The sequence below is a fragment of the Callionymus lyra genome, chromosome 12, assembly GCF_982586985.1.
Source record: "Callionymus lyra chromosome 12, fCalLyr1.hap1.1, whole genome shotgun sequence".
Taxonomy (NCBI): Eukaryota; Metazoa; Chordata; class Actinopteri; order Syngnathiformes; family Callionymidae; genus Callionymus; species Callionymus lyra.
This window is the reverse complement of record NC_141829.1, coordinates 6,124,649-6,190,337: the sequence shown is the minus strand read 5'-3', so window position 1 is coordinate 6,190,337 and position 65,689 is coordinate 6,124,649. Positions and strand designations below refer to the sequence as shown.

The following is a 65,689-nucleotide window of genomic DNA, read 5'->3' as shown; positions in this document are numbered from 1 at the left end:
GCTTAAAGATTCCTTTGAACACTTCTTGGTTCTTAAACGTTTATTTCACTTTCTGCTATAGACACATGCAAACGTATGTCGTCACACAATATTATTACTAGAGTTTATAATTGAGTTTTTAAGAGAAAGAAATGTGTATGAATTCAGAATTAACGGTAAAAACGTGAGGCCACGCCCACTTTCTATCACTCAAAAAACAACCTTCTTCGGTTTTTATCTTGCAGTTTATTCTCATCTACTAGTAAAAAAAACAATATTCAATCTACTTAAAAATGTCGGCCTCGATACCACAAGTTGTAAGTGTGTGTGACTAAAAGGAGTTTAATATTACATTTCTCTAAGGAGTTGAATAAAGTATCTATCTATCTATAAGGAAATGTTGTTGTTGTTTTTTTAATTTGGAAATGTAACGATCAGTAACGATAAAACTTCTATTAATAAAGAATCAGGATAGTTTTCAAAATTTTTACAACAATTCCAACGCAATAATCATCATTTTATATTCATGTATTTAACTGTAATTCGATTGAATTGTAACATCTTGTAAATGCACCTGAACGCATCATTAATAACACGTTCATCATAGAGATACAAAAATACTTAGATTTCATCTTTTTTTTTTTAAATTAAACTGTAAAATACTTCCAGTGAAATGAACATTTTAAAGGTTTTTTTTGGGGGGGCATGATGTGATTACCTTATACGTCCACGCGGTGTCAGTGTTGATCCAACTTTTAAATACGTCAAAGCAACCGTCGAATAATAACGATAATAATCTTAAATAATAATAACGATAATTACTCACCTTGAACATTTCCATTACATAATAAATATAGAAGATTCTTTTGGGTCTAAAAAACAAAGCTTTTACCAGAAGCTCGTTGTTTGTTTCCTTCCCAGGCAACATGACGACACTTTTGTCTGTTTTCTGTTTCCCAGTGAGTGAAAACAAAAACTGCCATCCCTCTTTGTGACTACTGTTTACAGTGAGTTGTGTATTCAAACGTCTTTGTTTTGTCACACGGGCTGTGGGTAAACGCTACAAAGATTTCTTGGACTCTTTATCGTGACTGTGTTGGTGTTACCTCAGCGCTGAAGGTCATTATTACACAATAATAATAATAATAACAATAACACGTTATTTTCAGTCTCGTCGTTGATACATATTCAACTAAAATAAAGATCTTAAAATCCTCCTTAAACGTTTCCTCTTTCCGTCTCTTGGTTCCCTGTGGAATAAAGAGTCCAGTTTGCCAAACTCTATTTTCATGAGAACTTTTTTATCTACAAATCCTGGGCTCGGGGCCCGAAAGTTAAACGCTCGCTCAGGAAGCCACAAGCTTTTTCCGAGACATTAGAGACGTGCGTGACAGCGCGATATTACGCGCAGATGAATCGATGATCGGAATTTTTCTGGTTTTGCTTTGATTTGAAGCGTTTTTTGTTTCTTCGCTACTTGAACCAAGAACAACATGTGAGTCAGCGGAGTCGTCATAAACACAACACCGGGAGTTCCTCTGACACGTCATCCACGTCTGGCACATGTGTTTCCAATTCACTCTCTGGATCACAAGTTATGATTCGGTACTTGTTAAAGTTATTCATTTTATACAAGCATCGTAGAAACATCGTCGTTTCATTTTAAACAAGGTAGTTATTAAGGTGTGTATTGGCAAGAATCTGGTGATATGTATCACGATACAGGGTCAACGATACGATATGTAGTGCAGTACTTTAGAAACAAATATTTGTAGTATTGTCGAGTACTTGACTCTAGTGTTGTGATAGTGTAGTAACAAGTATATATGTGTAGTATTGTCCAGTACTTGACTCTGGTGTTGTGATAGTGTAGTAACAAGTATATATGTGTAGTATTGTCGAGTACTTGACTCTGGTGTTGTGATAGTGTAGTAACAAGTATATATGTCTAGTATTGTCGAGAACTTGACTCTGGTGTTGTGAAAGTGTAGTAACAAGTATATATGTCTAGTATTGTCGAGTACTTGACTTTGGTGTTGTGATAGTGTAATAACAAGGATATATGTGTAGTATTGTCCAGTACTTGACTCTGGTGTTGTTATAGTGTAGTAACAAGGATATATGTGTAGTATTGTCGAGTACTTGACTCTAGTGTTGTGATAGTGTAGTAACAAGTATATATGTGTAGTATTGTCGAGTACTTGACTCTGGTGTTGTGATAGTGTAGTAACAAGTATATATGTCTAGTATTGTCGAGTACTTCACTCTGGTGTTGTGATAGTGTAGTAACAAGGATATGTGTGTAGTATTGTCCAGTACTTGACTCTAGTGTTGTGATAGTGTAGTAACAAGGATATATGTGTAGTATTGTCGAGTACTTGACTCTGGTGTTGTGATAGTGTAGTAACAAGTATATATGTCTAGTATTGTCGAGTACTTGACTCTAGTGTTGTGATAGTGTAGTAACAAGTATATATGTGTAGTATTGTCCAGTACTTGACAGAGTATATAGTATTTACAGACCACATGACTCTTAACAAAGTCGTAACTGCTCTCATTTGTTTTCAAACCAAAATATGTACAAATATCAACTTTAAAAGCTGCTGGAGTCACTGTATCCTCTCATTCTCAGTCATCAATGCATCCTCTCGTCCTCAGTCATCTCTGGGATCTCGTGGGATTTCATTTTTCCTGTAGCTGAAGAGGACGTAATAACTGCCAGAAGTTTAATGGTAACGCAATAATGAATAAATACTCTAAATATTTACACGTTGTTTACACTGTAAATGTAAAATTATTCTTTTAATAAGACAGACAATTTATTGGACCATCAAAGTACTATTGTTTGAAAGAAAGACATTTGAAAAAAAATAATTAATAATAATAATAATAATACAAACTTGGTAGAGTCCTGTCGAATATTGATATGGTACAAAAATACAAAAGTTTAATAAAATGTAAAACAAATTATGCAATCTATATAGTTTATGGTTGTATCAATATATTCTAACACTGCTAGTGTTTATTCACTGGTCAATAATCATAAACCAATTAAGATTTATTAATAACCCTATAATAAGAGAGAGGTTTAAATTAACCCTTTTCTGGCATGAGGGGTCAAGGTGACCCGAAGGCCCGAAAACAAATGTGTTGGTGGTATCCTATGTGTTGTCTCTGGGTCAAGGTCGACGACCTCCACCGCTGAATATGTATTTACACAAACTCATTTGTTTCCGAGCATCTGGGTCACCTTGACCCAGAGACAACACAGGGGATGCCAAGAACACATTTATTACCGAGCATCTGGGTCACCTTGACCCAGAGACAACACAAGGGATGCCACAAACACATTTGTTACCAAGCATCTGGGTCACCTTGACCCAGAGACAACACAAGGGATGCCACAAACACATTTGTTACCAAGCATCTGGGTCACCTTGACCCAGAGACAACACAGGGGATGCCAAGAACACATTTATTACCGAGCATCTGGGTCACCTTGACCCAGAGACAACACAAGGGATGCCACAAACACATTTGTTACCGAGCATCTGGGTCACCTTGACCCAAAGACAACACAGGGGATGCCACGAACACATTTGTTTCCGAGCATCTGGGTCACCTTGACCCAGAGACAACACAAGGGATACCACAAACACATTTGTTTCCGAGCATCTGGGTCACCTTGATCCAGAGACAACACAAGGGATACCACAAACACATTTGTTACAGAGGATCTGGGTCACCATGACCCAGAGACAACACAAGGGATACCACAAACACATTTGTTTCACAACATCTGGGTAACCTTGACCTAGAGACAACACAAGGGATACCGCAAACACATTTATTTTGGGGGCAGACAAAACAGCCAAGAGCTCCTGCTGATTCAATGTTAGTTATTTATAATTAATGCTATTTTATTTTTGCAAATTTTATCCGAAGGTAATTTAGTGAAGATGTTGATTTTCAGCAGCAAAAACAGTTGCTCATATTTGTTCGTCCTGCTCACCTGGAGTGACCCAGAAACCCTGTGTTGACTCTGTGATTCCAGGTGACCTCGGTTTGAACGTATCCTTAATAAAAAATCAAAGAGATCTTTTCTGACAGAAGTCCTTGAAGGCGAAGCTTCAACGAGGATCCATGACTCGAGTGCTGTCAGAACCATCCTTCAGTCCGTCCGCGGCTCTGCTTCGACTCGAACTGACAAGAATGGGTGAGTTCGCTGGTTCACCTGAGGATGAACCTGAGGATGAACCTGAGGATGAACCTGAGGATGAACCTGAGGATGAACCTGAGGATGAACCTGAGGATGAACCTGAGGATGAACCTGAGGATGAACCTGAGGATGAACCTGATGATGAACCTGAGGATGAACCTGAGGATGAACCTGAGGATGAACCTGAGGATGAACCTGAGGATGAACCTGAGGATGAACCTGAGGATGAACCTGAGGATGAACCTGATGATGAACCTGAGGATGAACCTGATGATGAACCTGAGGATGAACCTGAGGATGAACCTGAGGATGAACCTGAGGATGAACCTGAGGATGAACCTGAGGATGAACCTGAGGATGAACTGATGAACTTCAGCAGAGACGCGGGATGTTGTTCCTGATGTTGACTCGGGTTAAGTTGTTATGACGCGGCTTTTCTGGCAACTGTTCAAACATCTCAAGGCTCGTTGTTGTTGTTGTTGTTGTTGTTGTTGTTGTTGTTGTAAACGTGAGTCGACTTTAGCTGTTTATTTCACAAACTAGACATTTTTGGATGGATGGATGGATGGATGGATGGATGGATGGATGGATGGATGGATGGATGGATGGATGGATGGATGGATGGATGGATGGATGGATGGATGGATGGATGGATGGATGGATGGATGGATGGATGGATGGATAAATGGATAGATAGATGGATGGATGGATGGATGGATGGATGGATGGATGGATGGATGGATGGATGGATGGATGGATGGATGGATGGATGGATGGATGGATGGATGGATGGATGATGGATGGATGGATAAATGGATAGATTGATGGATGGATGGATGATGGATGGATTAATGGATATATAGATGGATGGACAGATGGAGGGATGGATGATGGATAGATGGATGGATGGATGGATGGATGGATGGATGGATGGAAAGATGGATGGATGGATGGATGATGGATGGATTAATGGATATATAGATGGATGGATGATGGATGGATGGATGGATGGATGGATGATGGATGGATGATGGATGGATGGATGGATGGATGGATGGATGATGGATGGATGATGGATGGATAGATAGATGGTTGGATGATGGATGGATGGATGGATGGATGGATGGATAGATGGATGGATGATGGATGATGGATGGATGGATAAATGGATAGATAGAAGGATGGACAGATGGAGGGATGGATGATGGATGGATGGATGGATGGATGGATGGATGGATGGATGGATGATGGATGGATGCATGGATGGATGATAGAAGGATAGAAGGATGGATAGATAGATAGAAGGATGGATGAAAGGAAGGATGGATGATGGATGGATGGATGGATGGATGGATGGATGGATGGATGGATGATGGATGGATGGATGGATGGATGATGGATGGATGGATGGATGGATGGATGGATGGATGGATGGATGGATGGATGGATGGATGGATGGATTGATGGATAGATGGATGGAAGGAAGGGTTGATGGATGGATGGATGGATGGATGGATGGATGGATGGATGGATGGATGGGTGGATGGATGGATGGATGGATGGATGGATAGAAGGATAGAAGGATGGATAGATAGAAGGATGGATGAAAGGAAGGATGGATGATGGATGATGGATGATGGATGATGGATGATGGATGGATGGATGGATGGATGGATGGATAGAAGGATAGAAGGATGGATGAAAGGAAGGATGGATGATGGATGATGGATGGATTATTATTATTTACTACAATATGAATATTTTGTGTTTTTTTACATTATTAAACTCTTCACACATAAACGCATATATTTCACATTATTTAATCACCAAACACTCACTGATCATGGTTTTCGATCGTTTATCTTCAGAAACTCTTATCTTCAGAAACTCTTCATGTCTATGATGCAGATCCATCTGAACGAGTGTCATGACTTGATGCCTTCAGAGCCTCGCGGTGGTTCCGAGATGAACGCGCGTGTATTATTCAACAGCCCTGACCTCTGACCCACATCCAGCTCCCGCGGGCTCCACGCAAACCTCCATCCCCTCGCGCGCACACATCTCGACGCTCATTGGTCCGCGTGCCCGCGCCCGTGTTTCCAGGAGATTCTCCCTCGCGCCCGCGCACACGCAAGGGGCAAGCCTTTTGCGCGCGCCCGCCGCGCAAATCTGTGTCGGGCCCTGCCCGGCGGTGGAATGCGCGTGCGCGACGCCTCGCTCGCTCGCTCCCTCGCTCGCTCTCCTCCGCGGCCGCTCATTGGAGGAAGACGCGGAACGATGTGCAGGAGAAATTCCTGAAGCTCCTGCGAAAAAAAAAAACTCCTGGAACCTCCTCGACGATGAGGACATCCGGGCAGGTGCGGACCGGCTAGAAGAAGGAGGAGAAGAAGAAGAAGAAGAAAGAGAAAAAAGAACCGCAAAATTCGATGCGAAGTTAATGATTTTATATTGTTCGTATCGAGCTGGAGCAAGTGAACCGAACGTGGGAACGAACAAAAATAATCATCAAACCTGGACCCGTTGAGGAATATAAAGTGTTTCCTGTGGATTTAAGAAGATTTAAGAAGATTTAAGAAGAATTTCCCGCATGTAGCGAACGAACTGTTCCCCTGATAAATCTTTACGTGGAGTGGCTTTGTACGAGAGGAGACATGTACGCGGGGCGCAAGAGGAGGAAACCCGTCCAGAGAGCGTAAGTTTTTTTCCCATCATTCCATTCGTTAAATGTGTAATTATTCAAAAAACCCTATTTTTTCGTTTATAAACACACGCCCGGAATCCTTTGACCCGAGAGTAATCCTCGAGAAAAACATGTTTCACAATAAAACATTGATTCTAATAATGTTGTTAAGAGTATTTTAAATAACGTGAACTATGACGTGTTTTAGTCGCAGTGCAAAAATCTGACGCAGAAAACGCCTGCGGATTATTCGAGGCCTGCAGCGGCCTCGGTGTTAACCTTCAAGACAAGCCTCAGGCTCTTGTTTTGAAAATCGTTTTAATTCCTCGTATTCTTTTTTTTAAAATCTTTTACTAGTTTCGTTTAAATTGTTTGGTGTCGATGACGTCAGTTTTGTACGATTTTAAAAGTGTTTCCACTCAAGGAGGATTCTGATTGGTTCGTGGCCGCAAGTCACCGAAGGTATAGATACAATACTGATCGTGGGTTTGTAATATTGTTAAAATCACTAAATACTTGTACACATCTTTATTTTAATAAATCATTTTTACTAGAACATATATATATATTTTTATATATATTGGCGACACACCTGAGCGCAATTAGGGTTTGTAATGACTTAATTTACGTGAAACGTCCAAGCTATAAAACAACGTACATTTTAAGACACAACTAAATGAGTATTATTATTAAAAGTATTTGAGTAACATTTTCACGATAAATATTTTAGACGCTGATCACCTGCAAAACAAAATGGCGGCACCAGCGTGTATGATACGAGCCTTACTCAAACGTCAACAGTGACAATTTATTCTATTTAAGTTGAATAGTATATTACAGGTGAGTAATGTAAAAAGTATATATATATATGTATATATATATACATATATATATATATGTATATATATATATATATATATATATATATATATATATATATATATATATATATATATATATATATATATATTTATGTATGTATATATATATATACATATATATTTATATATATTTATATACACATAAATAGAATACATATATATACACATGATACAACATACATAATTAAAGTTATTTATTTACACTTCCTAATATGACAATGTAATAAATATATAAACATAAAAAGGGGCAGTAAAGATATATTTAGGCTCTTGTTATAGATTCATCATGATCTATGAAACAATCATTCTTATTAATATACAGTGTTATATAATATTAAATAATCGCTGGAAAACAACTGTATTTTCGTGTTTTTTTCTACTGTAGTTTCGTGTGAATAGATTTTCTTCGATAATATGGACAAATAAATGCAACATTTACTGGTGAAACAATATGAAAACACGCAAATATTTTACAGGATAATTCGAGTCTATGCCTGATAAATCGATTTAAAATTGAATATAATTTAATTTATGTCGTTTGATGTGATCGTTTGTATAAAAAATTGAGGTGATTCTTACGTAACAAGATCATTTAAAACTATTAACAAGTTATTTTAATCTCAAAACTAATTCATCTAACACACACATCGATGGATCTGTTTTTTTTTACACACACATTGACAGGAAAGGCCGCGGTCAGAGTGACATCCATCTCTGCTGCAGAATAAACAAAGTCCATCCATCTGTGCTGACGATCCGTGATCACATGTGACAGTGTTGGTGTGTTGGTGTGTTGGTGTGTGTGTGTGTTAGTGTGTTGGTGTGTTGGTGTGTTGGTGTGTTGCACTTATTTACGGTATTCTGTCAACTCAGATCAAAACATCTCAGTTGATGCTTCGCATCTGTTTAACCGTGACTCACCTCCAACGCTGTCACTTTATTAGACTTATATATACATATATATATATAATTATTATTATTATTATATATTATTATATATCAATGACTTATATACATATTATAAATTATAAATGTTTGAATTCGCCATTAATATCTTTATTTATTGATGGTCTTAGGGAATAAACTTTCATTTTGTTAATTTAATCTTCATGATTGATTTAAATGTTTATATAAGAAGCTGCAGTTCCTGCTGTGAATTAAATTAATATTTAAATAATATATTGTTATTATTATGAACTGTTTCAACTTGATTGTAATAGACACGTGATTTAAATGTTATGCTTAAATTATACCCTTTTTATCAAACTCGTAAACACAAAGAAAATATTCAACAAAACGATTTCGTTTAATGAACTATTTTATGACGCATTTCATCGTAAAAATGTTGTTGTTTCTCACAATTATAATCTACTAGTTTAAATTTAAATTAAATCTATTTTTTTTATTGTCTTACTAAATATTAAGTTCAACTTGGTAGTTTAGCTGTTAATATTTTTCTTATGACAAATAAATACGTTTTATTTCAATGACTTTATCCTTGAAATGTAACTATTTATTTATGATACAAGTTTTAGTTAGAATTACTTTTATTTTTATTTATTTACTTTTTACTTACTATTCACTTTTTTTTATTGGAATATTTGTTTCCCGCTCCTTTTTTTTATAAGGTAACAGATTAATTCAAATATACTGTAAGTATTAATCAGTTACTTACCTCCATGTACATTACAGTAGTAACATTTAACAAGTATTGTATGTAGATGTACAAAACACATTGAACCCAATTTGCTGCATGTTCCTTAAAAAAATCTTCTTTATCTTTATCTTTATTTTTTCATTTGATGACACAATGAAACTTAATATATAAGTCCAGAGGCTTCACATGTACATTTAAGAACAGTTTAGTTCTCAGTTAGTGTTTGTCATGAATGATGCATCACTTTAGTCAAACATCGGGAAAGGCACTCTGGGTAAAATACGGTTTTCGTTAGCGACCACTGGGGGAATTCTAAGACACTTTTCTGACACTTGTTAACCTTAAACAGTTTAAACCACAGACTAAGGGATCCACGAACAGTGAGTTTGTGTTTCAATTACTTTCTGTAGTTTAAAGGTTTGTTTTATCATCAAACTTAATTAAAACAATGATCTCGACGCGTCGACATGATAATTTTACTAATAATTATTATATAATATAATTAGTAAACAACCATCTTCGTTCAAAATTAAATGCAAACCGTTATAATCCATAGAACAGAAATTATATGAATTTGTCCAATCCAATCACGGCCCGCTTTGTTTATACAACGAGTCCCTTGGAGGTGGAGACTTCTGTGATTGATTGACAAACCTCCATGCTCGACCAATGACAGCAGAGTGGGCGTGGTTACGGTGAACAAGATACAAACAATGATCTTGAGTCACATAATAATGTTACTTCAGTGAAAATAACCTTCTTTTTTTCAAAATTAAACGCATTTTCAAACAACAATAATCAATGGAACAGAAATTATGTCAACTATTATGGGTTTCTTTCTGTTTCGGCCCAAAGCGACAAATGCCTCACGGATCGACACTGAATAAAATGAAAGGCAAGACTAATCTAAAGTTATTTCTTGATTTAAAGAAATCTAAAAACTTCAGAAAACCTAAAAATGTTACGTTGAATTCAAGAGTCTGCACTGATTGAATGCTAAATGCTAAATGCATAGATGCTAAAATGCTAAATGCATAGATGCTAAAATGCTAAATGCATAGATGCTAAAATGCCCTTGACCCACATGGCGAACAATACTTTGGCCCGAGTTGCGATTCCATTCGTCACTTCTCTCATAGACTGTATACAGTTGACTTTACCATGGATTTAAAGCCAATCGGGGGCCATGTAGGAAATAATGTCTTTCGGTTGAACCTGACGAGCATTGTGATTGGCTGATGAAACCGAGCTCATTAAATTGAGACTACGGCGGCTAAAATACACTCCCTTGTCATTGTCTTGCTTTCTAAATTTAAGAAAAACACTTAACCAGGGATTCAATCAAGAGGTAAACGTCAGAAAATAGTTAATCGTTTTTTGAACCAGAATGTTATTGTTTTTTTTAATGCGGAGAAAAGTCTGTTTGTTTTTGTGCTGCAAGTCAAAGTGTCGGGCAAACATCCCAGAAATCTGACATACTGTGGCCTTTCTGTGAGGTAATCCAATTTATAATCCACATCACAAGGCGCCTGGTGCACCTCGAAGTTCTCAGCTAGAAGCACAAATATCTGGCGTGGCTTCACTATGAAGTTTCTCTACACAAGTACTAGATACTAGCTTTTGATTTGATGGATACACAGAGTACATAGTCATGTATGTTTCCAACTCTCCTGACTCTCATTTAGTACATTTTCTTTCCCTCCAAGATGCAGTAAAATGTATTAAAACAATGATCTTGACGCGTCGAGAGTCACGTGATAATGTTACTTCAGAGTAAAAAAACATATTTTTTCCAAATTTGAACACAAACCATAATAATCCATAGAACAGAAATGATATCAATTTTTCCTTCTCCAGCCTGCTGTGATCACGGCCCGCTTTGTTTATACAACAAGTCCCTTGGGATACTTCTGTGATTGATGATCATGACTATGTTTTCCACTTATTACTTAATAAAGTTGCTCTGAAATCTGGGCGAACGAGAGGTTACGAGAGTCCATTATGACGTAATAATGGCTTCAATCCTTCAGCTGTAACCCAGCCCCGCTTTGTTTATACAACAAGTCCCTTGGAGGTGGAGACTTCCGGGATGAGTAATGCACGCTGACAAACCTCCATTCTTGACCAATCACGGCAGAGTGGGTGTGGTTATTGTCAAGTGTTTTCAGTGGGCGGGGCTTAAGATCATCTTCTAATCATTTTCCAGGGTGAAGGCGGCGCCGAGCGAGGGCGCCAAGTCCAACCCGTCCAAACGCCACAGAGACCGACTGAACGGGGAGCTGGAGAGGCTGGCGAGTCTTCTTCCCTTCCCCGAGGAAGTGACCGCCAGCCTGGACAAGCTGTCCATCCTGCGTCTGAGCGTCAGCTACCTGAGAGCCAAGAACTTCTTCACAGGTAACGTCTCAATAACATCTTCGTATCAAGTACCAAACTGTGCTGTGGTTGTTTCAATGAGTGTTTAACGGTTAGTTCTTATCAGAGGTTTGAGAAAATATATTGAGACACTTACACGTCGCAATATTTATTTTTTCACGATACTGTATCATACCATACATAATAGCATATATACAGTATATTCAACAGCACTGTATCAAAGTTCATTTAGGTTTATTCATAGTTTGTTTATGGTTTAATTTAAAATAAAGTGTGTTTAAATACAATTAACATGCAAACATTAATAGGGTTTGTGTTGAAATTAAACTTCCGGCCACACTATCACGCTATCAGCAATGACTGAGGACGAGAGGATACAGTAACTCCAGAAGCTGTTAAAGCTGATGTTTGGACATATTTTGGTCGTCAAGAGTCATGTGGTCTGTAAATACTACAACATCAGAGTCAAGTACTGGACAATACTACACATATATCCTTGTTACTACACTATCACAACACCAGAGTCAAGTACTGGACAATACTACACATATATACTTGTTACTACACTATCACAACACCAGAGTCAAGTACTGGACAATACTACACATATATCCTTGTTACTACAGTATCACAACACCAGAGTCAAGTACTGGACAATACTACACATATATACTTTTTATTACACTATCACAACACCAGAGTAAAGTACTGGACAATACTACACATGTATACTTGTTACTACACTATCACAACACCAGAGTCAAGTACTGGACAATACTACACATATATACTTTTTATTACACTATCACAACACCAGAGTCAAGTACTGGACAATACTACACATATATACTTGTTACTACAGTATCACAACACCAGAGTCAAGTACTCGACAATACTACACACATATACTTGTTACTACACTATCACTATATATTATGTTGGTGACATGTATCTTATCGATATTTATGACTACTTAATATACTGTGTATATATATATATATACTGAGGACGAGAGGATACAGTGACTCCAGCAGTTTTTAAAGCTGATGTTTGGACATATTTTGGTATGAAAACAAATGAAAGCAGTTACGACTTCGTCAAGAGTCATCTGGTCTGTAAATACTGCAACACCAGAGTCAAGTACTGGACAATACTACACATATATACTTTTTATTACACTATCACAACACCAGAGTCAAGTACTGGACAATACTACACATATATACTTGTTACTACAGTATCACAACACCAGAGTCAAGTACTCGACAATACTACACACATATACTTGTTACTACACTATCACTATATATTATGTTGGTGACATGTATCTTATCGATATTTATGACTACTTAATATACTGTGTATATATATATATATATATACTGAGGACGAGAGGATACAGTGACTCCAGCAGTTTTTAAAGCTGATGTTTGGACATATTTTGGTTTGAAAACAAATGAAAGCAGTTACGACTTTGTCAAGAGTCATGTGGTCTGTAAATACTACAACACCAGAGTAAAGTTCTCGGCAATACTACACATATATCCTTGTTACTACAGTATCACAGTATCGTTGACCCCGTATCGTCATACATGTGGTACCAGCAGGTTCTCGACAACACACTGAATGGGAATAAAAGCAGGTTGTCACTCTCTGACCCTCTAATGATGGCCCGCCGCCTTCATAAAAACGTCACAACAGGAACTCTCGGTCCTCGGCTGGAGCTGACTGTGTTTCCAGACACTGTCCTCCTCGTCAGCCAGACCACAACCCTGCGGGGAACCGGCCACCGCCTTTTTCACATGAGTTCACCACAGCAGCAGCGGCAGCCGATGTTTCAACCCCGTCTTTGTGATCCGGCGAGAGGAAAGATCCTCGAGTCTCATAAGAGCTCTGTGGAGAGAAGAGTGGATTCATGTGCAGGGCAGGGGTGGAGACTTTTGTTATTTTAGGCAATGATCTTTTTGTGGAGCTGATGCTTCATGAAGCCGTCAGAAGCTCTTGAAACATGAATAATTCAGGGGAAAACCTGGAGCTTAAAGAATTTATGAAATGGAGGAAGCGCAATGTTTGTTTAAGGCAGCTGCTTTTTCAAATGGCTCTTTTAGGTGAGACGGACGAGGACCCTTAGTGTGTGTGTGTGTGTGTAGGTGTGTGTGTGTGTGTGTGTCGCAAGTGCATTTACAGACTACACTTTGTGTATATATCAGATTTTTGTTTATTCCCCAAACATCTGGATTATATCCTGCTGATATTCTCAGGTGTAGCTTTGAGATCCGTTGAATGTCTGGACACTGGTTGTCAATAAAAATCAATCAATCAATTCGTCAAAGATGGTGGTGACAATTAAAGACGAGACTAAACATGGTTTTACAAAATAAAAACAAAGCCAATATCGTTAAAATCAATTAAACAAGTTCACAGCAGACGATAGAAGGTACAGAAGTTTCATGAACGCAAAAACAAGAACAAAGTGCAAATTAAAAGAGCAAAGTGCATAATTAAAAGAGCAAGTTATAAAAACAAAGGCAAAGAGTTAACAAAGTGGAAATAAAAAGAACAAAGATCTGAGAGATAGCAAATGCAAAGAGAGAACAAAGTGCAAAGACCATAGATCAACAGAGAAAAAACAAACAAATCTGAAAAGGATGCAACGATTACAAAGATTGTTTCATTTTGTTTAATAATAGAACAAACACTAAATGTTTGCATCGGATTGATGGTGACGATTGCGTTGCGTTCTATAATATACATACCTGATGGTGCTTTCAATAGTATTGGACAAATAAACCTGCAAATTAAGGGTATATATGTACTAGGATGATAATTATCATAATACACTTATGTGTATATATAATATTGATGTCTGCTTAGCATATGTGTAAATTATTAAGTACTATAATAATAATAATAATAATAATAATAATAATCTCTATTTATATAGCGCCTTTCTAGACCAGGGTCACAAATAGATAATACAAGACCATATATATGTAGAGGATTACTATGAGTGCCTATATATTATGTATTTTTATGGATATCGGTGTAGAAATATTTAAATATAAGTAAACAGTGGTGGCAAATTGAAAACATATTTTCTTACTTTGCCCTACTCCAGAACTACATTGTTGTTTTATATTTTATTTGTATTCTGTTTTATTTCTATTTCTTCATTTTGTATAAACAAATCCAGGAAAATAAAATGTATTTATTAATGAATTCCAAATCATCTAAATTAACAAATAGTAGACGGAGAGTGAATTTATCTGGAATAGAACCAGTATTCTTGAGTCTATTAGGAAACAGTGATAGTCAAAATCACTTTTTATCAACTTAAAATAAACACAAAACTTGTCATGTTCACCCACTGTGATTTTTTTTCTTTTTATTCATAATTTGTTTGTTAGCAACGAGCTCAGTAAGACGAATCAGTGACAGTGGCGTTCTTTCAATAATTTAATCTTTGTATCATTTTAATGTCTTTATGTTTTTCTTCCCTTTGATCTACAGTATTTGCACTATGTTGTCTCTTTGCACTTCTTTCTTTTTATTTGCCCTTTGTTATCTCTCTGACTTTGTTCTTTTCATTTCCACTTTGTTAACTCTTTGCCTTTGTTCTTATTACTCTTGCTCTTTCAATTTCCACTTTCCCTTTTAATTTGCACTTTGTTCTTGCGTTGATGGAACTTTTATACCTTCTATCGTCTGCTGTGAACTAGAAATCTGAAAATTCTATAAATCTAAAGAGTATTTGATCTAATCCAATCTAATCTAATGGTATGGTAAAGAACAACGCCTTAAAAAAAACCATCAACCTTGTCCTTTTTGAATGTTTTTGCTCTTTTTTTTTAAATTTCCGACACAAAAAAACATCCTAGGTTGGTGTAAAAAAATGTCTTTTTATGATTTAATGACATATTTACTGTAACATTTTAGTCACATTTCTATACGATCCCTCGTCCTCTTTTAATCGAATGATCACACGACGAGCTTCTCATGTCCCTCGTGAGCTCGTTGACGTTCACAGTGTGAGTCTTTAAATATCACCTTTTTTAAACAATTCATCTTCGTTCTTCCCATCCATCCTCGCTCACCGCCGACGTATGGAGCCGTCACAGCGAATTATTGATCACGGATCTCTGGAGGCCAAAGGTCACCGTTAAACAAGTGGGGAAAAAAAAAAGTCCTCCTGGATGAATCCACTTCCTCGACAGCCCTTCCAGTAATTACCGTCATCTCGCATCCCGAGAGACAGGGACCTCGGAGGGCCCGACGCTCCGGGCTCCGGCCATAATTTGTTGTATGTAAACAGCGCAAATCCGGGCCGGTCGGAGCCCGACTTATCCCTCGACCTCGATGTGTTTCGGGACCCCAGGACGGGCGCCGTGAGGCTCACCTTCATAAACTATGTGAAGTGAACGCCAACATGTCGCCCCCCCCCCCCCGACCCGCCATGTTTGGGTTCTCAACACGCTTTACGACAAAAGCCGAAACAAAGACGAGAGCGGATAATCTTCCCGGCCCAACTGCCATCTTTGTCGGCCACAATGGGGCTCGTCCCTCTCAGCCACTGAGACACCGGGGTCCACGCTTCAACCCCGACCCCCCCCCCTCGACGCTGTCACGTCCATCTTCACAGCTGCTGTCTGTCTCTCTGGGGAGAATGTTTATTAAACACTTGGATTTTCACGCTTAACTCGGCGTGGAGAATCCATGACGTGGTTGTCAGTGCCTCGAGGTTTTTTCAAATTATAAATGACTTTGTTACGACTTCGGGATGATATCGGAAGTACAACTTAACACTGGGAAATTGGTTAAGATGAACAGAGAGATGATCCGATAATAGTTATTCATAGTTTTTACGATAATCGAGATACATGTCGAAGCAAATCCCAGTTGAATACGTGATTTGAACTGATTTTAAGTCATGTTATTTGGTATTTAAAGACTAATATCTCTTGGTAAACAAGCGGAATACGAGAGTCAACATCTTTATTTTCTTTATTTGTAACAAAATTAGGGACTATTAAATTAATATTAGCCAGATTTATGAACTTAAACATAACTAATAATTAACATAAATGTGTATTGATAATTTCTACTTCACTCACTTGTTCACAAATAATTGAAATAAATGTAATTTAAAGTGTAAAAAAACTTGTTATCTGAGGTTTAAGTAACACTTTATAAAACCTTTTTGCATTGATTGTGTATGTTACGTATGCTATTTCCATTATCAAAGTATTCATAAAAAATATAAATATAAAATATATATATTTTAATTAAAAATGTTTATTTTTTTCTAATCCTCCAGATCAAGCTGTTGCTGAACTCTATAAACAGTTAACATTAACGTTTTCATCATTTCTAAAACAAACATTTTAATTCTTTACATTTTTAAATGAATAAACCAGATAAATTTTGCTTACGACCGCTTTCACAAGTAAAATAATCATCTTGATATTGTGATGTACAGAGAAAATATAATTTTAGTTCGAAGGATCTTGGTTATCAGGAAAAATTGTGGAATTATTTGGCGTTTTATTGTCTCTGGGTCAAGGTCAACGACCTCCCCAGTTTCCATAAATAGATAGGCAGTGGTGGAGGTCGTTCACTTTGACCCAGAGACAACACAAGGGATACCACAAACCCATTTGTTTTTGGGCCTTGGGGTCCCTTTGACCCAGAGACAAAACAAGAAATACCATAAAAACAAATTCAATTTGGGGCCTTCGGGTCACCTTGACCCAGAAACAACACAAGGGATACCACAAATATTTATTTTTTTCAGGCCCTCAGGTCACCGTGACTCAGAGACAACACAAGGGATACTACAAACACATTTGTTTTGGGGCCTTCGGGTCACTTTGACCCAGAGACAACACAAGGAAAACAACAAACACATTTGTTTTGGAGCCTGCGGGTCACCTTGACCCAGAGACAACACAAGGGATACTACAAACACATTTGTTTAAGGCCTTCTGGTCAGTTATGAACTCAAATTGAAAATTAAAGACCTTATAGAAATGAACCAAGTCATAGTTTTTCTTGAATAACTTAAAAATCTTCTTTTCAGAAACAACGTATTTTTCCCTCCTTTATTTGTCGCGACAAAAATATCAGTAAATGATACCAATACCTGTAATTATTTTTGGATACTTCAATACCACTGGTTGTTACCTATACTTCACACCACTTTTGACTACTATATAAAGAGGTTCAAAAACACATGATCACGTGTACGACCCCCCCGTCACGAGCTTCGATGGATCGTCCCGCCTCCTTGTGATTCCCCCGGTGTTACCGTGGTGACGCTTCTCTTACCGTCGCAAACGTGAAGCGTTCGCTGCCGGGATGGAGGTCAGCTGCTCATTAGGGTCGCGAGCGCTTTAGCGAACAGTTCAGAGATCACAGATCACAAATGGACAAAGAGATACAGTGATGATTAATCCTGGGATTTGTTCCCCGCGAGGAAAACGTGTCTCTCGTCAAACGCGGCGCAGTATTGGAGATATTGATGGAGAAGTGAAGCGGATAATCCTGCACAGGAAGAGCTTGGATGACATCAACGTTGTATTCAAGTCACCAGTGGATACATGAACAATCTCTTTCTCTGACTATAGTACGTGTAGTACTAGTCAAAGTCAAAAAGTTGTGGAAGAATTTTCTTGAAATGATTTGGGATTGGATAGAAATTGAGGTATAAATATTTGGTGATGTCGATAAATACATATGCAGTGGTGGAGGCCGGTCACTTTGACCCAGAGACCACACAAGGGATACCACAAACACATTTGTTTTTAGGACTTCGGGTCACCTTCACCCAGAAACAACACAAGGGATACCACAAACACATTTGTTTAAGGCCTTCAGGTCACCTTGACCCAGAAACAACACAAGGGATACCACAAACACATTTGTTTAAGGCCTTCAGGTCACCTTGACCCAGAGACAACACAAGGGATACCACAAACACATTTGTTTTTAGGACTTCGGGTCACCTTCACCCAGAAACAACACAAGGGATACCACAAACACATTTGTTTAAGGCCTTCAGGTCACCTTGACCCAGGGACAACACATGGGATACCACAAACACATTTTTTAAGGCCTTCAGGTCATCTTGACCAAGAAACAACACAAGGGATACCACATACACATTTTTTTCGGGCCTTCGGGTCACCTTGACCCAGAGACAACAAGAGGGATACCACAAACACTTTTTTTCAGGCCTTTAGGTCACCTTGACCCAGAGACAACACAAGGGATACCAAAAACAAATTTGTTTTCAGGACTTCGGGGGCCCCTTGACCCTGAGAAAACACAAGGGATACCTAAAACACATTTGTTTCCATGCCTTCGAGTCACATTGACCCATAAAACAACACGGGGCTACCACAAACACATTTATTTTCGGTCCTTTAGGTCCAATTGACCATGTGAAAACACAAGGGATACAAAAACACATTTGTTTTCAGGACTTCGGGTCACGTTGACCCAGAGACAACAAAAGAGATACCACAAACACATTTGTTTTCAGGACTTCGGGTCACCTTGACCCTGAGAAAACACAAGAGACACCAAAAAAACACATTTGTTTTCAAGCCTCCGGGTCACCTTGACCCTGAGATAACACAAGGGTTAAAGGTTGATTAAAGTCCTGTAGTTTCACAGTTTTCACATGTTTTCAGGTATTAACGAGCAAAAATTCGATATAAGAAACACAAATGAATCACATAAATCTATGTTTGATTCACAATTTTTTCTTTTCCTTTATAAAGTCATGTTAAATTAGATCCTCGGTGGAGGTATGTGCTGCCAAAGTGCTTATCTAGGTAATAAACAAAGAGTATATATATAAATATATATATATATATTCATATATAGTTTCTACTTGTCATTGTGTGAGTAATTGTTCACCTCACGTCACCTGGTGTGTTTGGAACTAAAGCGCTGGTTATTAAATCAATGTTGTCTTTAGGCTTAAGTGGTGAAATAGAAAGTAGAGATAAATATTTCATGACTTCATGACGGTCATGAGCGTAAGAAGAGCTTTGCTGTGAAAATGTCCTTCATTAGCAGCTCAAGGCAAACATGGAGCAGCAGAGCTTGAATAAAGCTGGATGAAGAACAAGTAGCATAGAAGTGAATCATGCACTTATGTACGTATATATATTATATTTATATATATATATCAGCAGATCTCGTAAGATAAACCCGGGGACGAGGTCTTCTTGTTGTACTTTGTTTACTAATAGTTTAATTTAAATCTTGCGTGGGAATTTTCTTTAATGAAACTGTTGTTTTTATTGTTGTTTTGTTTTAATTCGGGGAAAAAGAAAAATAAAGCTATTAAGAAAAAAACTATATCAAATATATAAAGAGAGAGATTTAATGTAATTGCTTATGTCGTTGTATTTAAAACTTTTTTTATAAAACAAACCCAAATAAAAAGAAAAATAACCTTTAAAACAAGATGCAAGAAAGTCTTTATTAGGGTTGTAAGAAACGATATATCACGATATTTGTATACCCGATATTTATATTCTTTTGCCTTTATCTTAATTCAAAGTTATGTTATCCTTTATTTTTCAATTTTGTGTCTAAAAAGACAATCATTCGATGTTTAATTATTTAATTAAGATTCAAATATTCACAGTGTTTATTCATTTGTGTGCTGCAATAACACATCTGGCCACTAATTGGCAGATTTCGTCATTTCCTGATAAAACCTCTTTATATAGTAGTCAATAGTGGTAATGAAGTATCGAAAAAATATATAGGTATTGGATACAACAAAACTGGCGAAATGGCATATAAGTGAAAAAGAAAGGATGCAACAGGCTCCAGCAGAAGTATCACTATATATATATATATATATATATATATATATATATACATCACCTTGACCAAGAGAAAACACAAGGGATACCACAAACACATTTGTTTTCAGGCTTCCGGGTCAAATTGACCCAGAAATAACACAAGGGATACCACAAACACATTTTTGGGGCTTTTGGGTCACCTTGATCCTGAGACAAAACAAGGGATACCACAACCACATTTGTTTTCGGGCTTTCGGGTCAAATTGACCCAGAAATAACACAAGGGATACCACAAACACATTTTTGGGGCTTTTGGATCCCCTTGACCATGAGAAAACACAAGGGATACCAAAAACACATTTGTTTTCAGCCTTCCGGGTCAAATTGACCCAGAAATAACACAAGGGATACCACAATCACATTTTTCGGGCTTTTGGGTCAAATTGAACCAGAGACAACACAAGGGATACCACAAACACATTTTTGGGGCTTTTGGGTCACCTTGATCCAGAGACAACACAAGGGATACCACAACCACATTTGTTTTCGGGCTTTCGGGTCAAATTGACCCAGAAATAACACAAGGGATACCACAAACACATTTTTGGGGCTTTTGGGTCACCTTGATCCAGAGACAACACAAGGGATACCACAACCACATTTGTTTTCGGGCTTTCGGGTCAAATTGACCAAGAAATAACACAAGGGATACCACAATCACATTTTTCGGGCTTTTGGGTCAAATTGAACCAGAGACAACAGAAGGGATACCCCAAACACATTTGTTTTCAGCCTTCCGGGTCAAATTGACCCAGAAAAAACACAAGGGATACCACAATCACATTTTTCGGGCTTTTGGGTCAAATTGAACCAGAGACAACAGAAGGGATACCCCAAACACATTTGTTTTCGGGCTTTCGGGTCAAATTGAACCAGAGACAACAGATCCCCCGCTTTGTTTATACAAGGAGTCCCTTGGAGGTGGATACTTCAGTCTTATCCGAACAAGAATCGATATTTAATTCAAACGCTAATTTATTTTTTTCTTCCATACGTTCCAATACATCCATTGAACTTTGGCGGAAGAAAAAGAATAGACTTTTTTTTTTTTTGAGCCTGAAATCATCATCATCGTCGCCTCCTCGACTCTCGTGTCGTTGCGTAATAATCTGCGCTTCGTCGTCGTCGTCTTGTGACGCGTCACGACCGCGGTCACTTCTGGAGGTCGTTTGGGATTGAACCGCCCCTCCCCCTCCTTCCTGTAGGTCACCGACGAAAAAGAAAATATGTGGACGACATGAGTCGTCCCTTCATGACGAAGACCCTCCCTCTACCCCTCCGCCCTCCGCCCTCCGCCCTCCGCCCTCCGCCCTCCGCCCTCCGCCTCCCCCTTGTTTCAGATCTCCCTGCCCGTCCTTCCCTCTGTCCTTCCCCTCCACGGCTTATAACCCCCATCATCCCCGCCCCCCCGGCCCATCACGGAACGCCGTTACCAGGAATGCAGGCCACTGACCTGGTAATCGCCCCCTTCTTCTCCGCCCAAATCCCACCATTCCTCACCTCCCTTCTCACCCACCTCTCTCCGGATCACCTCTCATAAGCAAATATGCGAACCATGTGACGGAGAGAGAGAGAGAAAAAAAACCTCACGAAAAGCAGCAGTGGGTGCGTGCTTTCCCTCTGCATTAGTGACCGTGTGTTCATGTGTGAGCCATATATATATATATATATATGTGTGTGTGTGTGTGTGTGTGTGTGTGTGTGTGTGCATCCATGTGTATGTTAGAGGATGTGGGGGTGGTATGTGAGCATCGCGTGTTCAGTTCCTGCAGCGTTCAGAGGGTGAGGGAGTTGAAATGTTCTATATTTACTCGCTGCCATTCACACTCTGCTGGAATAATTAACGCAAACACACTTCGCGGCGGCGTTCTACTGTACGTGTGCGGACACACACACACTAAGACACACACACACCCGTGATGGACGCTTGAGGAAACACTTCACAAAGTTTGTACTTCCTGACTGATTATTAAAGTGTGTTTTTTGGGCGAAATAAATCCGAATTACGCGACTAAAGATGTGTAGCTAGAACGGACGACGCACACGGGTCGCCGGCGTTGACGATGACATCATCGCCATCATCATCATCATCATCATCATCATCATCGTCGTCCACTTCCTCTCCAGGGTTACGTCACATGGAGGTGGACGTGCGTTGCATGACCGGGATCAGCAGATGGAACAAATTGTTCTGCTTCCAGGTCCTCGCAACGTGCAAGCTAGCATTAGCATTAGCAAAACGTTTTTTTGTATGTGTTTAACTGGATTAATCCAGATGGAAATATTTCTCAAAGTTACATATTTAACAACTCGATGATCAAACAATTCAAATTCAAATAATTAAAGCAAGTAATGTATCAAAGGCGAAAGTTTTAGGTACCAGTGTTAGCATCATGTAGCATAATGCTACCATGATACTGTCAAGTTATTTTTTTTACTGAAATCTTTTTATTTTTATGAACTAAACCACCTATAATGTACTTTCAATTCAGGATCTGTGATACCATGCTGTTCAAAAATCTGTTCTGTCCTGAGTCAGTGTTGAAAGATCAATTTTTGGTTCATATTTTCTCGTTTTTTAAGAAAGTGATGATAAAAAAAAAGCTGTTTGCTTAAATGTACCATCTTAGGCTTGGTATTGAAAGTCGGTTCTTTTATGGCAACAACCAAAATCCGGAGTACAGTACTAAAGTATCGAAACATGCTTCAATACCCACATGTGATCAAAATCAGTGGATATTTCTTACGAAAAACTGACCAAGGCAGTGAACACCGGATTGATTTGTCACTTGTTAGCAAGTGTTTATTCGACCTGGAAATGTATTCCTTCTGACCCGCTCTAGTAGAAGAACTCACATTTCTCTGATCCTTAAAACTCTTCACTGGCTGCCAGTTTCTTTGAGGATCATTTTAAAATTTTGGTTCTTACTTTCAGATCTATTCATGGTCAGACCTTCCATCACTGATCTGATCCAGACTTACACCCCAGCTCGGGCTCTGAGGTCTGTGGATCAGAATCTACTGATGGTTCCTGAACACGGTTCAGGACCAGAGGAGAGAAATCCTTCCAGACTTTTGCTCCTAATAAAACAGCTTAGAGGTGAAATTTACCGAAGCTGTTAAATTTAACTCAAGATTTGTTACATGTGTAACGCCATTTTCTTTTTGCGAGAAATGGTTTAGTATCGTTCAGGAACTGGTAAGTGAATGTATCAGTACCGAAAGTTTCCGATCAATACTCAGCCCTAACCATAGATGGTGAAAATAGAGACCAAACTAGGCCTTGTTTTGAGTTTCAAATGTTGCCCCTTCTCTGATGGAGTTTGACAAGTTGTTGCATTCAGATGTTCAACACAAAGTATCTAAATCTTCAACCAGATCAGCAGAAACTTTTTAATGTAGAGACTGGGTTCAGAGTTTGTGGTGTTTTCATTTAACTCATGGGATGTTGTATTTGAAACTTTTTCTTTTTGTACTTTGTTACTTTTCTGTCAGTCTTGCGTTGTCTCAGGGTCAAGGTCAACCAGAAGGAATGAGAAAAATGTGTTTGTGGCATCCCTTGTGTTGTCCAGGATCAAGGTGACCCGATGGCCTGAGAAAAATCTGTTTGTGGTATCCCTTGCTTACATGAATACATACGCAGTGGTGGAGGTCGTTCACCTGGACCCAGATAATAAATGAACACAAAGATGACAATAGTTTAAGTAAGTACGTTTTGTGTTCAGTGAAAATATGGACTATCAACCTAAAAAAAAAAACACAAGTTTAATCATCAGAAAACTATTGGAGTATGGACCAAAATTGTTTGTTTACAGATAGAAATGTTATGAATATCGTAAAAAAAATGCGAGATTATATCTGCAAATTGTTTGAAAGTAGTTTAAAATATTGTATATTGTATTGTAAAGATGTATGGACTATAGTAGAAAATGATACGACTCAAGTTTAAAGAGTCTTTATAGTGATTTGTTAGCATGTAAAAAAAAAAAAGCAGAATCACAACATTTAGTCAAGACTAAATCAAGAAAGTAAACAAAGAAAAGAGGCATAATGATTGAAGTATAATGATTGGACATGTACACAAGTTGTTGAGTTTTCACCTGATAACTGATAGTTAGAGAAAACCTTTCATTCAGTTCACATTCCGCTGATATTGTCATCGTTAGCTAAAGCTGTAGCATCACGTGTTGGTTTGATCCTTCATCCTTCCTGACAAATGAAATGAATAAAAAAGAGTGTTGACTCCACATTTGTCTTTACCACCCCCTTCACGAGGCCTACGGGCATATTTAATGCATCAACCCCCATAGTCTCATGTCGCAGATGACCCACATACTAATGCCTTATTTATTTGTAAAGGGGCCTCACGGGCGTCTACATGGCCAGATAGTGCCTATAGGCCAAACACAGAAGCTGTTTACTGCCACACAAAGTCATTTACAGTAGAAGGGACTTCATGCAGAAACGTAACAAGGAAATCTAGGCACGCATTGTCTCCGACGTTAATGACCCGTTTTTACAAAGTCCTCTTTAAAGATCTGAGACTGAAAAATAGAAATAGGCCTTTAAAGCTTGTTAAAGGTAAACTCAGACTCTCCTGTCGAAGTCTTCCTCTCCAAGAAGTTCCTCGTCATGACCATGTTTTGAACTTATTACTTTATAAAGTTGCTCTGAAATCTGGGCGAACGAGAGGTTACGAGAGTCCATTATGACGTGACAACGGCTTCACTCCTCCTCCAGCCAGCTGTAATCACACCCCGCTTTGTTTATACAACGAGTCCCTTGGAGGTGGAGACTTGGAGAATCTAAGTCTAAAGATCTATGTTGTTTTTCTTCAGACTTAGATTGTATCATCTTGTTTTTTCTCTTTATTTCTCTTTGTTCTTTTTCTTATTTTATTTTTATTTTTATGAATAATTGCTGTATTGCTGTGTCTAATTGGAAAAAAAAATTTCAATAAAGTTCTACCTACCTACGTACCTACCTACCTACTTTCGGGATTAATGACGTGCGGTGACAAAACTCCATGTTTTACCAATCACAGCAGAGTGGGTGTGGTTGGGGTGATTTCCAAATAGCGTTTTTACAAATACCCGATCTTTTTCCATTCCCGGCACACCATATGTGTCAGAGATTGATTCTTAAAATAAAACCTTTCAATTACTGTCAATAAAGCAAACGGAAATGATCTCCTGGTGGTCGGCTTGACGTCCAGGACAACAAAAAACACGTAAATAGCATGAACTGATGTGTGACTGGAGGATAGAATGAACGGTCATAGCGAAGAACGACAGTCATTATAATTAAAACCCATCCGTGTAAGGACAAAACAAAAGTAAGGATAGGTGAAGTGCAAAACCATGTGAGGCTAAGCATCTTTCAATTGGACCATTGCGATGTTGTACCTGAGCCTACGTTGTCTCCTCAAGACTTATCTTCACAGCTTCTCTGGCAACAACAAATGATTCAAGAAGTTCTGATATATATTTAGTTTGAACTCTATGGAATGACAGTAGTGCCTTAATTAGGTATTGATACCTTGATAAGTAAAAGAGAAATCGACTGGAAAAATATATATGGAAATATGTTTAAATGGATATAAATACACTGGAAAAGCGCTCTACAAATAAAAATTACTTACTTACTTACTACTTATATGGCAATGGGGAAATAAATATTCTCAGAAATGTGTATATTAATAAGAAAAAAGGTATATTTATGTCCCATATTTCCAAATTGAGTATTACCCACTAAGCTAATTGGAAAAAATCAATTAAGTTCTACCTAACCTAACCTAACCTAAAGCTTCTTCAGTTCCGTCGTTCCAGTAAAGCTAGCTGAAGTGATCGGCTGAACCACAAAACAAGCTAGGCTACATTAGCATGAATAGCAGTGCATAGCAGGAACGGTTGTGTGACTGGAGGATAGAATGAAGAAGGACATTTTCATATGGACGTGATGTCACATGACACGATATGAGGTTAGCATACCTTCGACTAATCCCCATGTTTTATCACTTTCAATCCGTAGCGTCGTGTTATTTACATCGGGATTAGCGGGGATGTTCTGCCGCTTCACTTCTCTTTCTAATCCCTACAAGTCATCTTGGCGTCCGTCCATCGTGAGCCACTATCTGACGCCGTCACCGACCGTGAGCGTCCTGGTTTTCAGAAGCGACGTTTGAGGATGTTTCCTTACACACACACACACACACACACACACACACACACACACCCCCACACACACACACACACACACACACACACACACACACATTTTTTTTATTTTTAGACGTGGGTGATGCGGACCCTTCCACTCGGGCGACGCTCACTTTTTTGTCTGTGGTTCGCAGCAAAAGCGACGATCCTACGTAACCATATTCACGACCAACTGTCTTCTTCGTCTTGTTCACGGTCCGTCGACACTCGTGAGTCGCTGCTGTCGGGTCACATGCCGTGACAACAGGAGTCGGAATCGGACGTTAAACCAGAGAGAATGAGGCGGAAGAGAAGCGCGAGTGTCATCGCGCAAGATTTGGGGGTGATAGCCTAGCAACGTCCGCTAATAACAAACTTAAAATATAGACTTGTTTAATGTATACTGGAACAATTCTTCTTATGTTGAGGCTTCAATGCAAGAGGGATGTTACAGAAAAGAAGTATGGAGGTATTTTGATGTTTAAAAGTGTCTTTTTTGGACAAAGATGAAGCTAGCCTAGCAGCTAGCATAGCAGCGTTCGCTAATAACAAACTTAAAATATAGACTTGTTTAATGTATACTGGAACAATTCTTCTTATGTTGAGGCTTCAATGCAAGGGGGATGTTACAGAAAAGCAGTATGGAGGTATTTTGATGTTTAAAAGTGTCTTTTTTGGACAAAGATGAAGCTAGCCTAGCAACTAGCATAGCAGCGTTCGCTAATAACAAACTTAAAATATAGACTTGTTTAATGTTTTCCTGGAACAATTCCTTATTTTGAGGCTCCAATACAAGGTCGACATTACAGACTAGCAGTTTGGAGGTATTTTGATGTTTAAAAGTGTCTTTTTTGGACAAAGATGAAGCTAGCCTAGCAGCTAGCCTAGCAGCTAGCATAGCAGCGTTCGCTAATAACAAACTTAAAATATAGACTTGTTTAATGTTTTCCTGGAACAATTCTTCTTATTTCGACACTTCAATACAAGAGGAGGGATTCAGACGAGCAGTATGGAGGTATTTTGATGTTTAAAACTGTCTTTTTTGTACAAAGATGAAGCTAGCCTAGCAGCTAGCATAGCAACGTCCTCTAAAAAGAAACTTAAAATATAGACTTTTTTTTTCTGAGTAATACATTTCTTCGAGGTTTCAATACAAGGGCGACGTTACAGACGAGCAGTATGGAGGTATTTTGATGTTTAAAAGTGTCTTTTTTGGACAAAGATGAAGCTAGCCTAGCAGCTAGCATAGCAGTGTTCGCTAATAACAAACTTAAAATATAGACTTGTTTAATGTTTTCCTGGAACAATTCCTTATTTCGAGTCTTCAATACAAGAGGGAAGATTCAGACGAGCAGTATGGAGGTATTTTGATGTTTAAAACTGTCTTTTTTGTACAAAGATGAAGCTAGCCTAGCAGCTAGCATAGCAACGTCCTCTAAAACCAAACTTAAAATATAGACTTATTTTAGACTTTTTTTTTTCTGAGTAATACATTTCTTCAAGGTTTCAATACAAGAGCGACGTTACAGACGAGCAGTATGGAGGTATTTGGATGTTTTAAAGTATCTTTTTTGGACAAAGATGAAGCTAGCCTAGCAGCTAGCATAGCAACGTCCACTAAAAACAAACTTAAAATATAGACTTATTTTAGACAGTTATTTTTCTGAGTAATACATTTCTTCGAGGTTTCAATACAAGAGCGACGTTACAGACAAGCAGTATGGAGGTATTTGGATGTTTTAAAGTATCTTTTTTGGACAAAGATGAAGCTAGCCTAGCAGCTAGCATAGTGACGTCCGCTAGAAACAAACTTAAAATATAGACTTATTTTAGACAGTTATTTTTCTGAGTAATACATTTCTTCGAGGTTTCAATACAAGGGCGACGTTACAGACGAGCAGTATGAAGGTATTTGGATGTTTTAAAGTATCTTTTTTGGATAAAGATGAAGCTAGCCTAGCAGCTAGCATAGCAACGTCCTCTAAAAACAAACTTAAAATATAGACTTATTTTAGACAGTTATTTTTCTGAGTAATACATTTCTTCGAGCTTTCAATACAAGGGCGACGTTACAGACGAGCAGTATGGAGGTATTTTGATGTTTAAAGGTGTCTTTTTTGGACAAAGATGAAGCTAGCCTAGCAGCTAGTATAGCGACGTCCGCTAAAAACAAACTTAAAATATAGACTTATTTTAGACTTTTTTTTTCTGAGTAATACATTTCTTCAAGGTTTCAATACAAGAGGGACGTTACAGACGAGCAGTATGGAGGTATTTTGATGTTTTTGGACAAAGATGAAGCTAGCCTAGCAGCTAGTATAGCGACGTCCGCTAAAAACGAACTTAAAATATAGACTTATTTTAGACATTTTTTTTCTGAGTAATACATTTCTTCAAGGTTTCAATACAAGAGCGACGTTACAGACGAGCAGTATGGAGGTATTTGGATGTTTTAAAGTATCGTTTTTGGACAAAGATGAAGCTAGCCTAGCAGCTAGCATAGTGACGTCCGCTAGAAACAAACTTAAAATATAGACTTATTTTAGACAGTTATTTTTCTGAGTAATACATTTCTTCGAGGTTTCAATACAAGGGCGACGTTACAGACGAGCAGTATGAAGGTATTTTGATGTTTAAAGGTGCCTTTTTTGGACAAAGATGAAGCTAGCCTAGCAGCTAGCATAGTGACGTCCGCTAGAAACAAACTTAAAATATAGACTTATTTTAGACAGTTATTTTTCTGAGTAATACATTTCTTCAAGGCTCAATACAAGATTTAAAAATACATTTTTGTCTATATCTCTAAAAAGAACAAGTTATCCTGAAAGTAAATGTCGACATGAGGGTGAGTAGAGCATTTATTTTTAAGGTGCATTTAAAAGAACAAATTACATTTACAGAAAAAAAGAAGGAAAGAAGAAAAACTACTCAGTGTTATTTAGATGGAAAGAGTATTCTTGAGTATTATTTTCCTGGTTTTCACCTGGTTACTAATGTTGTTTTATTAGCCGTTCACCTCTGAAGGTAAACATTGAATCGTGCTATAGATACGACTCTATAGATGCGTCATATGTTACCGTGAACAGCAGGCTGTTCTACCCGATCCACCGGAAACGCCTCCGGGTGACGGCTGGAGTGCTGTTCCGCCACATGTATGTTATGGCGAAGGCGATGTAAATTTTTCATTATGTAGACTCTTGTGCTCAGTGAAGCCTGACGACGAGAGCTGCTCTTTGTCCTCCTCTGGCCATTCAGGAGGCTTCGTGTTGGCCCACTTTTGCCAGCTGGATGAAAAAAAAAGACAGACATACCTGTGGTAAACAAAACACAAACACTCATCAAAATCAAGATTAAACAAAAATCATTTTTTATGTTCAATCCTCCTACAAGATTAATCTTTTTTTTTAATCTAACTCGAGTCAATCTTGTGTTAAAACAATTGAAAGCTATGAGAATTCTAAATATATCTATTAGGAGTTTCTATTTATATATTTATTGTTAGTTTTTTATCTGACAGGAAACGCATGAAACATTCATGCTATGTTTTTTTTCTCCTTTGCATTTCATATGCATCCGAACATGAATAATATATAGTGTTGCATAGCAGTCGATAGATTGTTTTGAAAATAGGAATTTTAAATGTAAAAAAAGAAAAGCTTTCAGGAGGAACAAAGGGCACATTTAAAATAAAAGCTTCTACTGTGATTTAAATAAACTTTAAATATGATTCTGCTTGATGCTAGAAAAAATGCAGTTCTTTTTGACGATATAATGATGCTTTTATTTGAAGCACTAACTAGGAAAGCACCGGGAGAGCGCAGACATCTGCCAAGTCACCTATTGACACACATTTGTATTTTTTATTTCCAATTTTCTTGCTTAGATTTAGGTAAACTTTATTAATCCCTCTGGAGATTATTTGGGAAATTGGGTTTTCAGTTCACAGCAGACGATAGTTTCATAAAAACAAGAACAAAGTGCAGATAAAAGTGCAAAGGATGACAAAGTGCAAATATAAAGAACAAGGATCGAAGGAAATAACGCAAAGAAATGATTTAAAGATTTAAAATAGAATGACATCTATAAACTTCTACGAAATTTCTATCAAATGTTTACCCTTTTTAAGTATAACAAGTATAATTTATAGTATTAAGTTGCTAAGATGAAGGGTCACAGTAGGAAACTCTTTCACGTTTTTATTTGTTCAGGCTTTTCCTTGATTTTCTGGAACTCCTGTTGTGTTATCAGTTTTATCTTGACCTTTAAAGTATATACTTTATTGAATATTGTTTTGATTGTTTAAGCGCTTTGTGACCCTGGTCTGGAAAAGCGCTATACAAATAAGAATGACTTACTTTAAGAAGAAAATACACATACTGTTGTACCTTATGTGTTGAAACAATCGTATTCAATCAATTCATTTTTCTGATTAAATAAATGAAACTAGGAAAAAATATTAATATTTCATTCAATTGTTTTCTAAAATGCCCAACAATTAATGTTAAAGAAGCTAAAATGCTCCAAAACAAAGAAAATGAACAAATTAACGGTTAAAAAATGTCTAAAAATTCACAAAAAAGTGAATGTCCTGGTGGACCAACACAAGCAAGTTTGTGGAATTGTTGTTTTTTTACTCTTGTTGTGAATTTTTTAAATCCCACAAATCAGAAAAAAATTAAAAAACAATGCTGTGGTCTAAAAAATGTTTACTTTATTTAAAATACGACAAAATTATGGTTTAAAAATGGCTATAATTCCACAAAAAAAAGTTAATTCCCAGTGGAAAATAAGGAGACCGGAGAAAAATGTTGATTTATTATTATTATTATCTGAAGAGTAGAAATAAACAACAAACAACTAAAAAATTAAAATGCCCCAAAATTAATGTTTGATATATGGGGAAAAAATGAAAAAAAAGATCAGGAGCCTTATATACTAAAGGGTTTTACGCACAAATTACGTGCTGAGCCACCGTTTATGTCAAAGTTTATATATTAATACTGAAAAGAGCAATAAAAAGTTCTTAATTCCTGTAGGTGGCGTACGCCTGGATCAGCTGCTCAGATGCACGACAGCCTCACTAGTCACGTTGAGATGTTCACATCAGTTACATTAACGATCAATATTGATCACAAAAGAACACACAGTAGTTGTGGTTACACAAGTGGATAATAATAGAAAGAAATGTGAAGAAACACTGATTTCTTCTGTTGTTGAAATATAATTTTAGTAAATCTCCAAAATATGAAGTGAACAAAAACAATTCCGGGGCCTAAAATATATTATTTTAAATACCCAAAAATGAACGTTAGAACAGAATAAATGGCTAAAATGCCACAAATCAAAGGTTCAGGTCCCAGTGGATCATGATTAAAAGTGACTCTACTTCTACTTAAGAATCTTAAAACTTCTGTATTTCTTCTCATCCATCATAACAGTAGGAATAACAATGGAGCCCATTTTCCGCCACATATGTCGGATTATGTCACAAGTTGTTACCAAACAAGACCCTCTGCAAATAAGGTCAGGGGTGTCTCGCCAAAACCAGCTTTTCGTGTGAAGGTCCGAGCCGGTCCAGACTCTCCACACAAAACCCATATGCTATCCAGTGTCTCCCTCGACACTCCCAACACTCTGAGATGGACCCCTTGTTAACCCGGGACCACAAAAGGATCTGACCCAAAAATCCAGATCACCCAATCATGTCAGACATCAGCAGCGGGGTCAGAGGTCGCCGCGGGTCAGCGCATGACGCTCCCGCCGGGGTCAGAGATTAATGTGCTTGACCACTGCTCTCTTTCTCATGACATCACCTCATGAGAAAGAGCATTGTCTGGGGTTGCAGGAATAACAATCGGCGTTATCGCCGCCGCAATCTGGAGGGTCGACCACTTGAAGGCTGTCGACGCGTAATTGGGAGCAATTGACTATGAACGTCTTGGGTCACGTGGTCGGATCATTGTTTTGTGTGCGGAACATCGCGGACGAGAGCGTCACGATTCGTTTAAGATAGTATTACACAAGAAAATCATAGTAGTTTCACGTGACTTTATGAAGCAATGGTTGTTTTTAAATATCAAATATTTAAGAGTCAATAACGTGAAGCTTTTTTTAATCTTTATATCCTGATGCACTACAATAGTTCGTACATCTGGTGCCTCTACTCATGTGGTTCTGCTGTTCATTATTTTAGCTCTTTAGTTTTTAGCAGTTTTACTTCAGTCCCATTTTTCCTTCATCGTCTTTCCAATGTTATGTACTAAGTTATAGGGTTGTGTATCTACAAGAATCTGGTGAAATGATACATATCACGATACAGGGTCAACGATACGATATATCGCGATAGTGTAGTAACAAGTATATATGTGTAGTATTGTCCAGTACTTGACTCTGGTGTTGTGATAGTGTAGTAACACGTATATATGTGTAGTATTGTCCAGTACTTGACTCTGGTGTTGTGATAGTGTAGTAACAAATATATATGTGTAGTATTGTCCAGTACTTGACTCTGGTGTTGTGATAGTGTACTAACAAGTATATATGTGGAGTATTGTGCAGCACTTTACTCTAGTGTTGTGATAGTGTAGTAACAAGTATATATGTGTAGTATTGTCCAGTACTTGACTCTGGTGTTGTGATAGTGTAGTAACAAGTATATATGTGTAGTATTGTCCAGTACTTGACTCTGGTGTTGTGATAGTGTAGTAACAAGTATATATGTGTAGTATTGTCCAGTACTTGACTCTGGTGTTGTGATAGTGTACTAACAAGTATATATGTGGAGTATTGTGGAGTACTTGACTCTGGTGTTGTGATAGTGTAGTAACAAGTATATATTTGTAGTATTGTCCAGTACTTGACTCTGGTGTTGTGATAGTGTAGTAACAAGTATATATGTGTAGTATTGTCCAGTACTTGACTCTGGTGTTGTGATAGTGTACTAACAAGTATATATGTGGAGTATTGTGGAGTACTTGACTCTGGTGTTGTGATAGTGTAGTAACAAGTATATATGTGTAGTATTGTCCAGTACTTGACTCTGGTGTTGTGATAGTGTAGTAACAAGTATATATTTGTAGTATTGTCCAGTACTTGAATCTGGTGTTGTGATAGTGTAGTAACAAGTATATATGTGTAGTATTGTCCAGTACTTGACTCTGGTGTTGTGATAGTGTAGTAACAAGTATATATGTGTAGTATTGTCCAGTACTTGACTCTGGTGTTGTGATAGTGTAGTAACACGTATATATGTGTAGTATTGTCCAGTACTTGACTCTGGTGTTGTGATAGTGTAGCAACAAGTATATATGTGTAGTATTGTGAAGTACTTGACTCTGGTGTTGTGATAGTTTAGTAACAAGGATATATATGTAGTATTGTCCAGTACTTGACTCTGGTGTTGTGATAGTGTAGTAACAAGGATATATATGTAGTATTGTCCAGTACTTGACTCTGGTGTTGTGATAGTGTAGTAACAAGTATATATGTGTATTATTGTCAAGTACTTGACTCTGGTGTTGTGATAGTGTAGTAACAAGTATATATGTGTAGTATTGTCCAGTACTTGACTCCTGTGTTGTGATAGTGTAGTAACAAGTATATATATGTGTAGTATTGTCCAGTACTTGACTCCGGTGTTGTGATAGTGTAGTAACAAGTATATATATGTGTAGTATTGTCCAGTACTTGACTCTGGTGTTGTGATAGTGTAGTAACAAGGATATATGTGTAGTATAGTCCAGTACTTGACTCTGGTGTTGTAGTATTTACAGACTACATGACTCTTGACGAAGTCGTAACTGCTTTCATTTGTTTTCAAACCAAAATATGTCCAAACATCAGCTTTAAAAGCTGCTGGAGTTCACTGTATCCTCTCGTCCTCAGTCCACTGTATCCTCTCGTCCTCAGTCATCGCTGGGATCTCACAGTAGTTTATCGTTTCTTTAGCTGCGCCTTGTAGTGGCCGGAAATTTAATTCACTAAAAACTAGTAAAAAAAACAAAATAATGAATAAATGAATCATTTTGAATCTGACGTTTGCCTTGAAAGTAACAAAGACAAACTTCTTACAGCAAGTCTTAAAACTAGCGTCCAGACATGATCACGTCACATGACTGTAATATAACAAAACCTCAAATCCGTCTCTACATCATCATCTGAGTCCGATCACGCATGTGTGCAGCATCTTTGATGCCATTAAGCAATTTGACCGTCACAGCAGTGCTTTGCAAACATTATCACAGGACTGAACCAAACCTTCTTCTCTCTCACCCTCACCCTTCCTTCCCTCACCCCTTCCTCCCTCCTCTCGTCCACAGTCGCCCTCAACGGTCGGGAGAGACGATCTCCACTGGGTGTGAATAATGACGACAGCAAAGCAGCAGGGGTGGTTGAGAGCACGATTCCCGAGGGGGAGCTGCTGCTGCAGGTCAGTATCACAGTCCATTGATCCGTTTGTTCCATATTTGACAAGTGTGTCGCTTATACAAACTCATGCTCCTGGAAAACTCTTTTAACTTCCATGAATCCACCTTGTTTTTATGTGGGAAATGTTTATAGTACACTTTTGTTCTCTCCAGTAAAACATATCAGTGAAGATTATTTCAGCAAAGGTTTGATGAGGCTTCATGAAACACTTATTTTGTTTACAGCTTTTTACAGCAGTTGGTTTAAAAGTGATGTTTGGTTTTCATTGAAATAAAGTATTTTATAGCATCAAGTGAGATCTAGTGAGATTTGTTAATGGCTTCATCATGTTTTGTGTTTTTGTTTTAATAGATATATATCTATCTAAATCAATAATTGTAAAATATTAATTAAGGTATGGAAATGTGATAGTTTGTCATGATACATCTAAATTCAACGTTTGTTTAAAAAATAAATAAATATAATGACAATAATAATAATAATAATAAAAAGTAATTAAGCAATTTATATTTGTGAAGCGCTTTTCTCAGATAAATAATAATGATGATGATACTACAACTACTATTACTGCTACTACTTCTACTACTAGTACTACTTCTACTACTACTACTACTACTACTACTACTACTACTACTACTTCTACTACTACCACTACTACTTCTACTACTTTTACTACTACTAATTCTTATAATTCTACTATTAATTCTGCTACTTCTAATACTACTACTACTAATAATAATAACCATAATTATAGTAATAATAACAATAATAATAAGAGTTATTATAATAATAACAAGAATAAGAATAATAAGAATAGCAATAGCAATAGCAATAACAATAACAATAACAAAAACAATAACAATAACAATAAGAATGATGAGAATAATAAAGGTGAAATGTCTGACGAAGCACTTTTTAACAGTATAATTTTTTTTTTTTAAATAAAATAAATCAAGTTCAGACATAAATATAAACTCAAATCGAATCGAATTTTTTTCTTTCTTTGTCTGGATTATTTGTATTGTTAGTATGTTTTTATTTAGAGTTGACTGTTGAATTATCTCTTGTTCCTCGACTAGAACCCGATAAAAAAGTGCGGAATCGGAATAAGAGACGATTTGTTTGTCATGCACAGATGAACATTGTTGTCTCTCAGGGGCCGACGAGAGTCACAAACACACAAGATGCTCTCGGCTTGTTTGTTCATGGAGATGATAAACACACACACACACACACACACACACACAGACACACACACACACACACACACACACACACACACACACACACACACACACACACACACACTTAACACACACACACACACACACACACACACAAACCAATGTTAAATTTGATCACTTTTCCAATATGAAATTAAAAATCACAAATGACTGAAACAACACAACACAATGTGTACTGTAGTGTTGTCCAGCTGTGGTCACGCCCCGCTTTGTTTATACAACGAGTCCCATGGAGGTGGAGACTAGTAAGTAATTATTTGTAAAGATCTTTCTCAGACCAGGGTCACAAAGTGCTTTAACAATGAAAAACAATAAACAGTTAAAATACATACTTTAAAATGTCAAGACAACATGAAGACAAACACACACAAAAAAAAATGAATAGTAAGCACAAGTAAAAAGGTCTCAAGATGCTTCGCATTTTAAAGATCAGGGGAAATGTGAGTTCTCCTACTGGAGCAGCACAGCATTTTCGCTGCAGGTTTTTTGTATTTACTGCAGGCAAGACATCTTTTTATCACATTTTTTAATTGAATTTATATTAAATGACAAAATGTGTTTGATAAACTTTATTTTTAATTCAAAAAATTATAAAATTTACTATTTTTCTTAAGAACCCTTAAAAGATCAAGTCAACGTAGAGAAAAACACAGCAGCAACAAAAAATGAAGAGTAAGCACAAATAAAAAGGGGTTCAGATGCTTTGCAGCCACAGCAGGGTTTTAAGGATCGGGGGAAATGTGAGTTCTCCTACTGAAGCTGCTCAACATTTTAAAATTGAATTAAAATTAAATGACAAAATGTGTTTGATAAACTTTATTTTTAATTCAAAAAATTATAAAATTTACTATTTTTCTTTAGAACCCTTAAAAGGTCAAGACAACGTAGAGAAAAACACAGCAGCAACAAAAAAAATGAAGAGTAAGCACAAATAAAAAGGGGTTCAGATGCTTTGCAGCCACAGCAGGGTTTTAAGGATCGGGGGAGATGTGAGTTCTCCTACTGGAGCAGCTCCGAATTCTTGCTGCAGGGATTTGTATTGGCTGCAGGCGAGACATCTTTTCTATCACATTTTTAAAATTGAATTAATATTAAATGACAAAATGTGTTTGATATTCTTTATTTTGAATGCAAAAAATGATAAAATGTACTCATTTTTTTTAAGATCCCCTAAATAAAGTACTTTTAAAATTTACAAATATACAATCAGATTAACACAAAAGTGTGTTTAAGAATTGTTTCTTTTTGTTCTTTCTTTTTGATGACGGCCCCTAATAACAGCCACAGTATAAAATGTGGCCCCTGAGGAAAATTAATTTTACTCTCCTAAATGAAGTGTATTCTTTGAAGTAAAGCGAACGACAACACATGAGCGGAGAAAGCGCCGGCGCTCAGTGTTGTTTAATTTAGTTTGGGTTGGTCTGGATCTCCCATGGTTCCCGGTGAATCGTCCCCCCCAGTACTGTATGTGTGATCGAGGGGTAGAGTCGGCTCTTTGGCTGCCAGATCATTCTTGATCCGCTGGACTCATTGATTTTCCAGTCCAGTTCCTCCCAATGTGCACCACACTGACATTCCAGGAGAGAGGAGAGGAAGCAGCCCGGGCCGCCGCCGGGACCCGGACCATGGGAGGTTTCATTATTGTGATAAGTCTATATTTCTCCGGCTTGTTAGTAATGGGAAATGAAAGCTCATTTGTGCACGGAGGCTCAGTCAAGAGGTGAACGTTCCAGGGGAGTGTGGGGGTGCGAGGGGGGGGGGGGCGGATGAAAATAAAGATCCGGAGAGTTTGTTCAGACGTTCCCGACGATCCGAGATTTGTAGGATCGTGAAGGAAAAATGAAGTTGATCCGTTGAGCCTCGAGGGCTTTTTCAGGAAGAGCCTCCTTTCATGTAGTTGTGTGTTTGTTGTTGGTCTGTTTACATGTTTGTTTATGGAATGTTTTCCACAAACACAAAGCACTCGTGTTGTTAAGTGAGCCGGAAGTTCGCTCACATGCAGTTCATCTGAAGAGGGAAAGTGATCATGTTTAGAGTCTCTTGGTCTGATAAATCCCTGTTAAATCTTGTTTTTTTAAAGAACATTTATTTTAGTTTTTATTGTTGTTATCTTGTTTTTCTTGACACTAACAGTTGATGATAATGAGATTTAAGCGTATTTACTATCATTATGAAGCGCATGACAATGACTAAATTGTGTTGAGTCTCTGGCAGTAAAACAATAAAACTGTACACAAAGATATGAGGGAAAGCATAGAAACAGAAAACGACATTCATGTGGATCCATTAAGACTTTGAAGGATAAGTCTGCTCGATCTCTTTCCAAAAACACTCCTACAGCTAGCTTATTAAAGTAAGTAACACAACAAAATGTTTTTGAAAGGTATAAAAATGTATCTTAATTACAAGGATAAAATACAATACAATTAGTAAGAAATAGAGATTTTGCTCGTCATGGATTAATAGGAATATGTTTTTGTAGTAATGACTGGAATATGAAGTACGCACTGACTCCATGTAGGACGTTTTTGAAAAACCTTATATTTACCTACCTATATACATTTTTTAATTCTTGTAACGGTATATCATCATTGTTGAAGGAGCTTCTTGAATTCTATTACATAATAATATAATTAACTTATTTTCATATATATTATCATATATATTCTATCTCTTCTATCTTTCCTTTGATCCTTGTTCTTGATACTTGCACTTTGTCATCCCTGGCACTTGGTTCTTTTTTGCTGGATGAATGGATGGATGGATGAATAAATGGATGGGTGAATGGATGGATGGATGGATGGATGGATGGATAAATAGATGGATGAATGGAGGGATGGATGGATGGATGGATGGATGGATGGATGGATGGATGGATGGATGGATGGATGGATGGATGGATGGATGGATGGATGGATGGATGGATGGATGGATGGATGGATGGATGGATGGATGGATGGATGGATGGATGGATGGATGGATGGATGAATAGATGGATGAATAGATGGATGAATAGATGGATGAATAGATGGATGAATAGATGGATGAATAGATGGATGAATAGATGGATGAATAGATGGATGGATGCATGGATGGATGGATGGATGGATGGATGGATAATCCTCTGGAGGTTGTTTTTTCAGCACACAGCAACACAGACGATAGATTCATGAAACAAGAACAAGAACAAAGGGCAATAAAAAGAAAGTGCAAGATGTCACAACCTAATTCTAAAGATAAAAAACATAGATCCCTGAGTCCCTGAGTCTATTAGTGTTGCATCATGGGAGGAGCATCATAGGACACTATTGTGTTGTTTTCTTAAAGGCCTTTTTTATAAACAAAATAATAATAATAAGGTACCGAAATGCAAAGAAATGTAATAATAATAGTTGATTTTATGTCATTGTTTTAATGCCTATTTAACAAATAAAATGTGTTTTTCTTCTGCAGGCTCTCAACGGTTTCGTCCTGGTCATCACGTCCAACGGCATCATCTTCTACTCGTCACACACCATCCAGGACTACTTGGGCTTCCACCAGGTGAAGTTGAGCTCGAAATCCACGATTCAATCGAGTGACATCATGACGTTAGAACTCGTTAAAAAAAATAAAAATAAAATGACAGTATATCGACAGAAACTGAAATGAAACCGAAGCGACGATGTTGTCGTGCAGCTTCATGAAGCAGCTCAGGTTTAAAAAAAAAAAAAACGGTCCACGCTTCGGTCAAGAGGTTGCGGAAGGAAAAGCGAAGGGAGACGAAGGACTATTAATAGCGTGGCCTTTAGCGGGAGCGACACTCACAGCAGTGTTGCTGGACGACACGTCTCCGCATCACCAGTTAGCAGAGCAGCACAAACACTGCCTCGCCGGATCACACGGTGTGGACGAGCGATGGGTCGTGGCAGCTGTGGAGCAACATTTAATTTATTAAACACGTACACACCCCCGAGTCAAGCTCTGAGATACTCGCTATTTGTTGGGTGAAATGATAAAGACAATTAAGATTTCATCAGTGGCTTAAGTAAGGGGCCGTCAGGCAAAAAAAAGGAGTATAAATGAAAGAAATTAAAATAAAATCAAGCAAAATGTATTGAAATTATTATTGTATTGTGCTTGAGTTTTCTTTATTTTAAAGATTTTTTCCAAATATTTATTTCTACCCACTTGAATCTTTTCATAACGTGTGGCCCTGGGGCCACGTAGGGTCCTTCGACTGTAATCATGTGGCCCTAATGAAGAAAAGATAATGTAGAAACAATTTCACGTTTAATTAATTAATTGTATTATTCATTAATAGTCTTTAAACATCACTATAAGGTTTTTTGTTTCAGGATGTTTGGCTATGTATTGCTCCTTAAGCAATGTGTTATTTAAGGTTAAAGGTGATCCGAAGGCCCGTAAACAAATATATTTGTGGTATCCCCTATTACGACCTGACTGGTTACCATAAATAAACATGCAGTGGGTGGCGATTGTTCACTTTGATCCAGAGGCAACACAATGGATACAACAAACACATTTGTTTTCAGGCCTTCGGGTCCCCTTGACCCAAAGACAGCACAAGGGATACCCCATACACATTCGTTTTCTTGCAGCCAGGTCACATTGACCCATAGACAACCCAAGAATCACCACAAACACATTTGTTTTCCGGCCTTTGGGTCACCTTGACCCAGAGATAACACAAGGGATACCACAAACACATTTGTTTTCAGGCCTTCCGGTCCCCTTGACCCAAAGACAACACAAGGGATACCCCATACACATTTGTTTTCTTGCATCTGGGTCACATTGACCCAGAGACAACCCAAGAATCACCAAAAACACATTTGTTTTCCGGCCTTTGGGTCACCTTGACCCAGAGATAACACAAGGGATACCACAAACACATTTGTTTTCAGGCCTTCCGGTCCCCTTGACCCAAAGACAACACAAGGGATACCCCATACACATTTGTTTTCTTGCATCCGGGTCACATTGACCCAGAGACAACCCAAGAATCACCACAAACACATTTGTTTTCCGGCCTTTGGGTCACCTTGACCCAGAGATAACACAAGGGATACCACAAACACATTTGTTTTCAGGCCTTCGGGTCCCCTTGACCCAAAGACAACACAAGGGATACCCCATACACATTCGTTTTCTTGCAGCCGGGTCACATTGACCCAGAGACAACCCAAGAATCACCACAAACACATTTGTTTTCCGGCCTTTGGGTCACCTTGACCCAGAGATAACACAAGGGATACCACAAACACATTTGTTTTCAGGCCTTCGGGTCCCCTTGACCCAAAGACAACACAAGGGATACCCCATACACATTTGTTTTCTTGCATCCGGGTCACATTGACCCAGAGACAACCCAAGAATTACCACAAACACATTTGTTTTAAGGCCTTCGGGTCACCTTGACCCAGAGACAACACAAGGGATACCCCATACACATTTGTTTTCTTGCATCCGGGTCACATTGACCCAGAGACAACCCAAGAATCACCACAAACACATTTGTTTTAAGGCCTTCGGGTCACCTTGACCCAGAGATAACACAAGGGATACCACAAACGCATCTGTTTTCAGGCTTTCGGGTCACCTCGAACCAGAGATAATACAAGGGATACCTCAAACACATTTGTTTTCAGGCTTTCGGGTCACCTTGACCCAGAGACAACAAGAGGGCCAAACATCCTCAAACAAAAAAACTTATAGTGATGTTTAGAGACTATTAATGAATAATAAAATAAATAAATAAATAGAAAGTGAACTCTTTTCTACATGATCTTCTCTCCATTAGGGCCACATGAATACGGCCGAAGGGCCCTATGTGGCCCCCGGGCCACACTGCCAGGTCAGCTCTATAATCTTTGGCATTTCCAAATATGTAGATAACTTTTAAAACAAGAATTTATTATTTAGTCTATTTGGTTTTCACTAGAAATTTGTAAATAAATTAACGAAAATTAAGCTTCTGAGTCAGTTTTGAGCTAAACTAGTGAAAATCAAGTCATTTTAGAGAAAGAAGAAACATTTTTGTGTATCAAAAAATAAAAGAGAGTAAATGAGCAGCTGCACAGATGACGAAAAAATCATTTTATTGTATGTTCCACTACAGTAAAAATATATAACTTAAATGTTACTTCAAGCACGGATTCACTGAGTTATTCAGGAGCTGAATCCCCTTGTTTTTCTGTAAGTTAATTTATTTCCATCTCCTCCAGACGGACGTCATGCACCAGAGTGTGTACGAGCTGGTCCACACAGAAGACCAGCAGGAGCTCAGAAGGAACCTGCACTGGGCTCTGAACCCTCCTCAGGCCCCGCCCACTGCCAGTGGACAAGACTCCCCCCAAGGTATTTACTTTATCATTATTGATCCCGTAGATGTAAAGACCCAGAATACAAGTGATATCAGATACACTACGTATGTGTGTGACTTATATTTAGTAGAATATTGTTCAAAAATCATTTAAATTTCAAGTCGTTTTTGTGAGACAGACCATTGTTTCCCACATGAATCTACTTTAAAGAATATCCTGGTTTACTTTTCTTCTTTTACGCCGGTATAAATAATGTATGTTTCAGTAGATTTGTAAATATTAACCTGCAGTTTTAATTGTTTTTTAACCAAAAATCTTAAAACTATGTAATTACCGAAATTAGCTGCGTACATGTTAAATAAATAACTTTTTACAACATTTCCGTAGTGTCCTATTAAAGTATTAGTGTAAATACTCTAAATAAAGAACAAAAAAAGTAATATTTGTTGTATATATTTTTTCAGTTATACCTTCTTGATTATTATTATTGTTTTTTAAATAATCTTTAAAAAAAATATCTTATAAATAATCTCTAATGAGATATATATATAGTTTTTTTTAAACCATGTTAAGTAAACAACAATGTAAATTAATTTTTTTTTGTTGTAAAAATAGAAATATAATATACAAAAACAGTCCTGAACATCAAGGAAGAACAAAATAATCAAACTGAATCTTTGAAACTTAACACTTTCCACATATTTGGAAAATGGAAACATGTTAGCTTTGTTGCTAATGCTACAAACAGAGTCCTTGCTCTTCAGCTAAAGTGACCATAATGTCAACAAAAAAATCAATATAATTGATTATTAAATCAATTTCTGGAAAGTCCTACATTGATAGAATTAGCTGTTTAAACTTTTAACAACATCCATTGTGTCTTTATTTAGTAATTATTAAGTAATAGTATAACAACCCTATATAAAGAACAAATTAAGTAATATTTGTTATATATATAAAAAAAATGTTTGACTATCTTGATTTTTATTAAAAAAAATAATAATTATTAAACTATATAATTTAAATAATCTCTAATGATAAATATAAATATATATCGTTTTTTAATAACTATAGTTACTGTAGTAAACAACAAAAGATATTATAAATACAGTCAAAGAAGAAAAAAAAGCATGTGCTTTTTAAAAGTTGTTGACAACAAAGAACAAAATAATAAACAAACTGAATCTTAGAATCTTAACACTTTCCACATAATGGGGAAATGGAAACATGTTAGCTTAGTTGCTAATGCTACAAACAAAGTCCTTGAGCTTTAGTGACCATACCATCAACACAAAAGCAATATAATTGATAATTAAGTCAAGAACTGTATTTAATGTAGGTTTATGTACTAAATATATTTTTTATTTCAACTTAAGCGAAGGGAATTGTAACCATATTGGAATACTGCTAGCTTAGCTTGTTGATAACCACGCTAGCTGTGAAGGGAAAAAAAAGCTCTAGAAGAAGTGGCTGAAAAAAATCTGAAAGATTTTATGGGAGCAGAAAGAATGTTGCGAGTGCGAAAAACATTCCGACGTCGGGATGAGATGGTTAAGTACACAGTTAACACATTAAGCCGTAAGACCATCCTCAGGTCGGGTCACATGACCCAGTAATCTTCACTGTAGCTTACGAGGTGAAGTGGTCCCAGATCTGTATTTGGGACCTAAGATGCTTATGGTCTGTGTGGTCTTTGAGTGTCAAAGTTAAGTCGCCCCCTCAGGCGGTGCTGACACAGCAGAAGAACTCACTCCGACTCGGTGGCGTTCCTGGTTACGTAAGAGCGTTTCCGACAATAGAGGCCACTGATCAGCGGCTCAGATTAAACACACACTCTGTTGTGAGTGACGCAGGACTTTAAAGCTGATGTTTACGTCGCTGCGCATGTAATGGCGTCTAAAGAGGATACGCAGAAATCTAGACCGGGATTTGTTCGGTGATATTAAAGCAGACAATCCACGTTGTTAGTTCTGTGTCTCTGGTATCTTTTAAATGAAAACAATAGATATTTGTTCTTAGAAAATACACATATTTATAACAAGAAAAATATATATTGTAAGAATCAAAAAATAAATTAATAATAATTATAATGTATTGATCTAAAAAAAAATCGATACAATACTCACATTATCCTTTAAAAATAAACTGAAACTGAATATCTATTGGAGGCAAAAAAGTAAGTAAGTAATTAAGTAATATTTATTTATATAGCGCTTTTCCAGACCAGGGTCACAAAGCGCTTAAACAAACAAAACAATACTCAAAAAAGTACATACTTTAAAGATCAAGATAATACTGAGAACAACACAGGAGTTCCAGAAAATCAAGGAAAAGCCTAAACTAATAGAAACGTCTTAAGATGTTTCTTAAAGGAGTCAGTAGACTCCATCAAGCGCAAATTAATGTATTGATATTTTCCTACACCTTTACCTGAGGTGTAGGTAAAGGAAGGTGTTCAATTTTCTGGCCGTTTGAGTGCTCATTGCGCACTACATTTTCACACACTGCACATCGGGACGCACTTGTGTACTTAAAATGAGTTGAATTGAATTGAATTGTCTTTGTATTGTCATTGTACCAGGGCAACGACATTGGCAGTACAATCCCTTAAAGTGCCAAAATAATTGATCATTACAAGCATAAAAAAGAATAGGCTAGCCCAGGGGTCGCGAACCTATGGCTCGCGAGCCAGGTGTGGCTCTTTTGATGATTGCATCTGGCTCGCAGATTTCGGCTTTTCAGATAAAACATAAAATATTATCACTTGTTTCAGGGGTGGGCAATACGTCGATCGCGATCGAAGCTGTTGCGAGTAGATCGCGTGATTTAATAAAATATGATATAAGAAAATAGTAAAGAGAGCTCTGATTGGCTGCTGTGCATGTCAATCAAATGGTTATTGTGCCGATTAGTTGAAAATTTGATTGACATGCACAGCAGCCAATCAGAGCTCCTGCCTCTTCCACTGAACGCACGGAAAAGATCATATGAATCGAGAATAAAAAGAGCAAAACGTGCGACAGTCATTTTACGCAATTCAGAAAAACGATATAGAATTATAAGCTTGTTTTTTTAAATAACATATCGAACAAAATAATGCGCGTTTGATGGCTTCAGGTTCTTCTCTAGAGAGTCACAGAAACATGACGTCAGGTCCATCAAAGTTAAGCTGCAGGTTTCAATGAAAGCGCAACAAATGCTGGTTTTCCTTTTGTGATCGCGGTCCTTAAAACACACTTGCATTAATAAACCATCACATGATGACTATTTGTAAATGACCTTTATCTCACGAATGTAATAAGAATACGCAGAAACACAAACACGTTAAACAGGTGAGACACATTCTAATGACGTCAGAGACGATCAGACAAAGCGATGATGATGTGAAGTTACTGATGAACAGTTTTATTCTCGTTAAACTTCATCTGAAATTTAATTAATCCACTTGTGTGATTCATATCAGACATGTTTAAAATTAACAAATATAAACTGTTAGTTTGAATTCATGTTTTCATTTGTTTTTGTTTTTTCATGATCACAGAAATGGAGAAATGTTAGTCTTGTGCTTCATTTAAACATGATGGACATATTGAAATGGAGGCATGGAAAGGGATGAACCCGTCTGAATTCTTTGTTGATTTTGATGAACAAAGGAAAAGGGCTTGAATTCGTGTCAAGCACAGATTCTTACATCTGAATATTATTTATATGGCTCTCACTGAAATGAATTTCCAAATATTTTGCTTTCATGGCTCTCTGAGTCAAAAAGGTTCCCGACCCCTGGGCTAGACCTTTAAAAGACACATTTAAAATGACAAGCTTACACACACGTACACACATACACACACATTTTATGGGTAAAAGTATTTGTGGTCTTAAGCAGTGTCATGGCCTTTGGATAAAAACTGTTTTTAACTCTATTAGTCCGAGCATTTAGAGACCTGAAGCGTCTGCCTGAGGGCGACAGTTCAAAGTTTTGGTGACCTGGGTGGGACGAATCCTTCAGAATGTTATTAGCCCTACTAAGACAGCGAGAGCTGTACAGTTCTTAGGTTAGGTTAGGTTAGGTTAGGTAGAACTAAATTGTTTTTTTCTAATTTGACACAGCAATACAGCAATTATTCATCAAAATAGAAATACAAATAAGAACATGAACAAAGAGGAATAAAAAGAAAGAACAAGATGATACAATCTAAGTCAAAAAATAAAGAACATATAGCAAAGAAAAAATAACAAAGACAAAGGATACAAAGACTAACATAGAATAGAACATCATGATACTTTTACTCCACTCCTGCCCCCAAACTCAGAATTAAACAATCTAATAGCCCAAGGAATGAATGAGTCCTTGAGTCTATTAGTGTTGCATCATGGGAGGAGCATTCGTGCTCTCCATCTGCTTCTCTGCTCACTGATGACAGTGTTCAGAGGATGACTGTCATCATCCATGAGAGACAGTAGTTTGTCCAGTGATCTCCTCTCAGCAACTGTCACCAGTGAGTCCAGCTTCATGCCAACCACAGAGCCAGCTCTTCTAGTGTAGGGAGTGAGCAACCAGTGATCTTTTGGGCTGTTAACAGCCCTTTGGAGGGATTTCCTGTCAGCCGATGTGCAGCTGGCAAACCACACACACATGCAGTAAGTCAGGATGCGTTCTATGGAGCTACGATACGATATACTCAGGAAGTACAGTCGCTGTTGTGCTTTCTTGATGGTGGCACCGAGAAACAGGAAACCTGTTACCCTCTCCACCTGTTTTCCCCACGATCAATTCATTCATTCATTCATTCATTGACAACCGCTTTATCCCGGGGTCGGGGTCGCAGGGAGACTGGAGCCTATCCCAGAATCATAGGGCGAGAGGCAGGGGACACCCTGGACAGGATGCCAGTCTGTCACAGGGCACACAAAGACAGACAACCACTACGGACAATTTCCCAAAGTTCTCAATTAACCAATTCAATTCAATTCAATTCAATTCAATTCAATTCAATTCAATTCAATTCAATTCAATTCAATTCAATTCAATTCAATTCAATTCAATTCAATTCAATTCATCTTCATAGTCCATGATTCATTCTGGGAGGGGCCACGTCAAACGAATAAATCGACGTCTTCCCTCTCTCTCCTCACGCAGAGATAGAAGCCGAGAGCAGCTCAGCTCTGGTCACCTACAACCCCGAGCAGCTTCCTCCAGAGAACTCGTCTTTCCTGGAGAGAAGCTTCGTTTGCCGCTTCCGCTGCCTTCTGGACAACTCCTCGGGCTTCCTGGTGAGTTTCTTAACCGAAGAACAACAACCTCAAGATGCCAAATGTCACATATATAAAGTCAAATCATAAACGCTTCTGACTGAATCAATGATAAGGTCACCTCACTAACATCTGAATGTTCTTGTTCTAACTAGGCGTTGAACTTCCAAGGACGCTTGAAGTTCCTGCATGGACAGAACCAGCGTCAGGACAACGGTGTCACGACACCTCCGCAGCTCTCCCTGTTCGCCATCGCGACTCCGCTCCAGCCTCCGTCCATCCTGGAGATCCGGAGCAAGAACATGATCTTCAGGACCAAACACAAGCTGGACTTCACTCCGCTGGCCTGCGACGCCAAGTAAGGCTCGACAGACAACCGCAACACATTAAAACGAGTTGAGGTTCTGAACTGTCCTTCCGTTCAAGGGGGAAGATCGTCCTGGGATATACGGAGGCGGAACTCCGGGTGCGAGGATCCGGCTACCAGTTCATCCACGCCGCCGACATGTTGTACTGCGCCGAGAACCACGTCAGGAGTGAGTTTCCGACTTCAGAAAAAATAAGAAATAATAATCCTAATAAAGTCTGGATATGGAGAAGGAATCTGGATAAATCCGTCCTGACGTCCAAATCAGATCAGAGCTTAATCACATAATGAGCGAACGCAGGACCGTAAAGCTGCAATTACTGCAGTGTCTGGCAAGAAAAGACAACAGACCAGGTGGATTTAAAGGGATAGTTCACCCTAAAATGAAAATTTCAATCATTTTATACTCTCGTGTCGACTAATGTTAGATTATTTTCAGAGTAATCTGTTCTTTTGAGAATTATAGAAAAAAATGTTTGTTCATTTTAATGTAGCGACCTGAGCATCTTCGTCCAAAAAGACACTTAAAAACATTCAAATACTTCCTTACTGCTGTTTTGTAACGTCCCTCTTGGATTGAAGCTAAACACGAGAAGAACTGTTCTATATTTAAAGCTTATTTGTAGTGAAAAAAAATCAATAACCAGTCTCTCAGGTTTAGGTCCAAGTATTAAGACACATTTATGCTGATAGCCTGGAATCTTCTGCTAAAAACAACCTTAAAATATAGATTTCTTTCAGTTCTGAAAATGTTCATGTCGAGGCTTCAATGCAAGAGAGACGTTACAGACGAGCAGTATGGAGGTATTTGGAGGTTTTTAAGGGTCTTTTTGGATGAAGATGAAGATGAAGACAACTGAGCTCCAATCACTACATTAAAATGAACAAACATTTTTGTCTACAAGTTGAACAAGGAACGGATTAATGTATGAAAAAGTCGAAGTCTCTCTGCAGTAAGTTCCTCATCATGACCATGTTTTGAACTTATTACTTTATAAAGTTGCTCTGAAATCTGGGCGAACGAGAGGTTACGAGAGTCTATTAACGTAACAATGGCTTCACTCCTCCAGCTGTAATCATGGCCCGCTTTGTTTATAGAACAAGTCCCTCGGAGGCGGAGAGTTCCGGGATTGATGATACTCTTAGACAAACCTCCATGCTTGACCAATCACAGCAGAGTGGGTGTGGTTATGGTCAACAAGATTTCATCTTCAGAAGAACAAAGTGTTTTCAGTGGGCGGAGCTTAAGACCATTTTCTAATGTCAATATTTAAATCAAAAGAGTTTTTTACAAACAAACACACACTGATGATACAATAGAGTCACACATCACAACAACACACATGTACTGATGATACAATAGAGTCACACATCACAACAACTAACACACACTGATGATACAATAGAGTTACACATCACAACAACACACACACATTGATGATACAATGCAGTCACAGATAACAACAACACACACACACAGTGATGATACAATAGAGTCACACATCACAACAACACACACACACTGATGATACAATAGAGTCACGCATCACAACAACACACACACACTGATGATACAATAGAGTCACACATCACAACAACACACACACACTGATGATACAATAGTGTCACACATCACAACATCACACACACACACTGATGATACAATAGAGTCACACATCACAACAACAACACACGCACTGATGATACAATAGTGTCACACATCACAACATCACACACACACACACTGATGATACAATAGAGTCACACATCACAACAACACACATGTACTGATGATACAATAGAGTCACACATCACAACAACTAACACACACTGATGATACAATAGAGTCACACATCACAACACACACACATTGATGATACAATACAGTCACAGATAACAACAACACACACACACAGTGATGATACAATAGAGTCACACATCACAACAACACACACACACTGATGATACAATAGAGTCACGCATCACAACAACACACACACACTGATGATAAAATAGAGTCACACATCACAACAACACACACACACTGATGATACAATAGTGTCACACATCACAACATCACACACATACACACTGATGATACAATATAGTCACACATCACAACAACAACACACACACTGATGATACAATAGAGTCACACATCACAACAACACACACACACTGATGATACAATAGAGTCACACATCACAACAACACACACACACTGATGATACAATAGAGTCACACATCACAACATCACACACATACACACTGATGATACAATAGAGTCACACATCACAACAACAACACACACACACTGATGATACAATAGAGTCACACATCACAACAACACACACACACTGATGATACAATAGAGTCACACATCACAACAACACACACACACTGATGATACAATAGAGTCACACATCACAACAACACACACACACTGATGATACAATAGTGTCACACATCACAACATCACACACATACACACTGATGATACAATAGAGTCACATATCACAACAACAACACACACACTGATGATACAATAGAGTCACACATCACAACAACACACACACACTGATGATACAATAGAGTCACACATCACAACAACACACACACACTGATGATACAATAGAGTCACACATCACAACAACACACACACACTGATGATACAATAGAGTCACACATCACAACAACACACACACACTGATGATACAATAGAGTCACACATCACAACACACACACATTGATGATACAATAGAGTCACACATCACAACAACACACACACACACAGTGATGATACAATACAGTCACAGATCACAACAACACACTGATGATACAATAGAGTCACACATCACAACATCACACACACACACTGATGATACAATAGAGTCACACATCGCAACAACAACAACACACACACTGATGATACAATAGAGTCACACATCACAACAACACACACACTGATGATACAATAGAGTCACACATCACAACAACTCACACACACTGATGATACAATAGAGTCACACATCACAACAACACACACACACATACACACAATAGTTAAACGTTAAGCTTCTTCCTTTAATGACACATTTATAGTCAAACAAAAGTATTACTAAATCCCATGACACTTAAATACTTCCTGGTGACTGTAACGAGTATTTTCAGTGACGATCAACTCTGTATCTGCTTCCAAAGCAACACTAGTTCAGCCTGAAGGTTGTTGGATTCAAAGCGTCTTGCTCGAGGGTAAAGTTACGTTTGCCGACTCAAACCTGGTCAGAGAGTTCAGACAGCTTTTACAAGTAATCCTGATGGATTACGGAGCAGATTTGAGCAAAGCTGCAGAGCTGCCAGAGAAGGCGATGCTGCTGACAAATCCACTGCATAAGCAACAAGAATCACAGCCATACGAGCATCGCTGTCGGCCCTGAACACGCTGTAGATTATTTTTCGATACTCATCAAGCTGAGTCCTGATGGCAACTCAAAATTATAACTTTATTAAATGTCGGTATTTCGTTATAAACTTTTTCACGAGCAGGTTTTTATGCCGTGATCTGTTTCCAGCTGAAAAATTAATCCAGTCACTGAAATGCTTTATAATAAAATAAATATGAGAGACGATTTCAAGGGCTTTGTATCGTAGTGTTTATCTTTATATCGAGTTTCGTAACAAGATTAACAACAACAACATTATATAGATTATAGATTGCTTTTATTTTGAAGCCATAAAAACTGCAACCTTTTGTTTCCAACCCAGTTTCAACTTGTTTCAATTTGTGCCTATTTATTTCTAGACTTTTTATGTACTTTGAAACTTTGATTCATGTACACTTTTATTTAAACATGCACTTTGAAGTTATCAGGAAGTTAAAGCGAGGAATAAACACAACAAAAGTCAGTTTTTTCTTGCGCCAGGAGGATTGAACAGAATTTCAGTTGCACTTTGTACTATTGTCACTTTAATACTAATACTACCTAAATGTTTCCTGTGGCTTTTTTTATGGCTTTTCCCCCCTAAAAGTATTCTATTGTTTAGAATACTTATGTTCATCTAATCGTCTAAATATCATTTTATATATATTTTTTAAATTAATTTTATTAAATTAATTATAATACGTTTTTAACTAGTGTTGTAACACCCTCACTATGTGCTTATACTTATGTTTGTTTATTTTTATTTGTCATTACTTAATTTTTTATTGTGCCTAATTAACTTATTATTATTATTATTTATTACATTAATACTTATTATTTTATTATTATTGTTTTGTTATTATTTTAATATGTGTCACCCCCCACTCTGTGTGTGTACTAATGTTTATGTCTTTTTATTTTTCATTGCTTTAGTTATTATTATTGTAATTTACTTTTTTTTTATATATTATTATTATTGTTTTGTTATTATTTTAATATGTGTCACCCCCCACTCTGTGTGTGTACTAATGTTTATGTCTTTTTATTTTTCATTGCTTTAGTTATTATTGTTGTAATTTACCTTTTTTTTATATATTATTATTATTGTTTGGTTATTATTTGTAATATGTGTCACCCCCCACTCTGTGTGTGTACGTATTTTTATTTATTTGTCAATAACCTTTTTTCTTTTTTTTTAAATGTAACGTTATTTATTATTGTGTTTATTATTTTTAATTAAATATCAGTATCCTATCATTTTTGTTGTATTGTTGACAATAATGACTTTTTTAATTATTTTATTTATTATTGGATTTTATTTTATTTATTATTATTAATTAATATGTTTGTATAATTATATGCGTTTTTCCTTTTAGCTGCTGTGATTAATTAAGATAAGATAAGATGTTCTTATATTCGTCCCACAGTTGGAAAATTTCAATGTTGTTCTTTATGTTGCAGTCAAGCCTGTTAGCATTTTTGCAACCGTATTACATATAAAAGTTATTATATTTTTGCACATAAAGATTGCACAGATAAAGGTTATTTAAGGACATAATCCTTGTAATACTAAAAGTAAAAGTACATTAGTTTTGAATTTTCATTTGATTCATTTTTCCAAAAGATGCGAGCAAATACCTAAGTGAACACAAGACAAATGTTTAGGTTTTAACATCTATACTTGTTATCCCTTGCAGTGATGAAGACCGGTGAAAGTGGCTTAACCGTGTTCCGCCTCCTCACCAAGGAGAATCAATGGAAATGGGTCCAATCCAACGCCCGCCTGGTTTACAAAAACGGCAAACCAGACTACATTATCGCCACCCAGAGGCCTCTTTTGTGAGTCTTTTCAGTTTCATCATGCTTTGACATGCACTCGCTTGGAAAGCATTTGGGCCGAGTATATCTATTTGACATTGACAGCTATGAGATGACAATGGCACCAATATTCTGACATTTTGCGTCTGTGCAGGGATGAAGAAGGAGGCGAACACTTGCGCAAGCGCTCCATGCATCTACCCTTCACCTACGCCACGGGCGAAGCTCTGCTGTACCAGTCCAACCATCCGATCGCAGCATTCAGAGACGGATGTCACGAGAAGAACAACAGCAAGTCCAAGAAGAGCCGGACTGACCGGCTAGCCAGGGACGGACTGGACCCTGGATCGCTTTTAGGGGCCCTGATGAGTCAAGATGAGTCTGTGTATGTTTGCCAGCCTGCCGTGGAGCCTAAAATGTCCTTTCACAGCAGTTTCTTTGGGGACCAAATGGATTTCTGTGACTCCAAACCCTTGAACCGAATTTGGGAAACGCCAACAAATGGCGTTGTGGGTCAGAGAATACCAGAGCCCAGCACCAGTTTTGACCCACTGCTGGCGACTCTGGATTCTCTCTCTCTGGAGAATCAGGGGGTCGTGGATTCCGGAGAAGCTGGCTGTTCGAACGGAGAGCTGTTTGGTGCTCTGGAAGGACTGGGACTGAGCGCTGAGGATCTGGAGTTGCTGCTGCTGGACGAACGGATGATCAGGGTGGAAATCGACCCTGATCACGTCCCCACTTTAGATGACCTGCTAACAAACGACGAAATCCTCTCATATATTTATGACACCCTCGAGGCTAAAGTTGAATCCACAGTACCGGGGAGTGCTGCTAAACCCTCAGTGACCGTCACATCATCATTGGTACCGGAGAGTAATCTCACCCTGGACTCGCATGTACAGATGCAGTACACTCAACGCAAGCCTCCGTTGATGGAGCAGGCTCCCATCATACAGCTGTCTCAGCAAATGCAAAAGCACCTGAACATGCGATCGTCTAAAGTCGCTCGCACCTGGAGCCCGCAGAGAGAAACTTTGTCCAACACCGTGGTAAACGGAGAACTTTTGGGGCATGCTCCACCGGCCACCACGAGGCAGTGGGACGCTCAGGACATTTTGTTAAATACAGGGATACAGTTAGATCATATGAACTCACAACAAGCGCTCTTCAACGGTAAGTCCTCAGAGTTGGACGAGCAGCTTCACCGTCAGCAGCATGGCCACCTTCAGCAGCAGCCAGTCGTCCAGAACCACCTCTCACAGATGTGCCACGCCAAGCAGAAGGCACCCAACCTTAACGGACTCTGTGGTGTCAACAGCGCCGAAAACCCAGCCCTTAAGGCTCCATGGCAGGACTTTGGCTACAGCAACGGGCTGGCTCCTCGACTGGACAACGGCCAAAAAACCCTCACGAACACCTCGCTCGATCTGTGCATGGATTACAGCATGCCTGAAATTGACAATGTGGATTATGCGATCAGCGGGAATGGTCTATTTGGAAACAGCATACAGCAGCACCGGCCCGAGTCAACGGTGTCGTCGTTTCCCGGGATGAATCACAAGCAGCACCAACAAATTGCCGTTCCACTGGCTCAGGTTATCAACAGTCTGTCACAATGCCCTACACCCAACAACTCCCTGGAGGAAATCCTGGGTGTCGGCAAACCATGTCTGCAACTTGACCAGTTTGGTTTGGTGACCTCGGAGATCTCTCACGATCCAAGTAACAATAAGGTGAGTTTTAGCGAAACTACGTTGCTATTGCTTTGTCATTTGTCAGAGTATTAGCATCATCTGTGGTCGCCTCATAGCAAGAAGGTTTCTGGTTAGATTCCAGGCCGAGACAACCTTTCTGTGTGGAGTTTGTATGTTCTCCCATGTTGCGTGGGTTTACTCCGGGAACTCCGGTTTCCTCCCACAGTCCAAAAACATACAGAGGTTGATTGAGAACTTTGGGAAATTGTCCATAGGTATAAGAGCGAGTGTGGTTGTCTGTCTTTGTGTGCCCTGTGACAGACTGGCATCCTGTCCAGGGTGTCCCCTGCCTCTCGCCCTATGATACTGGGATAGGCTCCAGTCTCCCCGCGACCCCCATAAGGGATAAAGCGGTAGAAAATGAATGAATGAATTGCTTGAACTGCAGCTCTAGACCAGTAATGACGCTTTTCCACTACACATTTCCATCCCAACTGGATTTTCGGCTTGACACTTCTTGGTTGTGTTTCAACCTACTGCTAACTGCTTGCTCATCACAATGGCTCGGAGCGAACGGTGTACTTACTGTAATACTTTCCTTCTCGCATTGTTTTTATTTCTTATGTTGGTCGTTGCACTGCTGACTCTCTACTGACTTCACTTTCCAACCAAACAATGGCTGGCAGTCAGTCAACGTTACCTCTTTAGTAGCTTGGCTCGCTTGGAGCAGGTATTCTAAAGTAAAAACTATTATATAACTTATATTACTCTGTCTACTGACTCTACTGACTCCTTCAAGAAACATCTGAAGACATTTTTATTCGTGCAGACTTTTCCTTGATTTTCTGGAACTCCTGTGTTGTTCTCGGCGTTATCTTGACCTTTTAAGTATATATTTTATTGAGTATTGTTTTGATTGTTTAAGCGCTTTGTTACCCTGGTTTGGAAAAGCGCTTTATAAGTATAAATTTCTTACTTACTTACATTGGAACTCGCTTAGCATATTTAGCCTCGTAACGTTCTGACATTTGACGAAAGTATACCTCAAATCAAAGGTGATACAAAGTAAGTAAGTAATTTTTATATAGCGCTTTTCTGATAATTACAGAAAATCAAGCTAACTTTTACGGACACATCTCAAGACAAATTTTGCGTTTAATAACGTCGACGCTGCATATATTTTTTTAGGCGTTGTTTTGGGTAACATTCAATACAGAGGGGTTAAAACCTACCATAATAATCTCCTATTGTGTGGATGGACAGTAAACTGGACTGGTCCTGCAATACAGACCATGTATATAAGAAGGTTCAGAGTAGACTGTACTTTCTGAGGAGGCTTCGATCATTTAACATCTGCAAGAAGCTCCTCTGCATGTTCTACCAGTCTGTGGTGGCCAGTGTCCTGTTCTATGCTGTGGTGTGTTGGGGTGGAAATGTGTCCAGGAGGAGTGTCAACAGGTTGGACAGGTTGATCAGGAGGGCTGGTTCTGTGGTTGGAATGAAGCTGGACTCACTGGTGACAGTTGCTGAGAGGAGATCATTGAACAAACTACTGTCCATCATGGATGATGACAGTCATCCTCTGAACACTGTCATCAGTGAGCAGAGAAGCAGAATGAGTGCACGAATGCTCCTACCCAGGTGCAACACTAATAGACTCAGGGACTCATTCATCCCTCGGGCTATTAAGTTGTATAATTCTGAGTTCGGGGGCAGGAGTGGAGTGAGAGTATCTGGATGTTCTGTTCTATGTTAGTCTTTGTATCCTTTGTCTTTGTTGTTTTTCTTTGACCTATGTTCTTTATCTTTATCTTTAGACTTAGATTGTGTCATCTTGTTCTTCCTCTTTATGTTCTTCTTCTTATTTTATTTTTTATGTATTATTTTTTATTGTTTATGAAAAATTGCTGGCTATTGGTAAAAAACAATTTCCCGAAGGAGACCTCCTGAGGGATCAATAAAGTTTTACCTTACCTTAACTTACCCTAATGGTTCTAACGATGTTCTGACCTGCACAGACGGAGAACGGCTGCCTTCTCGCCAGTACGTACCCCGGCTGCACTCTGCCTAATGGAATCGGACCGGCACCTCCGAGTGTTCAGATGCCCTGCCCCGAGACCCTGTCGAGTCTCCCCGACCCGCCGACCACCGGCTTCTACCTCTGACCAGCTGCCAGACACGCCCACGGACTGGACCAGCCTTACACAGCTAGACAGGACAAGCAAAACGTAGGCCTATGTGTTGAACTTTTTTAGTATGTTTTTTCTCTCTCATGTGCAGGAGTTAATAATGTTGTATTCATATTATCATAAGAGTTCTTTGTTTACAATAATGCAGTCAGTTTATTTTACGGAATACAGAGATGTTATTATGAGTTTTTTTTAATGGTTAAAAAAAAAAAAATCAGGGTTTTTTTGTTTTATTTCGTATATTGTGAAGGAGTGGGAAGAGTTGAAGTCGCAGTGCAGATGGAGTGAGTGCACTTCATGAATGTACAGATACACTGAGGGCAGAGGGTTCGCAAAGGTTTCCCTCGTTCAGTTCGCATTTTCAGCGTTAATGTGGTTTACATTAGGGCTGCACGTTAGCAGATTTTATACAGCTTTTTCTTTTGGTGATTGTTAGCCTCACAGTTGACCTTATTTTGCACTCTTTTTTTGTTTACATGTCCAGATCGAATCCTCTTATCTTTCCTCCTAAACACAAGAATATAAAGTGAGTCAAAGAAGTGTAGAAGGTCCAGACCTTAAAAATAGATCCCAGGAAACACACTTGTTCTAACTTTAACTAAAACAAAGTGAATGTTCTTGATCGTAATCTTCATCTTTATTCCCGTCGTCCAACAATTAATCAACATCTATTTTATCATCTATTCGATACACGTTTGCAGTCGGTTCGTGTGTGACCCGTGTGTGTCCCCGCAGAGGTGGAAAGTATCACGTTTACATGTTTACTTATACTCTTCAATACTTGTTAAAAACTTGAATGTCTGCTATTATTAGGTAGGACTTGCTTAAAGTTTTATTTTCATTTAGTTCATTTATTTTCCACAATTTCTTTGCAAATTGAATGAACCAAAGTTATTCAACAATAATTGACTTTTTATTTACAATTAACATAATAAAAATTAAAGCTGTTTACTTTTGTTTTGCAATTTCACTTCTAGCCTCTAGATGGCACTGAGGATGAGAGGATACAGTGACTCCTCCAGCAGCTTTTAAAGCTGATGTTTGGACATATTTTGGTTTGAAAACAAATGAAAGCAGTTACGACTTCGTCAAGAGTCATGTGGTCTGTAAATACTACAACACCAGAGCAAAGTACTGGACAATACTACACATATATACTTGTTACTACACTATCACAACACCAGAGTCAAGTACTGGACAATACTACACATATTTACTTGTTACTACACTATCACAACACCAGAGTCAAGTACTGGACAATACTACACATATATACTTGTTACTACACTATCACAACACCAGAGTCAAGTACTGGACAATACTACACATATATACTTGCTACTACACTATCAGAACACGAGAGTCAAGTACTGGACAATACTACACATATATCCTTGTTACTACACTATCACAACACCAGAGTCAAGTACTGGACAATACTACACATATATACTTGTTACTACACTATCACAACACCAGAGTCAAGTACTGGACAATACTACACATATATACTTGCTACTACACTATCAGAACACGAGAGTCAAGTACTGGACAATACTACACATATATCCTTGTTACTACAGTATCACAACACCAGAGTCAAGTACTGGACAATACTACACATATATACTTGTTACTACACTATCACAACACCAGAGTCAAGTACTGGACAATACTACACATATATACTTGTTACTACACTATCACAACACCAGAGTCAAGTACTGGACAATACTACACATATTTACTTGTTACTACACTATTACAACACCAGAGTCAAGTACTGGACAATACTACACATATATACTTGTTACTACACTATCACAACACCAGAGTCAAGTACTGGACAATACTACACATATATACTTGCTACTACACTATCAGAACACGAGAGTCAAGTACTGGACAATACTACACATATATACTTGTTACTACACTATCACAACACCAGAGTCAAGTACTGGACAATACTACACATATATACTTGTTACTACACTATCACAACACCAGAGTCAAGTACTGGACAATACTACACATATATACTAGTTACTACACTATCACAACACCAGAGTCAAGTACTGGACAATACTACACATATATACTTGTTACTACACTATCACAACACCAGAGTCAAGTACTGGACAATACTACACATATTTACTTGTTACTACACTATTACAACACCAGAGTCAAGTACTGGACAATACTACACATATATACTTGTTACTACACTATCACAACACCAGAGTCAAGTACTGGACAATACTACACATATATACTTGCTACTACACTATCAGAACACGAGAGTCAAGTACTGGACAATACTACACATATATACTTGTTACTACACTATCACAACACCAGAGTCAAGTACTGGACAATACTACACATATATACTTGTTACTACACTATCACAACACCAGAGTCAAGTACTGGACAATACTACACATATATACTAGTTACTACACTATCACAACACCAGAGTCAAGTACTGGACAATACTACACATATATACTTGTTACTACAGTATGACTTTATATTGTATCATAACGACAGATTGTTGCTCATACACAACCCTAATTTTGTATTTTAACGATAAAACTGGAGCTAAAGAAGATTTTAATTTACTTTGAAATAAGGAATTAAAGTAACTATTACTCTGACGTAAATATTAAATGATCGACTTCATTTTTTAGCCTGGTAAATGTACTTCACCGTAAAAGTCTTTCCACCTCTGCGGTTCCTCTCAAACTCTTTTAAAAACGTGTTAAGTAACCGTCGAAGTTTAGCGTCTTTACTCAAACGTTCCCCCGAGGTGTCGCTGCTACAGTTAAGAGTAGAAAACCGTCGTCACTCCTCGTCTGTGTTTAAAAGCATTTCCTAATCGTAGCATTTATCTCAGTCTAAGAGGCTTGGAGTTTCCTGGCAGCCCTAATTTAAATCACCGCTATCTTTCGTCTCCGGCTTCACGCAAACAAACTTCTTCACCTCGATGACGGCGTTTTTTGGGGGGTCAGCAGTGGATGGGGATGGGGGGGTGATTGTGTGGGGGGGGGGGGGGGCACCGAGGTTCTCAAGAATGTAATCCTTCAGCGACTTCTTAGTTGAACTCGTCAACAGTGAGATTAAACCAGGTACGTTTGAAAGAAAGTCTAGAATAAGAGAATTCTGCTGAGAGATATCCTGCACTTTATTTCAAGCACCATGAGACCTGCTAAATGGACCAGTTGAGGGTTTGTTTTTTTATTATTCTTGTTTTGTTTTTTTTTAATTCCTCAATGTTCTCACGTTGTTGCTTCTTCTTCCGTTGTCCGATCTTTCAAATACAGAACTAAAGACGACCGAGTCCAGAGAGTCTTAGCATCGCCGTGATTTTGTTTTTTTTATCCTCTTCACCCATAATAATGACTTAAATTATGATTTATTTTTCCTTCATGTGACTAAATTTTGCTTCTTCTTAATTCCAAATGTGTCGTTTCCTCTTATAATAGTCGTCCTCAAGTCGGTTGATGATCCCACAGATCAAATCCTTATGAAATAACCTCAAACATGTTTGGCGATTGAAATCAAAGAGGGAAACTACAGAATAATTGATTAGTTCATGGGAGTTTAGTTTGATATTGTTTGGGTTTTGTGAGTTGTTTTTTTTTAGGAGCCAATCGTCAGCGAACACAGTTTTATTTCATATACAATTACTGCCTCTGTTCTCTTCTATTTCTTTTGGAAAATCTGTCAAAAACGACATTTTTATGAATAAAAAAAGAACCTATAGTGGATCCAAAACACAACTTTATTTAAATAATGGGGGAAATCAGAAATGGTCTTAAGCCCCACCCACTGAAAACGCTTTGTTCTTCTGGAGATTAAATCTTGGTGACCATAACCACACCCACTCTGCTGTGATTGGTCGAGCATGGTGGATTGTCACACGCACCATCGATCCCGGAAAGTCTCCACCTCCAAGGGGACTCGTTGTATAAACAAAGCGGGGCTTGGTTATAGCTGGAGGAGGAGTGAAGCCATTATTACGTCATAATGGACTCTCGTAACCTCTCGTTCGCCCAGATTTCAGAGCAACTTTACAAAGTAATGAGTGTAAAACATGGTCATGATGAGGAACTTACTGCATCTTGGAGAGAAGAACATTTACTACATGACAGGAGAGTTTGAGGTTTACATTAGTTGACTTTTAAGTTAATATTTAAACATTTGAGGTCCCACGTTTTACCAAACTGGATTTGTTGGGTTTATTTGGGGCCTTAGAATGAACATAGAAACTGTATTTTTGTTCAAATTATTTAATTTAAGTGGAGTTTTTTTTAGGTTACAACTGGAATACATTTTTGATAGTTTAGGGTTTTACTCCCCCTGCAAAAGAACTGTAGCCGCAATGAAATATGCTAACATTGATCATGTTGTTCACAATCAAAAGATGGCCTCCTATCGTTGGATTGATCAATTAAAATGACTTAGTACTGTTTATCAAATATGGTTGGAGACTTAGAGAGAAAATATTGATTTAAAAAACCCTGAAATTATTGTTTTTTCCCTAATGTCGGACTTTCAAGACGTCTATAAGATATTTTAATAGTATATTTTAGTAGTATTTTAGTTATTTTGAGTTATTCAAAATAACATTGAATTGCAAACAATAATTGTTACAAATATTTAAATATCTATTCTACATCTATAAAAAAATTTAAAAAAAACGTTAAGTTTGATTATCTCAAGAATGAAGAACACAGAGGCAGTAAAAGTTTAAAATTGAGCTAATGTTGAAGGAAATAAGCGAAAATTTGAGGCTCAATTATGTCTTTTTTTGGGATACATTTTTGTTTCCGTCCTGATTTTTCCATTGAGTTCATTTAATAAAACTACGGTTGATAATGTGGGTGAATAACGGCGTCACAACACAACATTTCAAATAAAAGGCAAGCAAAAGAAAATGAAGTATTAATAATAATAATATATAAATAAAGTCAATTCCAGCCACTTTCACTTTGAAACTCGGCCGATCACGGGCGTCCACGCGCGATCACACAGCAGTCACGACAAAACCAAATGTACATAAACCAGGAGAAGAAGAAGATCTGAATGTTTCTTTAGATGTAGCAAACCGAGCGGAGGAGTCGTTTGGTCGCAGAGAGATGCTGAAAAGAGATTTCATTTTCAAGATGATGTGATATTAATGTTCTATGTTTTATGTTAAAATGTGATACACGCGTGGTTACATGTCATTGGCATTGACTCCCCCCCCTTTTTTTTCTTTTTTTTTTTCGGTTTTCTACGACGGTTTGCGATATTTAAAAGAAAATGCTCAATGTGACTTATGAACAATGTGAAACAAATATGTGTTGTGTCGGCAAACTTGTTTCGATGAATACAGGTGTGTACATAGTTTTGTGTCATGTCACTAGCACTATTTTTAAACCTTTTATTTTGTTTTTAGATCAAAGTTTGTAAATAGTGATATCACAACAGGACGACACTGGACCGTACGACAGTTTGGAAATGGTGCCATAACTACTGAGTTTTGTTGTTTTGTTTTTTTTTGTCGACTAGGCTAACGTGTAGCCACGTGCTAACATGCTAACAATGGTCGTCGTCGCTCGTCGGCGACTTCCAGGAAACACACAAGATGTCTCCTTCCCTTCTAATCCAGTTTTGTATTCACTCGAGACGTCGAGCCGGGAGTTTCGACATGTGTCAGTCAAAGTCTTGACTGTGAGTCCCTGTCATGGAAAAACTGCTACGTGTAGCATTTTAACATCAATAAACCGTTGACACATGAACTGCTGCGTCTGCTTCCTTATGAAAACATCAGTTTATGGACTATTTATCAGTAGCTTAACAAGCTATCGGGCGACGATAGCATGTTTACCGTAATAATTACTGTAATCTTTAATATTTGCGACTTAATAATGATGATGTAGCACGGCGCTATTTCGACCAATCAGAAGCTACATAAGGCAGGTAAAGTGTCTCTTAATCTTAATCTTTCATTACACAAAAGTCATCTTTACTTAACATTTAACACTTAATTCTGGGGTTTTTCCTTCTTTACTTCATGGTAAATTCATGCCATTCAGAAAGAGGAAATAGAACTCTGGCCTTCAAATTAAGAGCATCGCGTAGCGCTCCGTCTTCCTTGTAATCCTGTATTATTACGTCAGTACTGTTTAAAATGCATTTATTTATTACTGCGTTATTATTTATTATTTTGCGTCTATGGGTTTTTTAACAAAAATGTTGATTTCGATTTCCCAGATTATTTTGTTTAAACTTAGAAAACTGTAATCCGCATTAAATATATACTTACTCGAGTTTTTAACAAACCCAACACGTTTTCATTATTACAATATACTTGTTTTTTCCCTTTAAAAAATAAAAGCACAAAAGTACACATTATTATTATCACACACAGGAGATGAAGCCAGTCTAATTTTAGCAGGAGCCAAGGTATCAAGCAGGTTGCCACACATTTCATATGTTTTCATATATAACAATAACACAATCATTTAAGAACTATTTCAAATTCAAACTGTTTCCACTGTTGCAAAGGTTTTTATTTATTTATTCCTGTTTTACGACCTATTTTAAATTCACTACATTCGTAAGTTTATTACCCAGAGTTCATCACTATTAGACTATTTCAGCAACTTGTTTTTTCTAATGAAAAAATAAAACTAACAAAAAATAATCTGAGACACAGAAAGACTTTTGAATCGGTTCATAGTTGACACTTCTTGCATTTTCTGAATCGCAATTTTATTTTTGTTTTGTTTCGATATGAAGTTGAAAAATAAAATGAAAAATAAAATCCAGCATTTATAACTATTTTGATGTATATGAGACAAATACAACGGCGAGCTTCTCCAGTTCCAACTCACTTCTCACTATTTGTCCTCTAAACAACGTAAAAGCGACACCTAGTGGTGACTTTCAAGAGGTACTCAACACAAATGGTTGAATGGCTTTCATACACCCATTTTCACTATAATGTTTCGTCATTGTTTATTATTATTATTAATAATATTATTATTAAAAAAAAACATAATCCTACATTATTATTATAATCGTACAAGCTTCTATAGTTTCTGCATTAACCGAACAAATACCCGACTCTTTCGCCATCTAGTGGACGAAAGTAAAATTAAAATAAATTCTATGAAATTGATATTTAGGGCTTTCATTAATTATTTGTAAGTTAAAATAAACCTGATCATTTTCAAGTTATAGTTAAATAAGATTATAATAAGACTTCATTATGTGTTTGGTTACTTTACAACTTTGAAAAGGAAATTTCTGTCACATTACATTAAATTAAATTCGTATTTTATTGTTATTTGTATTGTATTTTATTAATATTATAATTCACTTTATTGTAATGTCTCTTATTCTATATCAATGTATTTAATTTTATAAATGTACTTTAATTACATTCAAATTATTTAATTTATATAAATGTATTCTTTTATATTATGTTGTTAACACAAAAAGATCTCCTTGTCTTGTGTTTACACTTTCAACGCAAGTTTTCTGATTCATAAAGATAAGAAATTAAATGAGTCAGAATCTAAGACGCTCAGAAAAAAGACAAATAAATAATAAATAATCGAATTTAAAAGGAAGAATAGGTTTCATGTGATGAAGAAAGGAATTAAAGATGATGATCAAGATAAATTAAACTAACCCAACAAGATCGTATTACATGATTCAAATGTTCTTACATTATAGATTTTTCCAAATTAAATGAATCTTAAAACGTCTCTGACGCCGATCACGTGACGTATCAGGAATCAATACTCGACCCAATCATTTGGTCGTTTCTCCAGAGACCGTCTTCCACCTGGTGTGTCCAATAAATGTGTTCAGGATCGATCTGCCTCCTGATTGAAACCATCGAGATGTTTATTGTCACAGATGCGCTCGTTATTGTCGCAAAGAATTGATGAACACATGTTTGAGAGATACCAGGAGGCTCCTCCAGAGGGCGCTGCAGACCTCCTCCTGCCTCGTCTTCCTCAACCACAATAGAGAGCAACGACAGGAAATTGTAAATAAGTGTAAATTATAATGTA

The 65,689-nt window shown here is 37.7% G+C and overlaps 1 protein-coding gene across 1 annotated transcript; it reads left to right on the top strand.

Moving 5' to 3' along the window:
* The first annotated feature begins 6,527 nt into the window (after positions 1-6,527).
* On the top strand, positions 6,528-58,310 carry LOC148068081 (aryl hydrocarbon receptor-like). The gene is made up of 11 exons (XM_087804488.1): positions 6,528-6,890; positions 11,623-11,810; positions 35,190-35,299; positions 39,996-40,085; positions 42,770-42,902; positions 48,006-48,139; positions 48,274-48,476; positions 48,545-48,654; positions 53,605-53,746; positions 53,880-55,458; positions 57,438-58,310. The coding sequence occupies exons 1-11, from the start codon at positions 6,850-6,852 to the stop codon at positions 57,582-57,584; spliced, it is 2,877 nt and encodes a 958-aa protein (XP_087660614.1). The 5' UTR covers positions 6,528-6,849; the 3' UTR covers positions 57,585-58,310.
* The last annotated feature ends 7,379 nt before the right edge of the window (positions 58,311-65,689 follow it).

Excerpts from the sequence above, each read along its gene's own strand:
- LOC148068081 (XM_087804488.1), top strand. The coding sequence starts at position 6,850 with ATGTACGCGGGGCGCAAGAGGAGGAAACCCGTCCAGAGAGC. Across the intron at positions 35,300-39,995 it reads AGGGGGAGCTGCTGCTGCAG|GCTCTCAACGGTTTCGTCCT; the intron begins GTCAGTATCACA and ends TTTCTTCTGCAG. Across the intron at positions 48,477-48,544 it reads CCGCTGGCCTGCGACGCCAA|GGGGAAGATCGTCCTGGGAT; the intron begins GTAAGGCTCGAC and ends CTTCCGTTCAAG.